This window comes from Papio anubis, chromosome 17, assembly GCF_008728515.1.
Source record: "Papio anubis isolate 15944 chromosome 17, Panubis1.0, whole genome shotgun sequence".
NCBI classification, from domain to species: Eukaryota; Metazoa; Chordata; class Mammalia; order Primates; family Cercopithecidae; genus Papio; species Papio anubis.
Window position 1 is genome coordinate 14,784,361 of NC_044992.1, and position 72,089 is coordinate 14,856,449.

Here is a 72,089-nt window from a genome sequence, read left to right on the forward strand (position 1 = left end):
GCATCCTGTTGGCAATACCCATTGACACTGATGCGGGACTAACCTCCATATACCTTTTATCAAATTGTCAGGGAATTGTTTTCTCTATCTGAAAAAACAGAGCACATAGATACTCAGCTCTTATACTTAAATTCTACTTAAAGATAGAATCAAAGAAGTTTAAAGCTAAGTCTTGGCAATACTATGGTAAAATTCATTGTACTGATGGTATTGATTATTTATAATAAAATATTACACCTTCATGAATATCTGTTGGGATATTAAAACATTGGCTTTAAAATAATTTTCCTTTAAACACACAACTTTTGAGGATGTCTCATTCATTCTAAACAGCTTAGAAGAAGGCACTGTAGGATTACAGCAAAGAGCTTTGGAAGCAAGCTTATCTGAGTTTAACTCCTGACTCTGAAATTTGCCCCTGTTTGGCTTCGGGTTATTTTCCTTCCCTAAGTCTCAATTTTCCCATTTTAGAATATAAATCATTAAATGTATGTACCTTACCCGTGATGTTGAAATAATACACGTGCAGTTCTTCTGCTCAGGAAACGTTGACTATCATTATCATTACATGTGTCAATCTCAAGATAGGATCAATGACACACAAGCTGGATCCCACTCATGTTTTAATTTTATACACATTTTCCAAAAGTAAAAATGTCTTAAATACCTCTGTCCTCAGTTCTCATTTCAATAATACAATCATTTTACACATTTTTTGTTGTTGCGGAGAAGAGAACCACTGTCTGGGATTACACTCCTCTCAGAGACCAACTAACAGTATAGGATGGTAGTTAAGAGCTCACATCCTGGCATCAGCCAAGAAGACTCAGGAGATTGTCATGTTATATGATGGGATCACAGTAAGCACTCCACAAATGTCAGATTTCCTTCCTCTCCAGGAATTTGACTTCTGAGAATCCAGTGAAAACTTTGGTTGTCTATTGTCACGTAAAAAATTACCTAAGAACTTAGTAGTTTAAGACAACAATCTATTCTTTCTTGAGATTCTGTGGGTTGACTGAGCAGCATTTCTGTCTCACATGGTATCAGCTGGGGCACTAGGAGAGTGGGAAGATCCCAAATGGCCTCACTCCCATGGCTGCCAGTTGGTGCCTGCCTAGCCTGAGAGCTCCTCTAGGGCTGTTGGCTGGGGAGCCTCTCCATGGGCTGCTTAGGCTTCCTCACAGCATGGTGGTCTCAGGCTAGTCAGACTTCTTACACAGCAGTTAGCTTCCAAAAGCAGAAGCTTCCAGGCCTTCTTAAAGCCTAGACCTAGAATTGACACAATGTTACTTCCACTGCACTCTCTTGGTTCAAGTGATCACAGGGTCTGCCTATATTCAAGGAGGGAAGACTTCACAAGGACATGAGTATTTGGAGGCATGGTTATTTTCCCACAGGGGCTGACCAATATCTATGATATTTACCTTAGGGAACTGGGAAATTTGGTCGTCCCTTCCAGCACTGCTGCAAAGCACCAATGTGTTAATCTTTCAGACTGCGCTACACGTGGTGCTCATGGGTGTTGTGTGTGGACCTGGCTTATTATTTTCCTCTCAGATTGCCTGTCCTCCTGTCTCTCCAGGAGCCCCCTGTCTTTGCTATACCCATGAAGAGCACTGGCGTTGAGAGATGAAGACAACCCGTTTGTTGCAAATAAATGGATGGCCCTCAATACAGATACAGATTTTCATTATCAGAAAATGTGCAGGTTTTACTAAAGAGCAGGTTCTTGGGCAAGCAGGGCACCATTTTAATGGAAGTAGGGAAGGCGTTCTTATGTCTGAGTGACTGCAGGGTTAAAATGCCAAAGACAGGAACGTTGAAATTTAGTCCAAAGATTTCACATCACCTTAAAATTAACCTTTACTTTACAGGGAGGGAAAAAAAAGTAATTGCAAAATAAAAGTTATTTTTATGGTTCCCACAGCCCTATGCATACACAAGGAGATATTATTTAGAATAGCTATGAAAAGCTCCCTGTTGCCAATAAGCTCCCCCCTCACTCTACCATGAGGCCATCTGAGTTGTTCAGGAGTCATGGTGATATATGCAGGGATCTTGTCTTGCTAAAAGGAAAAAGTGGGCTGCAGAAAGGGTCTCTTTCTGGCTCCTAGCAAAATTAGCAAATGGGAAGGTCCTGTAGGAATGAGCCAGAGGTCGCAAGACAGATCCTTCTGATATTGAAAGCCAAGGATCTATCTGAGCTGAGAAAGAATTCAGAGCTGTTTAGAGAGAGGGATGAGGGAATGTATGCAGCCACTTCCCCATTCCAGATTCCCTGCACATGGAACTGTCTTTTTTTTTGAGACACGTCTCATTCTGTAGCCCAGGCTGGAGTGCAGTAACATGATCACAGCTCACTAGAGCCTCAACGTTCTGGTCACAAGTGATTCTCTCACCTCAGGCCCTCAAATAGCTGGGACCACAGGTGTGTGCCACCATGCCTGGTTAATTTTTTTTATTTTGTAGAGAGATGGGGTCTCCCCATGTTAACCAGGCTGGTCCTGAACTCTTGGCCTCAAGCAATCCTCCTGCCTCAACCTCCCAAAGTGCTGGGAGTATAGGCGTGAGCCACAGCACCCGCTTCATGTGGCACTATCTATTGACCTCTCAGGATCCTTCTCAACTCAGCCTTCCAAATAAACAGTCCCAGTGGTCTAGGGCTGGCCCGCAAGGTGAATGGATCCACCATCCCTGGGGAAGAGATTGAGTATTGTTTATTTTCCCCATTAATGCATGAATGCCTATCAGACCATATATATTAATATAGAGCTCAGATAATACCATCAGAGCACTCTGCACAGAAGGCCGGTCTTGGCAGTTGGTGCCAATAGTGAATCCAGCCCTGCTGGGAACAGCTTCAGGGCCAGGGCTAGAAGGAGGAAGGCTGCAAGGGAAGACTCAGCCACAAAGATGAGCAGCAGCTTCACCTCCTCCTCTGTGCTTTGGGTCAGCCCTGCACACAAAGGGAAGGAATCCGCCCCTGTTTCTGGTGCAAAACAAAAATTATAACCTAAAACCAGACCCCACACTTCAGCTATTTACAGCACGAACTCGGGACTCAAAAGTGCCAGGTGAGGTGTTTATGACAACACTCTCCAGAGACATAAATGGAAATTACTAAAATTATAGCCGACTCGGTTATTTAGGGGCAATTACACACATTTCTAAATCTGAATGATGCTTGGGTAAGTGGAAGCCTTTGACATTCCAGCAGCCCTTCTTAAAGCCACATGATATTAAAGATAGTTTGGGCCTAAATAAATAAAGCCAGATCATGTGCCAGTATTTGTAGTCCTAAGATTCTTAGACAGGACCACGCTTCTAAGCCTTGGAGCTCTTGGGCTTCAGCATTAGAATATCTACCCTCCTGGAGTAGCTGCAGTATTTTAGATGAGAAACCAAATGTTTATTTGTGGAATTTAGTCTTGCCCACGGTTTACCAAAATAACAAAAAAACTTTGCTATGTCTCAATTACATTTCCTTCCCATCACAGTCTTGTAATGCCAGGAATATATATGCTTCAGTAAAAGGACTACCTAAGCATATATTCCTAAAGACAAAAATATAGTTCATGAAAAAAGTCAGAAAGGTTTTACCCCAGACACATAACAAATAAGAGATATGCTGAATTTAAGTTTATTCCTGCTATTGTCTAAAAGTCGTAACTACCGACATTTGGTTACTCTCATTGCTAAAAATTTTAGTGGCATTTATATACCTTTGTTTCCATTAGAGGCAAAAACAGAACAACTAAACCTACAATTTGATTTCTAAAATGATATACTGAGACCACAGCACAACCCCAATACAAGCTTCTCATCTGGATGCCCGCTTTTCTGGCGTTCTGAGATGATTTGTGGAATTGACTAACCAAGGTCTTAAAACACTTTTAAGAAACAGAGAGAGAGAAGGAAATGGAGTTGGGGTTAATGGACAGTGGTTAAGGCAGAGCAAGGAGAACACAAGGATACAGAGAGAAATGCTAATAAGAGAGAGAGACACACAAGCATGAGAAATAGGAAAGAAAAGAAAGAAACCGTTGCTCCCCTCCTGGTTCATCTTCCCATTTCCGAGCTCCCAGACCAAAAGGATTCAACACTAGCATGCTTTCTACACCATCGAAACATACATTCCAGGTGATTAAATGCCACTTTTAAACACACAAAAGAATTAGAATAAATTATAAATACATTATCTTGGGATACAGAAGTGCTTTCTGAGCATAATTCCAAAGGCATAAATCATACAGAAAACACTGACACATTTTTACTTCTGTACTTTAAAAAGACCATAAACAAAATGTAAAGTAACATATAAAGAATATATAGTCAGCACATAGGACAAAAGTGTCACATATGAAGAAATACGAGGTGCCTGGAGAAGTGGGGCAGGGGGTGTTCAACTCCAGGTTCAGGGACTGGGGGAACTGATGAGTATCTCTGAGCATGGAAATGGCTTTATGAAAGCAGTGCTCAAGTAATGAAAGTCTGAATTGGAGAGATGAGAGTGGAACAAAAAGAGACGTGCAGAACACATTACGAATTATGTATTATGAATCACAGCCAAGCTGGCCCTACCTACTATTGTTCCAAAGGCACTCTGTATTTCTCTACCTTTGTTTTTGATCAAATTACCCCAACTACCTCATGCCCAATGGCCTTTCCCCTTCTCACTGTGGATCGTTTAAAGCAAAACTCAGAAACCACCTTCTTCATGATTCCTGACTGCCTCCGAGAGAATACAGTCCTCCTTTCCAGTCCATTCGGATTACACACACAATGACAAGAATCACACCAGTTATCATTTTTACCTTCTCTACTAGCTTGATTATATTTCTTCATATCCTTCCCGTAACCCAGACGCCTAGTAAATAGTAGAAAATTAAGGTTTGGATTCGAACAAAAGGCTTTCTGAGACAGGACGTTGGTACATTTCCATCAGCATAATCCTTTAATAAGTGACTATATTAGCACTCGGTTCAAATGCTGAGACAGTGCTCTGGCTCAGCCTTACCTTAGGGGTATCAAAACCACACCCGGTGGGCTCCCTAGCAGAAGCCGACCAGCCGGAGGGTGTTGGGGTAGCTCTTGCGCATGCTCATGCATTTTTCCTGGTCGATGTACAGGGAATTGGCTTTGACAGCCAGGTCATGCTCGAGGGTGGCTTTGGTGTGGACCAGCGACTGCAGGGTGTCCTCTGCATCCCTCAGGCGCTGCTGCAGGGTCTGGATGGTGTCGTCAACCTCGTGTACCTCGTTAACAAGGCTGCAGCATAAGGGAATCAGCATGGTTAGGTTAGCAGAGGTCACACTTCTGTAGCTTACGCAACTCCAAGTACATCACATTGTAACCAGTGATGCAAAGCTCACGTTTTCTTTACTTTAGGATATATTTATCAGCAAATGAGGGGTGCATGAAATTAATAAAATATAAAGAAATATAAAGAGAATGGTGACAATGAGCCAATGGGAATGTAGATGTCCCAGGAGACAGAAAAGGATTTCATAATTATAGAAAAATATCCAGACCATTTTAAAATCATTATTCTAAGGCAATTCTATAGTTTCACAGAAATTCACAACTGGAAAACAAAGTTAGAGAGGTCTCCAAGCCCAACTTTCTTGTTTTACAGACTAGGAAATAGAGGCCGGGGGGTTCATATGCTGCCCTCTCCTCGACACAGGGCCCACATGTGTTTGTAAGCTGTACCTGGTTATCCAGAAAGCTAAGAAGGAAATACAGAGCTTCAGTGGCCAGAATAAGAAACTGGGTCCCATTCCTGGCCCTGTTCCGCTCTCAGCGCCTTGAGACAGAAGAGTAGAAGCAGAGACCCGGGAAGACCCATCTCATCATCTGCAGACACATCCTGGAATATGCTTGCAATTTCTCGGACATCAAGTCCTTCACTCTTGCTGTCCCCCAAGCTCAGAATGCTCTTAACCCATTCTTCATCCCGCTAATTTATCCCCTCCTCAAATCCTAGGTGAACTAACACTTCTTCCGGAAGTCCCTCCCTTAACCCGGAAACCATCTGCTGCCCTGTGTCATGACCTCCAAGAGGACCAAGCCTTTTACGGCACTCAGGGTCTTGTGATTGTCTGCTTGCAGCATCTGCTGGCCTTGCCCAAGGCTGCGTCCACAGCCCCTCCTGCAAAAATACAGGTGTGCAAAAATTACTTATTGGGTGAAGACCAACTTTCATGCCCTCGGTGAAACGGAGGACGTCTTAGGAGGTAGGGAATTGCCCAAAGGTCTGAATCCATGGGATCTACTAAGAAAAAGACCCAGACCCAAGGCAATAAAAAGGAAGGAAAGGCAGGACGGAGCCTGGAGCATTCGCTTCCAAGCCACTTGTAGGTGGCCTAAGAAGAGGAAGGCTCTGGGAAAGGCCCCCACGCGTGCTCATTGAAGCAACAACAGGCCATGGGAACATATCCACGCTGTGCAACGCCTTTCCTCTTACAAGCTCTACTGTCTTCTGCTTTCCAGTGGGGAGAGGAAGAATTAAAGCTTAAGTGCCAAAGTTTGGTTTTGTCTGGGGACAGTAAATACTAAATCTGAGAACTCATCGGAAAGCAAATTTCTTGTTATTGTTTAGGTCGAATTGAATTAAAAAAGAAAGGCTTTTTAAAGATCCCAGGGTATAAAACATCACTAGCAAAGAAACAGATCTTCGGCAAGGCTGCTGCAGCTGGCTGGTAATGGGATTTTTGGTAGTGGATTGTTTACAATCACAGGGGGCCTGCCTCTTGCCTCCCACCCTCCCTGGCTTCAACAGGAACCCTGAATCCCAACATAGGAAACAGAGTAGGATGATATATGAGTCTTTACTCCTTTCAGCCAAATACGAGCCTAGTGGAAATTTTATCTGGGAGGGAAGGTTTGAAAATATACATGTCAAAACATTAATGCTAAAATAATAATAATAATAATAATTCAAGAGACGTAGAACGTAGGCAGCTAGAGTATTTGTTTTCACACTGCTGCATGGACACAGCTAGAGAATAACACGCTTCCACTTCCCTCAGCGTTAATTAGAAATATATTGTTCATCATCTTCAAGGCCCTATTTCACTCCCAGTTTCCTTGTTCTTGGCTGATTGCAGAGTTGTTCTGCTGGAGTCACTCTTTCTCTTTCTTCTTTTTTTTTTTTTTTTTTTTTTTTTTTGGAATTACAGAAACCACAAAACGTCTTGCATTCAAATACAAATAAAGCTACCACAGTTTATATATATATATGTTAAAACTAATATATATAAATATATGTGTGGATGGATAGATTATTTAAGTAGAGCAGAGCCTGGTCTGTCTGACCTGCCACCAAAAATGCCAAGAATGTTTAGAATCACTTTTGAAATAACTCGTTTAGACCATTTTTAAATAAAAGTAAAAGTCTTGAAATGAAAACAGCAATTTTTCTCAGTCCCCACTCCCCTGAGTTTATGATCTTTAGTTTTTCTAAATCTAGACCGCCAAAGGGCTGCTTTCAGAATGACCCATTTAAGAAGGAAAGTAATCCCCTCCCCCAGTAATAATCCTAAAGATTTTTGGCAAAGATATTTTAACAAGAAAACTTGACGGAAACAAAAGTAGGTTTTGTTCAAAAGTCAGTGAAGGAGCAGAGGAAATAGACATACTGTGAAGTCGGCAGGAAGTGAAAGAAAAGCAAATTCTGTATAGCCAGGAAAAGGGAAAAAAAAAAAAAGAGCAAAAATCATTCAGCTCCTGAGGAGAAGCTGTGAATGCCTCATTGTTTGATAATTCTAAAGTCCTCTTAGACCACTACCCAAAACCCATTCTAAAAGCAACCCTGTGTTTGTCTAACGGCAGTATAAACAATTTATTTGTTCCCATCTCCACTTTTGATGACTCTGCAGAGATTTTTGGAGAATGAAACATCAGCTCAGCTTCTCCTAATAACATTTACATAAAGTCAAAACTGGTGATCTAATCCTAATAGGCCAAGTGGGTGTGCACTCACTGCTGGGTTCTTCTAAAGCAGAGAGGTGCCTCCAGCTGGCTGTCTAGGGGCCCATCTAGTCTCTGGAGTGGAGAGCTGCTTATCCTGAATAAGGAGCTGTGCATGAAGAGGGGCTCTATGGAACCCACTTTGAAAAATATGCAGCCTGAGTGACCTCCTCTGTGGCTATGGCCTAGATAACAGCTCCACCAGAAGAAATGCAGCTCATCCTGGAAATGAAGATCATGTGCGTACAACCTAAAGCAGGCTTCATGGCACTCAACACAGACAACATGCGTGCTACATATGTAAGGTGTTTTGTCATAACGATCTCCTCTGTGACCCCCAGTTTCATCCTCTGTGTGATAGAGAGATGAGGATGCAGCCTTTACTTTGCCAACTCTTCTCAAATGAGATCAGATACCTGACAGGGGAGTGGTAAAAGCATTACACGACGTAAAAGACAGGAGAAGGAGAGGCAAATGGCTTGGTGGAATAGAACTCTGGGGTGAGACAGGCAAAGATTCAAACTGCAGCTCTCTCTTACCACTAAATGTGGCCTGGGCCAAGCCACTCGCCCACTCCTGCCTCAGTTTCCTCACTTGTAATATGAAGGTAATGAATGAGATAGTATAAAGTGCTTAGGGCAGTGCTCAGCATAGAGTCAGATTAAGAGATGGTAGCAGCTATTATTATCATTGCATTGATTATCGCCATCATTGTCTTTATTATTATTATTATCATCGATGTTGGCCTCACAAGATCCCCCTTCCTTCCATTTCAGGAAATCCACTGTCTCAAACCACCACTTATTTCTTTATTTTATCCTTAGGATCTATCCTTCAAGATGAGAGAATTTTATCGTGGAAGCAGAGCGAGTGGCATCTCCCCCACTGCACCAGAAAGGTTTCTGGAGTTCACGCACTGCCACGTGGCTCCTCCAGTTGCTATCAGGTTGATTTACTTCTGCACGGAGCATTTTAAGGCCTAAGAACAGCAATGATGAAATCCAGACAGAAAAGGCAGACTCACAGGTATTGGGAAATTGGAAATGAAGCCAGATTGTGGCCAGGGTGGGGAGGGAATCTTGGCCAGTTCCTTACAAGTCCATCCCAAAATGAATCTTCAAAGTGAAAATAATAATAAAACTCATGTAGTGTTTGGTAGATAAAACTGTGGGGTCAGATTCCTCCTGCTGTGTATATATAGGAGCTGTGCTCGATGAAGACCAGCTGGCTTTGATTGCTACTGAGAATGAAACACATTGAAGTAAACTTAAATGAGACCCTCAGTCACAAAGACAGCACATGAGTAGATAGGGGTCAGTGGAATTGGCACTGAAAGTCCCTTTTCTGTCAGGTCCCCCATGCTGAGAACTACACAGAAAGTCACAAACTGCTGCTTATAAGACAGGAGTTCTAGAAGCTCCGAAGACTCCAAGGACGTGCAAAAGAACCCAAACACCACGCTGCCTCCCTGAATGAGTTAAATGCTTAATAGCACTTTTTTTGTGTGTAGTGTTGATGTCCCTTCCTTTTTTAAGGAGTTGTGGTAAAATATACATCACATAAAACTTTAACCAATCTTAAGTGTACAGATCAGTGGCATTAACACATTCACACTGTTGGTGCAACCGTCACCGCCATCCATTTGCAGGACTGTTTCATCATCCCACACTGAAACTCTTCCCCATTCAACATCTCCCCATTGCTACCATTCTCACAGAAGGCTCCTACACGATGTGTATGGATAGAGAGCAGCTTTCTAGAGAGCCCAGCGCCACAGTCAGTCTGGTGGCCCTCCGAGCGAGCCCCGAGCCATCCCCTCCCACCTTACCGTAGCTGAGCCATGTCTCGGCACAACTCAATGTTCGGCCGCCTTGTGCGCTCGTCCAGTCTGGTCTGAGCCACCTTCAGGAAGGCAGTCTTGTCCTTGATGGCCTTCTTGATGGATTCTATGGTCATTTCAGTCTGGAAAATCTCCTGCAGGGTCTGTGACAAAGAGAAGCAACTGCCTGAAGCTTTGGTGCGGTCCCTTCAACAACCCGCCTCCCACCTCTTGCCTGTCCACTCCATGCCCAGCACCTGCCTCGACCTCGCTGATGAGGAGGTCGCTTCACCAAGACCATCTGTCCGTCCCAGCCCTGCCCCAGGGAACCCACGTGTCTCACTGGAGCTGGCATGCACCTGCTCTGGAGAGTGGGCGGTGCCTCTCTCCCCAACCCCAGGCTCAGTGACCTCATTTTGGTAGCTGGAAATCAGCCAAGGTGGGAGTATTTCAACCACAGAAATTGGCAAATACTACAAATCAAGGGCTCCCTGCATGCCACCCCCAATGGCCGTTGTTAATTACTGACCAGCACATATCTGTGTTCTGGTAAAAGTGAGGCTTTGAGTGGCCCTGATCTCCCTCCTCACATCCATATGTCCATGCGTCTCTTCCCACTTTCTCTTCCTGCCAACTTGAGCATTGCCTTCCTCCTCACAGAGGATTTCCCTTGCAGCGAATCAGGCTTAAGCTTCAGGGTACCTTACTTACAACAGAGGAATACTGGCAGTTTTGTATTCCTGATTTTGTATTCGTTTTCTCTTAAAGAGGCCACTCCCCCAAACTGCGTAAACATGGCTCCCTCCTTGGTTCCCCCTCCTCTTTCTCTGTAAAGAGAGTCCCTGTCCTATGCTCTGAAAAGCCTCCCTTCTCCTCACATCTCTGCACTCCCGTAACTCTACATCCTCCCCATTACTGTCCCTCTTTCTGGGTTCCCTTCCATGGCCTGGAGATACAACCAAGAATCATCTTTTTTTTTTTTTTGAAACCCTATGTTTTTACCACCACTCTCCCAACTGAGTCCTCTGCCAGCTGTATTCAACCACGGCTGTGCCCACTCCCTTCACTTCCCACCCACCCAGTCTCCCGGTGGCCCCTGGATTCTGTCTCTGGCCCTAGTTGCTGTCATGAAACTTCAGTTTCAAAGCCGACATCGAGACCTCTCTGAAACCTCCCTCTCCTTGAGACCCTCATCTTGTTTTCTCTGGCCAAGTGTTGTTCCAACTCCCTCCTTTCCAACTACTCCTCATTCCCTTCCAGTGCAAGGCTTTGTCCTTGGGTGATGTCTGTGCAATATCCTTTCTACACTACAGAGACCTCATGCAATCACAGATTTAGCACTTGTGTAATCCAGGCACTCTTCAATCTGTCACTTGAGCTTTGATCTCTCTCCCAAGATAAAAATCATTTCCCTGTTTCTGTCACTAAGGCCTTCTTCAGATACTATGTGCTCCATGAAACCATCCTGATCTCTTGCCAGTGGAAACAACTGCTCCTTCTTGTAAATTGTGTTCACATTTCATCTGTGTTTCCAAGTTCTTTCTGCACCTTTCTAATGCAACTTCTTGTTTTCTATGTGCATGTCTCGTCTCTTGACATGAGACATATGTACATCCCTGAGTGCCTAGCACAATACCTTGAGTGTACCTGTTAAGGCTGAATAGTGCCTCTTCCCCCAAAATTCCTATGTTGAAGTACGAATCCCCAGTGCCCTGGAAGATGACCATATTTGGAGACAGTGTCTTTGTGGAGGTGATGAAGTTAAATGAGGTGGTTAGGGTGGCCCTAATCCAATACGACTTTGGTGTCTTTATAAGCAGAGGAAATTTGGACGCAGACACACACAGAGGGAAGATGATGTGGAGACGCAGGGAGAAAGTGGCCATCTATAAGCTGATGAGAGAGGCCTCAGAGAACATCAATCCTGCCCCGCACCTTGATCTCAAACTTCCAGCCTCCGTTAATTAATTTTCTCTCTCTCCAGTGAGAAAATTAATTTCTACTGTTTAAGCCACACAGTCTGTGGTACTTTGAGTTAGGGCAGCCCTGGCAAACTAACATAACAGTAAATAAAAATTTGTTAAAGAAGGAACTCTGTGACACCGGCCTTCTAAAAAGGCCTTTAGAATGTCTTCTTACAATTCGTAGCGTCTGACCCCATTAACCTTCTCATCAATGTCTTCTACAAACTGTCTTCAACCTACTTTTCCACGTTTCTCTCCCAGGACACAAACCATCTACACCAGCCACACACCAGTCTCTTGACAGACCTCAACTCATCCTCTGATTTGCTGTCTCCAAGGCTTTCTTCAAGATGTGGTCCCACCTGGAATGTTCACTTCTCCCTCCAAATCCCAAAAACACTTTTGTATTTGTTATTTGATAATCACAATTTGTAATATTCTATTCTATTCATATTGTTTATGAGCTTTTCATATGCAAGTATTTCTTCTCTGTAATGTAAACTTCCTAAGAACAAAAACTACATTTGATGCTTCCCTCCACCTTTCACAGCATGGAGCACACTGTCTGGCTCAATTAATATTTGTTGCCTAAAGCAGGCACCACGAGAAGGAAAGGTAAATCGTTGCAGCCTGAGAAAATGGGGTTCCCTCAACTGGGTAAAACCATCGTAGGCAACATAGCTCATGCTTGAAGGTTCTTAAAAATAAGAAACAACATTGCTTGCTTCAGCAGCATGTATACTAAAATTGGAACAATACAGAGAAGGTTGGCATGGCCCCTGAGCAAGGATGACATGCAAATTCATGAAACGTTCCCTATTTTTTTTTTACTATAGGTAACATCAATACATTATATCGTTTCAAATAGTTAGAGGAAGGATATTGCATGTTTCCAACCCAAAGAAATGATCAGTGTTTGAGAGGATGGATATGCTCGCTCGTTACCCTGACCTGATCACCATACATTAAATGTATCAAAACATCACTGCCCATCCATGAATATGTACAATTATTTTTTGTCAATTTTTTTAAAAAGACACAACAAACTATATTCAGCATAATCCGCAAAAAACAGTAAGAGCTCCAAGACTGATATTAAGGAAAGAAAGAGCTCCTCGTTTATCTTGAAACATACAAATTCTGCTGTACTCCTTCTTTTTATGGTCATTGTAAAACTCTTATGCTTAGAGCACTTAAAATTTTTCAATATCAGAAACACTTTGAACTACCTAACAGTTCCCTGTATTTGGTTTTGTATTACAGAAAAGGGGTCTGAAATAATTTAACAGAAGATATTTCTGCCATATGTTCTAATAATAAATTCACTTCCTAGTTATATACAGTGATTCATTAAACTTTAATAATAATATTTTTGTTTCTATTAAAGACTAAGAACCTTTCATTACATAGTGCCTTCTTTGTGTTCCAAATACCAGTGGATTCCAATTTCATTTTGACACCTGGCTACCTGGCTGAAATAAATGGCATGCTTTGTGCTGTTTTAAATTTTTCTTGCTCTGTGTGGCCAAGCTGTCACATGCCTATGGTGCCTCTCTGGGAGTGGTGAGAGATTTGTGGTCCCAGAGCACACCACTCTGTCCAGGTCAGCTAAGAGGTACCACTGGTGGTTGATTTACCTTTGCTAGGTGCATCTGAATCTTATTCTTAGCATCTGCAGTCTCAGCAATGCGATTGGTGAAACACAAGTTCACTTTATTGAATTGATTCCACATCTCATTGGCAGTCACAACCAAGAGGTTTTCAATGTCGTCTCTTAGCTTAGCGGAAGCTGCCCGTTCACTCTGGGAGCGGAGAATATTGTCATCTGTAAATTTGGCCCAGGACTCGGGCACTGAGACACTGAAAAAGAGAAGCAGGAGCAGACAACCCTGAGAGTGATGAATCAGCCTACAGGATCGCTAGGCAACCATGTATCCTGTGAGAGAGAAACCCCAGGTCGCTGATCCTAGCTTCATTATATAAATATCAGAGTGAGGCTTATTTTAAACTTTTCTTAATTCTTTCTTATTTTACTGCTAATCCGTTTTCTATATATCTAAAGCATAAGCTGGTTCTTCTGCCAGTTTCGGGGGCAAGAGGATTAATGAATGATGTGAATGTGTAGGTTCATTACAAATGTGTCACACATCACATCGATAAGCATATGACAAAATATTCAACCTCAAGGGTAATCAAAGAAGCTTTAAAGAAAACAGCCTACTAAGGAAATATTAGCACGAGTAGAGAGAACGATCATTAGCAAGGCTGGAGAGCATATTTAGAAAAAGTTTCTCTGGTATCCTACAGATGAGAATGTTAAATTAGTACAACCTTCCTGGAGGGTAAAAAGGCAACACAAACCAAGAGACTGTCATTCAAATGTGGAAAGCCCAGAAATTCCACTTCTAGAAATGTATTATAAGGAAACAATGTATCCAAGGATGTATGTGTGAGGACATTCATTTCAGCCATATTTATGCTGATCCCTGAAAAATGAGAAACAATCTAAATGCTCAGAAGTTGAAACCAAAAAGGTTGATTGTGGTACATTCAAAAAAGTAATCCATATACCAGGCAAATTCATGTTAAAGTAGAACATTTATTTTACAAACAATGTTACTGAAAAATCAGACAGGCTATATTTCAACTTTCAACTGGGTGCATTGTATGGTACGTGAATTTCACCTCAATCAAGTTAAAATTTTTAAGGGAGTGGCTGGAAAAGACCATGGATCCTGCCCAAAATTGCATCCAGGGGCCTGGCAAAGAAACCAATGATGGGGTAAGTGGAGCAAGCTGTGGTAGGAAAGGCATCGAACTATTTTCAGCCTGTATCCCACAGCATCCAGGGCATGCTATACAATGGCAACGTGTGGCCTGTCTGTGTTTCTCTCTCTCTCTCTTTTTTTTTTTTTTTTTTTTTTTTTATTTTTGAGACAGAGTCTCCTTCTGTCACCCAGGCTGGAGTGCAGTGGCACAATCTCGGCTCACTGCAACCTCTCCTCCCAGGTTCAAGCGATTCTCCTGCCTCAGCCTCCTGAGTAGCTGGGATTACAGGCGCCCACCACCACGCCTGGCTAACTTTTGTATTTTTAGTAGAGACAGGGTTTCACCATGTTGGTCAGGCTGGTCTCCAACTCCTGACCTCAATTGATCCTCCCGCCTCAGCCTCCCAAAATGCAGGAATTACAGGTGTGCGCCACCGTGCCCAGCCTTGTCTGTGGTTTTCTAGGACTTCTGCATCAGGTAGGGTTATTTTCATAGTTAGAAAATATAAACAACAAATATTCCTTTACAAAAGAATTCAGGATGTGATTATCAAGGTCTGACCACAGAACGTGCTTGCTTCCTGGAGACTTGTCAAAAGCTGGGTGTGTTTCTCACCTTCAGATATCTTACCACGCTTTCCGTTTTAACCTGTAAGCTGTGTCCTTTTGAAAGGAGAAAGAGTTAAATGACATCAAAATCACAGCAGTGGCGTGTGCCTGACTTACGTTGCATCAACCCTCTCCACTCCGCGGAAGTAGCCGACACCGTCTGACGTGTTGCGCAGGTGGTGGCATTTGTCATCAATCCGGTAAGCTGTCTGTTTGTCACTCAGGTCCTTCTCCAGCTCATGCTGGGACGCTCTGTCGGCTCTGCAACACAGAGTCAGGAAGTGGAGCTTCACACTCAGGTGGCAATGTCCTGCAAGGACACATGAGTGCCCTTCCATATTAGGACCTCTCTCACTATTGCTCTCGCCATCTCTCCCTCTTCACACAATGTTCAATTTCTCAGTCAAAACGAGCACTCTTTGGATCTGGCCATACATCTACGTCACTGCGACCCTAACTCCCACCATGTCTACACTTCTCCTTTCATAGGGTGGGATGGAAGTGGAGAGAGCAGGTGAAGATAAACAGGGGTCCAGGATCTGCAGCCCCAGCTGGGGCCCATCTTCCTAACACACACACAGTCTTCCAGACAGGACACAGGTTCAAAATAATCTGTCCACATCTGTGCCTTCCATTCCTTCCTTTTCCTTTTCCTTTTTCTCTTCTACATCTCGGCTCCCTTTTTCTCTGTTATTTGAATATAAACCCCCAAGAAATCATGAGGCCTTTATAGCCAAGCCTCCTGCCATTCATTGGTAACCTTGGTTTGTGGTCATGCTGCGGCTCAGAAGTTTGCCAGGAGATAAAAACCAAGAGTCAAAATTAACCTCTAGGACAGGAGTGAGAGAGGACTTCAACAGAGATCAGGAATTGATGGTCCCCCCAGGCTCACACACTCCAGCAGCCACCCTGCTGGAAGGAAGAGGCCTCGGTGAGCTCTGAGATGCATGGTCTTGCCTGCACTGCCAGGCAGACGGGGGACCCACAGCTTATTACCAAAGACAGACCCCGGGGGCAGGCATGGGTGACAGGTGAGCCACATGGAATACTTCATTCGACAAATAATTATTGAGTGCCTCCTATATGGCAGACACCATTCTGCGAGCCTGGGATGCATCAGTGGACAACACCAACATCGCTTCTCTAAGGAGCCGACATGCTTCTGGGAGGAGACAGCACATTCAGTGAATGGGCAATTTGTGTGGTTTGAAGAACAATGCTAAAAAAGCAAAGCAGGAAAAAAGAGACCAGGACTGTGGTTATTATTTTAAAGAGGATGGCCAGAATAGGTCTCACCAGGTGACAGTGAGCAAAGACATAAAAAAGGGGGAATCAGATCATGCAGGGCCCTAATGGACATGGGAATGAGTCAGGTTTTCCTTCGAGTAAAATTAGAGGCCATTGACTTACAATTTAAAAGGACCTCATTCTGATGCTGGGCTGAGAACAGACTGCCGGGGGCAGGAAGACCATTAGGGGGCCACTGCAGTTACTCAGGTGAGAGATGAAGGTAGCTTGGACCAAGAGGATGAAAGTGAAGGAAGCAAGAAGAAGTATTCAGATTCTGGATATGGTTTGAAGATAGAACCAAGAGAATCTCCTATTAAATTGAACATTAGTGAGGAAAAAAACAACTTGAATAATGGAATTCCATCAACTAACAGGGGGGTTGGCTGGGGAGGGAGAAGCTAGGTGAGAAGATGGAAGTTCAGTTGACATAGTAAACTTGAGTGTTCACTGAACATCTACCTGGGAGACATGAAGGAGGTTGCTGGAATTTGAAAAAAGAATTTGAAATAGACGTCTAGGCTAGAGATAAAAAGTGGAGAGCCACTGGCAGATAACTAGTATTTGAAAAAGTAGGATAGCTGAATGAGCTTGGGAATTTCTCTGTTTTCTCAGCATCTAAAAACGGTTTTGGTAGAGCAAAGCCATTCACTCAGTAAAGGCTGCATTGAAAGGAATGAGTCAATTCTAGCTGCAGGTTCCCCTCAACTTAGCCTGTACTTTCAAGCAAATCACTTGACCTCCCAAAGCTGTTTTTCTTATTTGTAAAGTGGAAATGAGAGTAGCAGCATGCAAATGATCTGCACTTTGTGAATTCTAAGACAGTATACAAGCGCGGAGGATGAAAAATGAAAAAGCTCCCTTCCCTTGCTACTTCTGTGCTGAGGCTCTTGCCTTAGGTGATCATGTTGAAATTCTAGGACTAGAAGGCCTTTCTCCTTTGGTCTGGGACCAAGATGTCCCACAAGCTTCCTGTCTTAAGCTGAGACCCTGTTAGGGAAGGGACTGAAATGTTCATGAAGCATCTGTTGTTACAGTTCACCTCTTGGGAGCTGGGGCTTGGGAAGGTGGAATAGAGACTTTACAGCCTTTTACTCCCCATCACCTCAAGTGAAAATCCCTGCTCGTGCACACTCCCAGGTCTTGGCTGGAACAGTGGTTGAAAACATATGCTTGAGAGTGTGGAAGGATGAACAGTGGGACTCAATGGAGGGGAGGGAGGAGGGTGGGATGTTGGAAAGTTTCTTGGTGGTTACAATGTGCATTGCTCCAGTCATAGATGCTCTGAAGGTCCCGATTTCACCACAGTGCAATATATCGATGAAGCAAAACTGCACTTGTACCCCATGAATATATACACATTTTTAACAAAATTAAAATGTTAACAAAAGCCATAGGCTTCAGCATCAGACAGCCCCGGTTCAAACATCTTTGCTACTTGCTAAACCTGACCAGAGGCAAGTTATGAACTAATGGTAATAATACCCGTCTTTCCAGGCTGTTGGGTAGATAATTAGGTGCCTAGCAGATGCTAAGTGCTCAGTAAGCATTAGGTCTCATAATATTGTAACATGGGTGATTTTTATGACTTTAGAACTGAGGCTGCCTGGATGCCCTCTGATCTGGCCTCAGAGTCTGCTTGGGCAGGCATTTAAGGCAGCGTCCCATCAACACGTCTTACAGCCCAAGATGAGAAGACCTTGGCTGCCCTGTGAGTGCCTAATGAGATTCTATTTTAAGCTGAGATCCAAGCTGAGGGTTTCATTGCTCCTTCTGAAACAAGTGTAGTTGATAAACTCTCTTCTAGTCACCTGCCCTGGACAGAGCACAGTGGCCCCCCACAAATCCTGGAGAAGCCATCCCAGGAAGTGAGGTAGGCATTTTACCCACTGTGTATTAAAGGAAAGCCAAGTTCTTTAAAGGATCAATAACGAAGATTCCAAACAGGTACATACACACAGAACTTTCTGCAAAGGTCTGCAATACAGCCAGTATTGAGGCGATTTGTAACAGGGATTTATATCAGATGAGGCTGTTCCATGGTAGAACATTCTAGGCCAAGAACGCAAAAGATGGGCAGCAAATTTTAGACTACGAAATAAAATGTGAATTAGGAACTAGAATCAATGCTTCGAACCACTCTTAAACATGTTTCTAAAATTCCTGGGGAGCAGAAACCATATGCAGTCATCCTCAACTACTTTTTTGCTTATCCTCACCAATATCCAAATTAAAAAACCCTTCCAGTCACCGCTCAAGAGAATTTCAGCATACAAACCTCGCCAACCTTCGTGGTGTTGATCCCGACGCACAGGGTGGGCAAATGAAATGGGCAGCACGGATGCTTTTATAACACACATAACCACCTCTCTCCTATTGGGTGGCATATTCGACACTACTTCCTTCTGTGGCCATAAGCAAATGGCACTGATCTTTCTACTTAATGTTAACCAACAGTCTCAGCCAATACTTTTCCTATGCTGACAGCTGTGATCATTGCCTGAGACCTTCTTTATTATTATTCTTACCCCTTCTCACTCCTCATCCCACTCCCAACCATAAATATTAAGTACCTACTATCGCCAAGAAAGGAGAGCCCATCCCCTGGAGGAATGTGTATTCTAGTGAGGAATAGGATGGGTTAACAATTACAATGCTGTGGGATGCAGGGAGCATTGCAAGCGTGTGATCATTGCAGAGGCCGGATCTTTTTTTTTTTTTTTTTTTTTTTTTTTTTTGAGACGGAGTCTCCGCTCTGGCCCAGGGCGCTGGAGGCGCAGTGGCCTTGATCTCGGCTCACTGCAAGCTCCGCCCTCCTGGGTTCCATACATTCTCCTGCCTCAGTCTCGGTAGCTGGGACTACGAAGCCGCCACCTAGCCCGGCTAGATTTTTGTATTTTTTAGTAGAGATGGGGTTTCATTGTGTTATGGGATGGTCTCAATCTCTGACCTGCGTGATCCAGCCCACCTTGGCCTCGAGTGCTGGGATTACAGGTGTGAGCCACAGCCGGTCACAGGAACCCGGATCTTTAAGGAGGTATGGAAAATAAACATTCAAGTATTACTTTTTCAAATGTTAAAGCTGAACAACTCTAAGTCATCTCTTATATAAAAAAATGCCAGTCTTTTGAGCTAAAAGAAATCTTAGTTACACTCAAGTGAAGGCAGAAATCCTTCTGCATCTCAGAATTATTTATTTAAATAAAAAATTAAAGCAAGTACTCCATGTGCTTATTTTTTTTAAAAGTATTTTTTTGAGACCGAGTCTCTCTCTGTTGCCCAGGCTGGAGTGCAGTAGCACAATCAGAGCCCATCACTGCAGCCTCAAGGCCTCAAAATCTTGGGCGTAAGCAATCCTCCCACTTCAACCTCCTAAGTAGCTAGGACCACAGGCACCCACCACCATGCCTGGCTAATTTTTAATTTTTAACTGTAGAGATGAGGTCTCGTTATATTGCCCAGGCTGGCTTGAACTCCTGGGCTCAAGCGATTTTCCTGCCTTAATTTCCCAAAGTGTCTATTTGTATTATTTTTAAAAATGTTTGCGGGTACATAGTGGGTATATACATTTACGGGGTACATGTGATATTTTGATACAGGCGTACAACGTGTAAGAATCACATCAGAGTAGCTGGGGTATCAAGTAATCATCTTAGCTTTTGAATAAAAATGTGTGTATATGCCTGTGTGTGTGTGTGTGTGTGTGCCCTTATAAGAAATCAAGAGAAATTTGAATGAGAGGCATGAAAGTATAGTTCACTGATAGATTTTGAATTGTATAGAGACATAAAGCTCTTACGCAAGTTGGGCAATAGCCTTATCCAAATGTAGCTTCATTCTTTCTTGACAACACAGAATAGTATCAACTTCCTACTCAATTGGAAAAAAAAACACATTAATGTTTTCGTTATTGAATATAACACTCAAAATCAGCAATATAACAAAACACCAATGAAGGAAAATTTTGTTTCTTAAAATACTGTGACGTTAAACAAGAAAACAATGTTGCATCCACTTATTTGTCTACACGCTCCGTGATACTGCAATCTAAAGATCACACTAAGATGCAGCCTTTATAGGTCTATGGGGGAAATTATATTATGGAACTAGTGGGGACATGGTTAAAATTTTAGGATTTTTCTCTCTTTTTATCCCTGTCCTTATTTAAAACAGAAATTTTTTAAAAAAATCAAAATTCTGGTAATATACAAGGTCAAATTTAAATGCATAGCTTCTTCTATAATGGCTATGCTTCCAAGACAAAGTAAGTCAGGGAGGAAAAAAGCATAATCAAAAGAAGCTTTTCTCTGGCAGTACATGTATCCTCCAGAAGACAGTGCTTGGGTCCAAACATAGAGGCTGACTTCCACCCTGGGAGGTCGCCCTCCCGTCCTGCTTGTGTACTGCAGCCCAGCGTCTGTGCTTGTACAAACACCTGTGCTAACCAGGCCTCTCTACTGGACCACACACGTTGCCTTTTGATGCTGCTAGGACGTATCCACTAGTCCATAACATGTCAGACTATTAAATCAACATTTATTTCCCCCTTGAAATTTCGATGCACATTAGCCAATGTGGGAACTCAAAATAGCACCAAGATATTTCAAAAGTGCACATCGTTACTGTTATCATTTTCTCAGCCAAAAAGTTGTCATACTATGCATCCTGTTTTGGGGCATTTTCAACTTGAACGTTTTCCCATGACATTAAAAAACACTGTGATGAATGACCTTGATCAATATTTAGACATCACCGAAGATTATGCCTTTTTCAAAGGTTTTGACAAGTACAGCCAAATTGCCCTTCAGAAAAGTGATACGCATTTACAACAACAAATGAACATGTGTTTTCTTGTCTTGCCCAGCAAGTGGTCACTGTCACTCCTTTCCATCTTCACCAATGTGATGGAACCACATCCCCAGCACCCCACCCAAAACAGCAAACCTGCCTAAATTTGCGAGCTGATATTATGAGTATTCATTTGTTCGCCATTTGCCTTTTTTGCTTGCGTGAACTGCCTGTTCATGTGCTTGTCCGCTTTTTCTGTCATTTATTTTTTTCTTTTTCATGTGTGAGCATTATAAGCATGTTTAAAATTCAATCGTTTTTATCATACATGTCACAATATTTTATCAAGTTGCCTTTGCTTTTATACATGTGCGTGGTGCTTTTGATATAGATGTTTCTGATTTCTATGATGTCGAATCTATCAAAGGTATCTCCTTTGGGTTTCTGCCTTTATCATTTAGATAATAAAGGCCTTCACCACTCCAATATGAAGTATTACTCACCTATGTAGTCGTCGTCTTTTATTGTTTAATCGTTTAACATAAAAATATCAAATGTGTCTAGTGTTTGGTATCTGAATTAGTGGAATAAAGGAAGAGCTAAATTCCCTTCACACACTGACACCAACATTCTCCCTGCCTTGACAAGCAGGCAAGATTTCCCAGCCTCAGAGTGGGTTGTGCATCAGTCTTAGAATTTTTGTGTTTAGTTTTTATCTTTCTCAACACCTCGTGTATGCGTGTGCCTGTGTGTACCTTGATGAGGTTTTAACAAAAGATGCACGGAGTTCTGCTCAGAAAGGACCATTTAAAACCCCACATTGTGTTTCCATCCTTTGTGTACACAAAGCACAGAGTGGAAAGTATTAGGACTTTTAGTGCAAAAAAAAAAAAAAGTGCATTTAGTGGGATTCTTGCTGTAAAAAATTTTTACAACAATAATTTTTGTATGTGAATTTAAATAATGTCATATGATGAATGTCAGATGGTTGGGAGCAGAAGGGTTCATGAGAATACAAAAAGCCCAAAGCCAAAGGTCTCTGGCACTGTCCCCAGTGCTAACTTATCCATCCATCTGTACCCATACACGGAGGTGGCCTTGAAATACCACAGTAGAGCAAAAGCAGGACAAACCTTTCCCTCACCTGCCCATGAGAAGAAAGTTTGCAAGAAGGTGGTGGATACACACAGAAAGCAGAAGCGTAGGAAGAGCCTTCATCTAACTAGATCTCTGGCCGCTGCCTCACACCTAAGGAAGTGAAATGCACATTTAGGACCCTGGAAGGTGGGTCCAACATTTCCAGATCCTGGACTTAGGGAGAAATTACAGGCCCCATGAGTTACAAGGTCACACTGACTTCATTGAGATTCTCAGATTGCAATGGCCAAAGTGATTAAAATGCAGTTTCACTTGTGGGGCTTCGGATGAAAACAAGACATGGAATCACGTCCAGTTGTTTGAAGAACGTGGAATGCATCCTACTATTTGAGCGGCTGAAACATTCATGAAGCATCTGTTGTTACACCTCTTGGGAGGTGGGACTTGGGGAGGTGGAATAGAGACTTTACAGCCTTTTACTTCCCATCACCTCAAGTGAAAATCCCTGCTCGTGCACACTCCCAGGTCTTGGCTGGAACAGGGTTGAAAACATATGTCTTGAGAGTGTGGAAGGATGAACAGTGGGACTCAATGGAGGGGAGGGAGAAGGGTGGGATGTTGGGAGATTGCTTGGTGGTTACAATGTGCATTGCTCCAGTCATAGATGCTCTGAAGGTCCTGATGTCACCACAGTGCAATATATCAATGAAGCAAAACTGCACTTGTACCCCATGAATACATACACATTTTTTACAAAATTAAAATGTTAACAAAAGCCGTAGGCTTCAGCATCAGACAGCCCCTGTTCGAACATCTTTGCTACTTGCTAAACCTGACCAGAGGCAAGTTATGAACTAATGGTAATAATACCCATCTTTCCAGGCTGCTGGGTAGATAACTAGGTGCCCAGCACATGCGAAGTGCTCAGTAAGCATTAGGTCTCGTAATTTTGTAACATGGGTGATTTTCATGACTTTAGAACTGAATCCTCATGTAAGATGTGGGCTCTGCTGTACTCTCAGCTAAGGAATATGCACCACATCACAGGAACATTATAAGTTTCAGCCACAAATATGGACGAGTGCTGACCCTGTGCTGTGGTCTGAATTGTGGATATAAAATCATTACTCGGATGTCCTTGTTAAACTCAGACCCTGCTTCCACAGGTTGAGGCTTTATATGTGGTTCTGTTTACCTGTGTTAACTGAGTCTTGTTAAGTTTTGGGAAAGTGGGTAAACTGCCAGCCTAACAGGTGAACGGGCTACTGAAATCAAATCTTCAAAATCAAGCTGCAAGCCTGAATTGAATCTAGCTAATAAGCGAATACCACGTATAGGTGCAGACATTTCATTTCCATATACAATGCTTTTTAATGATAGATTCACCAAAGATTCTTGTCTTCTCACTTATCCTTGAGTTTAGTGGGAAGAGGCGTTTCCTTTCATTAGAGATCTGCATTCTCAGTATTTGTTCCTGAGTTCGGCCAAGGTGACCTATCAGCTACCCTTTCTGGCATGGCTGCAGGTGAGAAGCTTCTGGTCCCACAACCTGCTTAGAGGCAGAAACCTAGGTGAGGAGGGTAGTTCTTATTGCTGGGGGTCAGAGTCCACCCAGATCCTCTTTCCGTGCTGGTTGCTATTCAATCCTGCCTTAGAGGAGAAGCCCCTTAGGCTGGACTGGGCTGCGTACTGGTTGCAGGGCTTCTATTCAGTCCTGTCCTTGGGCCGGACTGGGCTGAAATGCTGAAACGTCTCTCCAGCAGCAGGTCTGCCACCTCTGGAACTCATTGACTGCATTCTCAACAAATCTCTGAGGCTGGAGTATTTTTGCTTTCTGCTTCTGCAACACGGAGGAAGGAAAAGCCTCTTGTGGGAAGGAAACTGGCCAGCTGGGGCCAGGCCCAGAGCCTCAGCCTGAGTTCTGAGCAGCTGTCTCAGCCCCCATCCCAGAGCCGGACCAGGGCAGGCTGCAGGGTAGATGACTTTGCAGGTTCATTTGGCTCCGAAGTCCAAGGAGTCAGCACGGTCTGGGAGGGCTAAGAAGACAGTACCATGATTGACTCCCCAACAGAAGCCATTCTGTAAGAATGTATCAACTATCACTGACTGAATATAATAGCCAACAGAATTCAACAGAATTCGTAAGAAAATATTTCATTGCATCCATGTTTTTCAAAAGTAGGCCTTTTAAGGCTACTTCTTTCCTTGGCTAATACACATTTAATTATTCTAAAAGTTAAGACCTATTTTGGTAAAAAAATAAAACATATGCCAATGTCACTACCTTGAGTAAGCCACAGAATACATTCAGTACTTGAATTGATTGGCAATGACCGAAGCACCTCTCTCAATTCATGAACCGTTACTCTAATTGCACATTCAGTTTTTTGAGATAAAGCCCCCCCTGCTACTGACCTAGAAACCAGAAACCTCTCATGCAGTGGTTCTTGGTTTTAAGAAACAGCTTTGTTGAGATATAATTCATAGACCATATAATTCACTTGTTTAAAATGTGCAGTTTGATGGCTTTTAGTATATTCACAGAGTTGTATAATCATCACCGGAACCAAATTTAAAACATTTCCATCAACTTCCAAAGAAATCATGAATCCTGTGCCCATTAGCTGTCACCCACAATTTCCAATCCCCCAAGTCTCCTTTCATAATAAGCAACCACAAATCTACTTATGGTCTCTATAGATTTCCCTATTCTGGAAATTTCATATAAATGGAATTACCATATGTGGTCCTTTGTGATTGGTTTCTTTCATGCAGCATAATGTTTTCAATATTCATCCATGTTATAGCAACGGATCTGCACGTCATTACTTGTTTTTTTGGCAGAATAACCTATTGTATGGCTATCTTACATTTTACTTATCCACTCATCAGTTGATAGACATTTGGGTTGTTTCTACTGTTTGGCTGCTATGAATAATGGTGTTATAAATACCCATGCACAAATTTTTGTGTTTGGGCATATGTTTTCTTTTCTCCTGGGCTGACGCTTGGGAGTAGAACTACTGGATCCTATGGATCATACAGGGTCATTCATGCTTAACCATTTGCCAAAGGATCTGCCTCATTTTGCACTCCCATCAGCAATGTATGAGGGTTCTAATTCCTCCCACATTCCAGCCAACTTGTTATTTTCTCTATTTTCTATTATAACTATCCGTCATATTTCATTGTGAGATCTTTGCCCATTTTTAATTGGGTTGATATTTTTTTAATTGTGAGAGTTATTTATATATTCTAGACACAAGTCTTTTCACTTTGTTGCTAATGTTCTTCAAAACATACCACATTTTTAATTTTGATGATGTCCAGTTTACCTGCTTTTCCTTGTGTTGTTTGTGCTTTTGATATCACATCTAAAAAACTGTTGCTTATTCCAAGGTCACGAAGATTCATGCCTATGTTCTTTTCTAAAAGTCTTACAGTTTTAGCTCTTATGTGTAGGTCTTTGATCCCTTTTGACTTAACTATTTTGTATGTTGTGATGTAGGAATCCAACTTCATTCTTTTGCACGTGGATATCCGGTTGTCCAAATACCATTTGTTGAAGACACTCTTGCCATTGCATTGCCTTGGCACCGTTGTCAAAGATCAATAGATGGTAAATGTGATAGTTTATTTCTCAGCTCTCAAATTGTGTCTATTGTTATGCAGGTACTACACTGTCTTACACATTGCAGCTTTATGGTAAGTGTTGAAATCAGGAGGTGTGAGTCCTCCAACTTTCTTCTTTTTCAATATTATTTTGGCTATTCGTTATCCTTCGAATTTCTATATGAATTTCAGGATCAGTTCACCAATTTTTACAAAGAAGTCAGCTGGGATTTTGACAGGAATTGTGCTGAGTCTATGAATCAAGTTGAGAAATATTACCATCTTAACACGAACATCCAGGTTTATGGATGTTCCCATCCATAGACATGATATGCCCAACTTGTTCTTAACTCTGCCTAGTCATTAAGATTAGTTGGGGGATATTTTTAAAAGATCAGTGCCTAGTCCCCACGACAGATTTGAATCAGCATCTCTGGGTGTGGGACCCAGCCATTGATATTTTTAAAACCTTTGCCAGGTGATTCTAATGTGTAGCCAGGTTTGAGAGCCACTACTCAAGTAATGGAAACACTAAATGTAGCCAAGTACCAACAAAATGTCTGTTGGAAATATCATAGTGTGTTTGTGGTCAAGCTGATGAAGTTCAGCTGTTAGAACTGCCTTAAAATTTATTTCATACAGAACATCTCAGGATTAGTGAGAACAAAAGGCCAAAGGAGAGACAATGGTAAATTCCTATCCAGTTAGGATGACAAAGTAGATGACAGATTATTTTAAGGCTTGTGAGATTCATCAAAGGCTGGGAAAGAAGAAAGAGAAGAGCGGAGACCCATCACTGCAAAACTATTTCATTCAGAATGTTCTATTTCTTTTTTTTTTTTTTTTTTTTTTGAGATGGAGTCTCGCTCTGTCGCCCAGGCTGGAGTGCAGTGGTCGGATCTCAGCTCACTGCAAGCTCCGCCTCCTGGGTTTATGCCATTATCCTGCCTCAGCCTCCTGAGTAGCTGGGACTACAGGCGCCCACCACCGCGCCTGGCTAGTTTTTTGTATTTTTTAGTAGAGACGGGGTTTCACCATGTTAGCCAGGATGGTCTCAATCTCCTGATCTCGGGATCTGCCCGTCTCGGCCTCCCATAGTGCTGGGATTACAGGCTTGAGCCACCATGCCAGACTGGTTTATTTTATTTTTAGAGGCAGAATCTTGCTGTGTTGCCCAGGCTGGAATGCAATGGCATGATCACAGCCCACTGCAGAATGTTCTATTTCTAACCACTTCTGTCCAGCCACAGGGACAGTGACTTTTACAGTAGATTTACAAAACCTTTCGGTAGTAGCCAAAGCTTTCCCGAGTATATTATTTCAACTCAGAGTTCTCTCAGAGAAGCAGACAGTAGAGTAAAGGAGAGAGCAAAGAAAAAAGTCTGCTTGTCATCTTTAATGTCATGGGTCACTAAGAAAATTTAAGTGATGTTAAAGGAGAGCATTGATGCCATGTGGGGATAAAATTACTCTGAGGACTGGGCTGCTACCTTGTCATACTTACTTTCCTACCAAGGACTCAATTCTCACCAAGGACCAATTAAAAAAAGGCAAAGAGGTAGGAATCTGCAAAGCTTGTTCAGGGACAGAGAAGATGGATTCACTCCAGTGGAAATTCTGTGATTCAGATGGAAATGAAGCTGAGAAATGAGGGAGTCAGTCAAGGGAGGCCTTAGTGGACTCCTGCAGAAATTAGGGAGTCAAGGAAGAATTCGTAGCAGAGGGAAGAAACTCTTGAGAATATATAGGACAGATCCAAGGGAAACTTGGGGAAGGAAAGGCGCTTTGGAATTTCTTATTAACCAGATATTTTTTTAAAAGAGCTGGAAATTGATGAAAGGAGTTTGGGAGACAACAGGCAGCAAGCCATGATGATGAAGGAACACTGGTACCATCAATAGAAAGGGACAGGCAATAGGCTAAGCAGGCTTTATGAATGTGAACCAGAAAAAAAAAAAAAAAAAGTTACCAAACTAAAAAATGTTTGGCAAGTACTTAGGAACGCAGAACTAATGCTTTATAAAGTGCCTGGGCTGAAAAAAAGAGATTGGGAAGGGCTCCAGGTACATGATCCCTGAAGTCTTAAGAAATGATAGAGATCTGTGGTAACAAGTCTAAGAAGTAAAGATCAGAGAAATTAGAACTAAACTAGATTTAATTGGTGGAAGGTGGAAGACAGATTAGTGTGAGAATCAGCAGAGTAGTGCAGATGCAACTGTGAGTTTCTGGATGGCAATTTGGCTATATATCAAAAGCTTTCAAATGCATAGAATCTTTGGCATATCAATTACACTTCCCAAAATATATTCTAAGGAAACAATCAGAAGTACCTACAGTTATCAATAATATTTTTGTACACTGCAGTGCTATTAAAATAGGAAAACAAAGGAGTGGAATAGGGAAACAGTCTAACTATATAAGAAAGGATTGATTGAAAAAAAAAAAAAGATAGCACCTTTACATTGTAGAACACTGCATAACCATTAAAAATCATGTCTTAAAAGAATATCTAGGCCAGGTGTGGTGGCTCACGTCTGTAATCCCAGCACTTTGGGAGGCTGAGGCGGGCAGATCATGAGGTCAGGAGTTCAAGACCAGCCTGGCCAACATGGCGAAATCCCATCTCTGCTAAAAATACATAAATTAGCCAGACATGGTGGGAGGTGCCTGCAATCCCAGCTACTTGGGAGGCTAGGCAGGAGAATCGCTTGAACCTCAGAGGCGGAGGTTGCAATGAGCTGAGATCATGCCACCATACTCCAGACTGGGCAATAAGAGCAAGACTCCGTCTTAAAAAAAAAAAAAAAAAAAAGGCATATCTAATGATATAGTAAAAATTACCCCAATATAAATTTAGATGAGTATACACTATTCAAATTTATAAATACAATGATTCGAGTCTTGAAGACATATCTGAGCATCATTGTATAAATTAGGTGGTGCCTATCTAAGAATGATTAATAAAAAGATGCAACGGAATGGTAGGGAAAAAAGCATGATTAATAAAAAAAACTGAAATACTCCAAAATTAATAGTGATTTCTGTCTAATACAGCTTCAAGTGATTTTTATCTTTATTTACTCTTGTTTGCATTTTTCATATTCTCAATGAATATATATTATAACCAAGAAAAACATGTCTTTGCTAAATGCTGTCAACATCTGATATGATAATGCTTTACTTATAAGTCATTTTATGTAACATCCTTTTTTACTTCTACATATTCAACACACATTTACAACTAAGCTGCTTGTGACTGATGCATTTCCCCCATATTTACCGTCAGCAGTTGTGTTTCGACTTCATCGTGAACTAGATCGATTCCCATTCTCTTTTCTCGATGAAATAGACATTCCCGGGCTACCTACAGATACACAGATAATGGAAAGCACTAATAAAAATTGACAATCCATGACTAGCAGCTCTAATAATTTGTTTCAAAAATAAGGCAATAGATACTTCCAATACCAACTTTTCCAGCCCTTTTATGAAAATCTAGCCTGAAACAGACTGTAACAACTAAATGAATCTCTGCTACTAGTTCAAAGTTAAAGAGGTAGCTCTTCAAAATAGTTTGAAAATATTCCTAATTTGGAAATTTGACAAAACGAAGCAGATGGCATTTACTTGATCCCCACAAATTAGCATCTGAGGGCATTAGTTGGCATTAGTTTCTTCAGGTGAGACAGTTCAATAACATGAGACACAAGTCTTCAAGATATTATTTCTAAATATTTTCTACTGAGAATAGGTAGAAATGAATGATTATCTCTAAAAACATCAAAATATTTGTGTTGCCAAAAGTTCCAGTGACTATTTTTAAAGTGTCATTTATTGTTTTCCCAATTATCAGAATAATATGCCTTTACTCACTAAAGAGAAAAAATACAGAAAAGTAGAAAATATGATTTAGCCATACTCCTATTACTACTTTGTTTGTTTGTTTGTTTTAACAAGATAGAGGTTATAATGTTCATACAGCTTTGTATTATGCTTTTTAGTATTGACATTAAATAGTAGACCCAAATCATGAAATATTCTTTGAGACAAAGTATGTTAGTGGCTCTAATGGAAAACAGCTTAAATTTCTAACAATAAATTATGTATGAAAGAACATTATGCAGCAGTTAAAATGCTTTTTTCAAAGACTATTTCATCACGTAGGACTCCCAAATAATATTAAATTTTTAAAAGCATAAAATATAATGGTATGTATACTATAATCCAGATATACTATCATTGAACAAAATCTTTGAGCGAATCTCTAATTGTTTAATAGTATCACTTACCAGAAGAAGAATTAAAAGGTAGAGGGGAACTCTGATTATCTTAATATATATTACCAAACTGCTTTCCAGGAAATTTCTACCAATCCATAGCCCCACCAGTAATATATGAAAGTGTCCATTTTCTCCTCCTATGGCAGCTCTAAATGTTACACATTTTCATTATTGCAAGTTTGATAGGCCAAAGGTAGTTATTTCATTGATCTAATTTGTATTTTATCATTAAGCTTTAACATTTTTTCTTATATTTGTTGATTGCCTGTATTTTCTCTTTGGAAGCTTATCTGTTCATGTGACTCATTTTAAAAAGGACTTTCCAATACTGTGTTGACAATAAATTTTCAAACACACAGAACATCTGCACAAAAGCTGCAGAAAAAATTCCAATTAGAACCATCTTTCTGAAAGTAGTCATCACTGAAAGGGTTACTAAGAGAAGAAACGGAATCTCCACTGGAAATTAAGAAAGTAGCTATCATTTTAAGGATATTTTCAATTCTTAAAGGCAATCGGGGGTAGAATGAACTGTAGAATAAATCAATATTTCAGAAGAATCTGTGGCTCAGGGAAGGTGTAGAATCCCTTCTGATTCTAAACAAAATTTTATGATGAACTAATTCAAAAAGATCATTAGTGAACTATCAACTGTTCTCAGGATTCCTGGGGATTGTGTGCCTCTGTGTGTGTTTCTGTATAGTGGGGAGGGGTTGCAATAGGAAGTGACAGTGCGCAGGGTACCCCAAGAAACTCCTCCACCCACCAGACTTCCAGTTCCTTGATTCTCTAAACTCTTCTACTACAGACGCCATGGTAGAGACCTACGGGAAGTGCTCATCGCATGGGAGTAAGTCATGCAAACATGAAGAAAAATGGTGCTAGCTGTGCTCATCAAAATGTATACTTCTAAAATAATTTCTATAATTTGCACGTCTTCAAACATGGAATGTCTTCTTTCAATGGAGGAGGGTGGAGAGGGTTTGGAGGGCCCATCGCATAGCCTGAGGGCTAGAGGTGACTTAAGCCCATTCAGAAGCCTGGTCAGAGGCCAGTAACCAACTGAAATGCTCCCTACATTACTATGGCAACTGGTCTAATCTCAGCCCCATTTTTCTACTTAGTCAAGCAAATTCCATGTCCTAAGATGGTCTCATTTGATGATGTCACTACGTCTTGAAAGGGAATCATAACATGTACACAGGAGGCGTTTCATGATACAGACTAAAAAAAATAAGTTTTTGGTTGTATAAATAAAGTTTTGGTTGTAAAATAAAGTTTTTGGTTGTATAAATAATCAAATATTGTTTATTTTAATTTAGGGACAACAGTGATGAAGCAGCCTATTTAAGAGATAAGATGGTCATATGGTTTGGATGTGTGTCCCTGCACAAATCTCAATTCAAATTGTAATCCCCAATGTTGGGGGTGAGGCCTGGTGGGAGGTGATTGGATCGTGGGGGTAGATCCCTCATGAATGGTTTAGCACCATCCACTCAGCGCTGTTCGCTGTTCTCAGGATAGTGAAGGAGTTCTCTGGAGATCTGGTTGTTTAAAAGTGTGTGGCACCTTCCCCCTTTCTCTCTTGCCCCTGGACCCTTCAAGATACCTGCTCCTCCTTTGCCTTCCACCATGATTGGAAGCTTCCTGAGGGCTCCCCAGAAGCAGAAGCCACTGTTTCCTATACAGCCTGTAGAACCAGGTGCCAATTAAACCTCTTTTCTTTATAAATTACTGAGCCTCAGGTATTTCTTTATAGCAATGTGAGAATGGCAGAATACAGATGGCATGTTCACCTCAAAACGTTGTGTATCCTAATGGTGTCTCTGTAATTGGCCTTCTTTGCTTTGCATTCAGAATTATTTCTTAAAGTGGTTGTTCTTACAGTGTATAATGCATAAAAAAAAAAATAGACGTGGTTTTGCCATTGCTGAAACCAGTCGCAGATTTATTGACGGGAGTTGGCTTCTACAGAGAATTAAAACATAATTCAATATATAAATAACCACAGTAACTCAACCAGTGGGTTAAAATCATAAAACTGCAGTGCCTTCTATCCTAAGGTCTCACCTGAAGAGGGGCTTCAGTCTCCATCAAAGCCCGCTCCAGTCTTTTCTTCACATCAATAAGTGCATTTGTCTCTCCAATCATTTCATCCAACTCATGAATGATTTCAGATTTCCAAAACCCTATGTCATTGACACGTTCTCCCAGATTTTGTGTTGTGTCTGCCTGGGTTTTTCTTGTTTGTTGATATTTGTCTTGAATCAGGCGAGATGTATCTACTCTTAGTTTCTCCGAATTATGTCGGGAAGTGTTGGACTCTTGATAGTTGGTTAAATTGGACCTGTACCAGTCATCTGGTGTGTATCTTGTGAAGAAGGTGGTTCTGTTGGAAACAAAGGGAAGCATGGCATTCTCGGACACCCTCTGTGATCTGGTGCAGTACGGGGCCACGCTTGGGTAACTGGAGGCCACTTTGTAGTATGTGCTGGGTCTCCAAGGAAGGCTCAGGCTATGGGTCAAATTGGAGTGGGGAAAGCGGTCCCTGTAGCTTGAGGCCATGGTACTGATGGCTGGTAGAAAGTTGGTTGGTGTTGGTCTAGGGTGGGCGTAAGTTGACGTTAAAGTACAACCTACGCGTTCCATGATGCCAAAACACTATTTGTAAATCTCTCCTGTTAAAAAATGAAAAGTAAAATAAGACAGTCACATAAATTAATCTCTGGTGAAACATACAGCTCCGAACACATTAGATGCTTGTTCTCATTTGTTATCCACATTCACCATTGATAATATATTCCAACAAAGTTTTTTTTTTAATCTCCGTGTCTCTAGAATGTATTAAGATCACATTTTTATTGGCCATTTGAACTTTTGAATTTTTATAAAAATTATGAGAGTAATATTGTCTTATTGTAACAAATTCAAATTAGGAGCCTAAACTATGCATCTTAACGGATAGGGATTCAAAAAACAGCATTCTCACTTCAGGTCAGGAGTTCGAGACCAGCCTAGCCAACTAGACGAAATGCCGTCTCTACTAAAAATACAAAAATTAGCCAGCTGTTGTGGCAGTCACCTGTAATCCCATCTACTCAGGAGGCTGAGGCAGGAGAATTGCTTCAACCCAGTGGCAGGGGTGGGGGCCAGATAGATTGCAGTGAGCTGAGATCGCGCCACTGCACTCCAGCCTGGGGCTACAGGGAGACTCCGTCTAAAAAATAAATAAATAAATAGATTTCCGTCTCAAACCATGATAGAGTAGTGAAAACTAGACTTAGCCTCTTATATCTAAAAATCTAGACTACTGATTTTAGACATTGGACAATGGACAGCACAGGACTCTGAGCCATGACAAAAGAGAAACAAATAAGGTGAGTCCACCTATTTACTAGCTATGTGACATTGGGCAAATTGCTTAACCTCTCTGTGCCTTGATTGCTTCACTATATATAAATAATAGGGAATAATAATAGCACTTCCTTCTTTGGACTGTTGTGAGCAGTGGTAGCAGCAGGGGATTGCTTGGCAACTCCCCACCCCTGCCCCCACAAGTCATCCTAAATAAACACTCCTTCTGGATAACAATGGTGTGGTTGATATGCAAACACAGCTCAAGGCAAGTACCTGGATCTCCTTTCCTGGCAACCTGCAACCTGTAAGCACCTCCAACGTATAATAGAAATCCTAGGGAAGCCATGGGGTTATGAGGGCTAAGACAATGCTAAGTATTTAGAAGGCTTAGCACAGTGTCAGGCACATAGAAAGTGTGCAATAGATCTTAACTTCTTAAATTGCTACCTCAGAGAAGTAGATAATGTAAAAGATAAATATCCTTCCTCCTCGCAAGGTGAACTCCTCAGAAGTAGCCACTAAATAGTTCATTAATAGTTGTATCTTTCCAGATTTTTCCTATTCATATACCAACATATGTATTATTTATATTTTATATACCTCTACCTATATACCATCTATACCTGTATATAAAGCTTTTTAATACAAAAATTGAATTATCCTAATCATTGTATATATCATTGTAGATCATGCTTTTTTTTTTTAACTTAAGTATATTTTCTGGGCCACTGCCCCTGTTAGAACACACAGATCTACTTATCTACTTCATTCTTTTTACCAGTTTCATTGTCTGAAACTTTTGATCCTTATAATTCCAGAAAGCCAAGGATGCCACAGATCATAACATATCTTTTAGCATTTAAATGTCATTCTGTTTTGGGGTTAATGTCTATGGACTTGTTTACTAAAAAGGAAAAATACAATCAGATCCAATTCTATGCACTGCTCAGAAAAATAAACATTCTTTAGTGACTACTAAAATAGCTATGTCTTGAGGACTTTGGTACCCAATTACAAAATAATCTATCTGTAGAATTGTGCTCAAGTCACAATCCCCACAGATCATATGATAAAATATCCACCCATGGCCCTGTGCTTAACAACCCTAGTTCTCTTTCTGCTAAATTCTTTCTTCCTACAGCCCCCAACCATGTTATACTGGCCAAACTTACAGACTGATGGCGAAAACAAAAGCCTTAGTGACCACTTGCAGTTCTTTGCTTCAATTTGAAACTTAACTATTACTTTTTGAAAAAGGAAATTTAAAGTACTGAGACCTTAGGGTCCTTAAGATTATCTTCAGTTTCAACCTCTTCCCCATGTCAGATCAATGTATAATCTGGTTTACTTCTAGCAAGAAACTTCAAGTGGTGATAGACCACTCCTACTTTGCTTTATTTTATTTTACTTTATTTTATTTTACTTTTAGACGGAGTCTCACTCTGTCACCCAGACTCGAGTGCAATGGTGCGATCTCGGCTCACTGCAAGCTCCACCTCCCAGGTTCACGCCATTCTCCTGCCTCAGCCTCCCGAGTAGCTGGGACTACAGGTGCCCACCACCATACCCGGCTAATTTTTCTGTATTTTTAGTAGAGTCAGGGTTTCACCTTGTTAGCCAGGATGGTCTCAATCTCCTGACCTCGTGATCCACCTGCCTCGGCCTCCCAAAGTGCTGGAATTACAGGTATGAGCCACCACCACGCTGGGCTGGTTTATTTTATTTTTAGAGACAGAATCTTGCTGTGTTGCCCAGGCTGGAATGCACTGACATGATCACAGCCCACTGCAGCCTTGAACTCCTAGGCTCAAGCAATCCTCCCAAGTAGCTGGAGCTACAAACACACACCACCATGCCTGGCTAATTTTATTTATTTATTTTAGTAGAGATGAGCAGGTTTCACTATGTTGCCCAGGCTAGTCTCAAACTCTGGCCACAAGTGATCTCCCGCCTCAACTTCCCAAAGTGCTGGGATTACAGGCATGAGCCATCCTGGCCAGCCTGCTTAATTCTTGACAATAAGAGATCCAGAAACCAGTAGCTCACTTCATCCTTCAACCATGGAATTTCACGTGTAGAATGCCATCTGAGTTTTCCCAGCATTTGTTATATTGGCATCTTGAGACATCTCAACCCATGTTTGAACCGTAAGTCATCTGCTCCGGGGGTGATATCTGAAGATGCAAGGGTTTATACACCAGATGAGATAAGTGGACTGAGAAAAACAAATATAGTTTACAAAAGCACCTGGTGATTTGTTTTTTAATTGGAGGTGAGATTTGTCTCAGAATCTGGGATCTAAAGCATAAAGCATAGTGGTTTAGAGATCACAGAAGTAGAATTTCTCACGTACGGCAGTCAGTTTCATATGGAGAGATAATATTTTACAGCCACAACTGAAGTTCTAGTTCTACCAGCCATCTCGTACGTCATTCAGGAAGACTGAATAAAAGACATCACGTGGGGATGGTTTCACCAAAGTATTCCACTGTCATGCATTTTGGGCCATTAATGGTCAAGAAAACCAAGACTGTCATGTACTAAAAAATACTTAAAAACTGAAAACTGACTTCTACCTCCAACCGTGAGAGAATAATAAAAACCAGACTTAGCTTCTTATACCTAAAAACCTAAACAAAATATATGAAATAACTGCATTCAGACCTCAGACAACAGGCATCATAAGACTCTGATCCTTGAAAGAAGGGAAACAAATAAGGTGAGCCCTCTGATTGTCAAGGCATTGTACCCAAAGACAATTTTCAGACAATGAGAAAAAACGTGAAAACTGAACAGAGCCTGGCAGCCTTTGTGAGCTGAGAAAGTGATCAGAATTCGGGAAGGCTGAGAAAGCTAGAAACTGTAAAGCAGGTTTATGGAATAAAGTGAGCTATGCAGACATAGAGATCCAGAAATCTACATGGGGATCTTTGTCTTTGCTGAGAATAGGCTGCACAGGCATCAAGGAACACTCCACAAACCCTGGCAAAGAGCGATGGCAGAGCTGTTAGCTGAACAATTTCTAGAACTGACAGAGGGTGGAGATACATTATGAACACAAACTAACTAGATTGGAGGGTCACTGGCAACCACCCGGAGCATTCAGGGGAGACACCAGAGAGGCCATACATTAGAGGTAGGGCTTAACTATGCCTGGAGTGAAGGTAATGAAGACTCACTCTAGCAAAGCTTGAAAACAGGTCTCAAAGATATCAAGCTAATCCACAAGTAACTACCTTACAACATCAAGACACTCAAATATGTAACATCACAATGTCCAGCATCCAGTCAAAAACGACCAGACGTAATAAGGAGCACAAAAATGTAACCCCTAAAGAAAACTCAGTCAATGGAAGGAGGCTTAGAAATGGCAGAGATGATGGAACTAGTAAACTGCATTAAAGGATTTGATACAAGGACATTGAGAAGAGAGAAATGGAAGACTAAAGAAGAACCAAATAAACTTTAGGGATAAAACATATAATATTATACTTGTACAACTTCACTACATGAGATTAACAGCATATTAGAAATTGTAGTAGTAAAGATGGGTGAGCTCAGAGATTTTTTTTTAACTAAAAAAGAAAATGAAAAGCACCTTGGTAACCTATGGTACAACAGCAAAGGTTCTAATATTAAGGTTTTGCAGTGTCATAAAAAAAAGGAGAAGGACAAAAATATTTGAGGAAATAATGGCCGAATGTTTTCCAAATTTTCTGAAAACTATAAATACCTAGGTCAAAAAGCTCTACAAACTCCAAGAAGATAAATACACACACACACACATGCACACACACACACATGTGCACACACACACAACCCCCTGCTGCCACCACCACTCCAAGGCTCATGATCAAATTGCTGAAAACCAGTGATAAAGAGAAAATCTGAAAATCAGAGAGAAAAGACATATTTGGAAAAAAAGAACAAAGATAAGAATCAGTGCTGAATTATTGTCAGAAACTACCCAGACCAGAAGACAAACAACATTTTTAAAGGGCTGGAAGAAAGTGTAAAGCCTCAAATTCTGTAGCTAGTGAAAATATCCTTCAAAACATGAAGCTGAAATAAAATGTTTTCATAAAAACAAAATCCAGAAGAATTCATCATCAGCAGACCTGCAATAAGAGAATTGTTAAAGGAAATTCTTCAGAGAAAAGGAAATTATACCAGATGGAAAGTTGGATCTACACAAAGAAATGAAGAATGTCAGAAATGGTAAGCATGTGTGTTAATAAGAAAAACAAAATCTTTCTAACTTTCAAATTTCTTTAAAAGACCATTATTTAAAGTAAAAATAAAAAAATTGTGGCATTAATAAAATAGAAGTAAATTATATGGTAGCCATAGCACAAATGACAGGAGGGCTTACATGGCCATATTAGATGATAAGGGTCTTATAACTGAAATGAAATAATGTCATTTAAACATACACTGTGATAAGTTAAAAATATGTATTGCAAACTTTAAAGTAGCCAGTTCTCAAAATGTAAACTAAGGACCCATGGACATGCCTAAGACCTCTTGGGAGGTGAAATGGTCAAAATGGTTTTCATGGTAAATACTCAAATGCTATTTGCCTTTCTCACAAATTTACAACAGAGTTTTTCGGAGGCGACATGATACATACTATCGCAACAGACTGAATGAAGATGAGAGCCCAGCTACTAAGCTAAAAATTACTATGCCAAAAATATAATACTAAAATAATACAAAAAAAAATACTAAATACTTCTTACTAAATTATTTTTTGTTCCAGAAAATATTTTAATAAAAACATTATGCTAATATATAATGGGTTATTATGGTTATTTTAAAATAATTTATGGTTTTAAATTTCTAGTATAATAAATACAATAGGTATAATCCACATAAGTAAAAGCTCATTGAGGTCCTCAATATTTTTAAGAATGTAAAGGGGTCCTGAGATAAAAGTGTTTTTGAACCACTGACCTGGAGCAGTATCTAAGACTAAAAAACAAGAGTTTTAACCAATAATGAAGGGGAAAAAAATAGAAGACAAAAAAGACTCATAATTATTCCAAGAGAAAAGAGAACCAAAAATAAGACAAAGAAAACCCAAATAGAAAAATAATACAAATCCAACTATACTGATAATTAAACAATCCACTTAAAAGGCACAGATTGTTAGAAATCATTTTTAAATAGCAATATTGAACTATAATCTGTCTAGAAAAAATCTCATTTTAAATATAAAACACAAATAAGTTAAAAATAAAAGTATAGGCCGGGAGCAGTGGCTCACGCCTGTAATCCCAGCACTTTGAGAGGCCGAGGCGAGTGGATCATGAAGTCAGAAGTTCAAGACCAGCCTGGCCAAGATGGTGAAACCCCAACTCTACTGAAAATACAAAAATTAGCTAGGCATGGTGCCAAGTATCTGTAATCTCAGCTACTCGAGAGGCTGAGGCAGAGAACTGCTTGAACCCGGGAGACGGAGGACCATGCCACTGCACTCCAGCCTAGGCAACAGAGTGAGACTCCATCTCAAAAAAATAAAAATTAAAAAAAAAAATAAAAGTATGAAAAAAGATAAACTGTTTAAACACTAATCAAAAGAATACAGAAGTGGCTATATTAATATCAAATCAAGTAGACTTCTAAACAAGAAATATTATCGGAGATAGAGAGAAAAATAAGGATAAAGGGATCAGTCAGGGAGATATAACAATATTAAATGTTTATGTAATCATTTACCTAACTTTCAACACCTAAAGCAAAAATTGACAGAACTAAAGTGAGAAATAGACAAATCCACATTATATTTGAATATTTCAACATTTGTCTGTTACTAAATCATAGAACAAGTAAACAAAAAATTGGTTGATGCATATTTGAACAACGTTACAACTAACTGGACCTAATTTGCATCTTTAGAGTGTTTTAGAAAACATTCACCAATGTAGACCATATCATGAGTCACAAACAAGTCTAAATAAACTTAAAATATCAAAATTATACAAAGTATGTTAACTGACCATATCAGAAGTAAGTTAGAAATCAGTAATAGAAAGATATTTGGAAAATCCCCAAATAATAGCAAATGAAACAACACTCCATACCTCATGAGTCAATAATTACATGGGAAATTATAAAATATTCTTAACTGAATGAAAATGAAAACAGCATAACAAAATTTGTGAGATGCAGCTAAAATAGTTATTAGTGGTAAGTTTATAGCTTTAAGTGTTTACATTAGTAAATAAGAATGAGGTAAAATCAGTGATCTGTGCTTTCATCTTAAAATGCTAGGAAAAAAAAAATAAACCCAAAGTAGAAGGAAGAAAATAATAAAGAGAAAAAAAAAATCGATGAAATAGAAAATAGACAAATAGAAAAGAAAAACAATAAAACTCTATCAATAAAATTGATAAACCACTTGATAGGCTTATCAAAATTAAAAAGAGAAGACAAATTACTAATATCAGCAACAAGAGAGGCAATATTCCCACAAACATTATATAAAGTGAATAAAGCAATATTACTAACAACTTTATGGCAAGAAATTTGACAACATAGGTGAAATGGACAAAATTTTTGAAAGATGTACAAATAACAAAAACTGATTAAAGAAGAGTTAGATAACCTGAGTAGCCCTGTAGTATTTTTTAAAAATTGAATCTACAGTTTAAAAACTTTCCTCAAAGAAAAGTTCAAGCTCCAATGGGTTCACTGGTGAATTCTATCAAACTTTTAAGGAAGAAATACCTCAGTTTTTAAAAACCTATGGCTTACTTTGGTGGTGTGCGTCTTTTACAATGATTAACCTACTCTCTAAATTCTAACTTAGTCAATTCTTTTTTTTTTTTTTTTTTTTTTTTTCTGAGCCAGAGTCTCACTCTGTCTCCCAGGCTGGAGTGCAGTGGCGCCATCTTGGCTCACTGCAAGCTCTGCCTCCCGGGTTCACGCCATTCTCCTGCCTCAGCCTCCCGAGTAGCTGGGACTACAGGCACCCACCACCACGCCCGGTTAATTTTTTATTATTATTATTTAGTAGAGACGTGGTTTCACCGTGTTAGCCAGGGTGGTCTCTATCTCCTGACCTCGTGATCCGCTCGTCTCTGCCTCCCAAAGTGCTGGGATTACAGGCGTGAGCTACCATGCCCTTCCAGTCAATTCTTAAGAGAGCATGTGCAGCACATACTAGATCATTAACTGATGCTATAAATATCTCATATTCGCAAAGAAACTGAGCAAATTATTTGGAAAAATGACTGAAAATAGTTATGGAAAAATCCCCTAAATTAGGCAATTGTTTTTTATTGTACATTTAATCATGATGTTTTGGTTTGAATGCTCCCCTCTAAAACTCAAGTTGAACTTTAATTACCATTGTGCAGTATTAAGAGGTGAGACTTTTAAGAGGTGATTATGTTATAAGGGGTCTGACCTCATGAATGGAATAATGCTATTATTGTGGGAGTGGATTAGTTATCACAGAATTGGGTTCCTGATAAAATAATAAATTCACCTCCGTTGTCTCTGTCTCTTTCATTCTCTTGTCCTTCTGCCATATTATGATGCAGCAAGAAGACCCTCATCAGGTGTAGCCCCTGAATCTTGGACTTCCCAGCCTCCAGAACTGTGAGTCCAACAAATCTCTGTTCTTTATAAATCACCCAGTATCTGGTATTCTGTTATAGTAGCAGAAAACTAAGACATATGACCGAACAGAATTTTAAGAAATGAGACATGGGCTACAAAGTCAAATACAATGTTTAACTAGGTGCACTTAATTTACGGTCAACAGTTATTTATATACTGAAAAAAATGCTATAATAGTCTTCTATAAATATTAACATGCTAAATATAGAATCAATCACACAGAGATTTTAAGAACCGGAAAGCTCTATTTGCAATCCAAAAGTTGGCTACACATTGGGTAAACATTTTATTAGCATATTTAAGCAAGACTTGAAGATCATAGATATTTTAAAGTACAAAAATCTACAGACCATTTTCTGCAGAAGACACAGGTTTACATGACTTGCTCCACACCCTGCCTTAAATCAGGGGCAAGCATAGGCTTGAATGGCTCACGTACAAACCCCTTTAGTTCCTTTGTAGCCACTTAATTACAGTTCCAAATTGGAGCGGAAATAAAACAGTGCTGCCAATGCACTAACAAATACCAGAAGTAGAAGAAATCATATCAGACATCAATGTTTAATTTCTCTTTATGCATATATTACATAAGAATACAGGAAAACTTCATCTCTTCAAAAAAAAAAAGTTTGGTTAAGGAACTCTATTCATTGATGGTGTATAAATTATTACACATTGGAGAGCTACACGGTGGTATCCAGTAAAGTTGAAATGTCATATTCAAATATGTTTGAATATGTTCAAACATATTCAAATATGTTTACAATGAGAATGTACAATAATTCCTTTCTAATATTTTTAAAGGGAGCAAACTAAAAGTCCATCAACAGGAGGATGCATACCTAATATGCGGTAAATTCATACAAGAATCACCACACAACAGTTCAAATGAATGACCTGGAACACGTACAGCATAACCATTCTATCAATTCAAAATGGAACAGTAGGCTGGGTGCGGTGGCTCATGCCTGTAATCCCAGCACTTTCGGAGGCCGAGGCGGGCAGATGACGAGGTCAGGAGTTTGAGACCAGCCTAGGCAACTTGGTGAAACCCCGTCTCTACTACAAATACACACACACAAAAAAGAAAAAATTAGCCAGGCGTGTTGGCAGGCGCCTGTAATCCCAGCTACTCAGCAGGCTGAGGCAGGAGAATTGCTTGAATTCGGGAGGCGGAGGTTCCAGTGAGCTGAGATCACGCCATTGCACTCCAACCTGGGCGACAAGAGCGAGACTCCGTCTCAAAAAAAAAAAAAAAAAGTATACATTGGTTTGGGATAAACATATGAGTAGTAAAAGTATAAAAATATGCTAAATTTTGTTAATAGGAATAGGGAAGGAGAGAGGAGAATGGGATTTCCAAGGGTTACCTAAGAGGCCTCAACTGTGCCTGTAATCGATTTTTTGTTGGTTTAAGTTTGGACTGGGTACATGGATTCACCCCTGGGTTCACTCTACTTATTGTGTGAAGTATTTTATTTTAAAGAAGAAAAAAGTAGAATATTTTGTCAGTTACCTCAAAACATTTTTGCCTATTAGTAAAACTATGTATTTTTTTCACAATAATCAAACAAATAATTTTACCCATTTCCAGGATGTTTATTTCTCTACAACACCATATACATCCAGGAGAAAACATAAAGGGGTTTGGTCTAAACTGCCCAAACACAACCGAAAGCTTTGCAGCCATAGCTAAACAGAAATGGCTTTGGGCGGTGAGAGAACAGCTTTGATCTGAATTTCAGGAGCTCTGACTACAAGACCAGGTGATTGAACTCTCCTCCCCGTGACTGCAGATCTGAAGGATCGGCTACTGAAGCAGAGGGGACGAGGAACACCGTGCGGGGCGGCCAGCACCGCAGTGGGAAGGCACAGCGCTGCTAACGGGTAATAATTAGAATTAAGAAATTAAATGAGTTAGCACAGTGCAGGGGGTTCGGACGCCCCTTCCCTGGTTCCGCGTTTAGAAATAACTTCTCAAACCTTGAAAAGCATCAGAAAGGTAAATTACGAGGAAATAGACGTCTGGGTGGGAGGTGCCTGTGGATTCGTATGGTTTTTATTTGGAAAGAAAAGTGAAGATGGAGGGAGGAATTGCAGGGTATCCGCGACCTCCCGCGATACGGAGGCCAGAGATTGGAGTCCTGGTTGGCGAAGGGGGATCCTTTGCGGTCGTCCTAGAGGCAGGCTGGAGTCAGCGAGACCACTCACCTGTCGGCGGATGCCCGGCGAGGGGCGGGAAGGGGCGGTGAGAGGAAGGGGTCGCAGCCTGCCACCTGCAGCCCCCGACTGGGGCCCAGACCAGTCCGGCCCTGGCCCCGCCTTTCCTATCTGTGACGATAGCAGCGCCTGTGGGCCACTCAGCGGCCGTCCCTGCGACTCGCCGGGAGCTGATTGGCCAGTCAGAGGAGAGGCGGGAGCTGTCGGGCCGGGAGGGAAACTAGTCGGGCAGCGGTTACCATGGACGCGTTCACGCTTAGTAACCGAGGCTCCCCGCCCTCTGGAAGACCTGCTGGGTCCGGGAGGTGAAAGGGGTGAAGAGTAGCCCAAGAGAGAGGCTTCGGTGCTTTCCCCGCCTCTCCTTGAAGCCTGATTCGGAACTCTTCCAACTGCGAAGAACTTGGCCGATTCTAAGGCACATCAGGGCTGCCTGGAACCTTATCACCTGCCTAGGTGTTGACAAGCCCCCATCTTTCCTGACAAGCCTCTCCTCTCTCCAGCAGGGCTTCTCCTGTGACCGGATTATCTAGTGTTCCTTCCCTCCTTTCTCACTCTAAGAAAATGGTTTGGGCTTTCCCTCTCTCTCTCCAGCAAGTATTTCCGTAAACAGCAGCCCTTACTGTTTCTTCCAGGTGCTGATCCACATTTTTAAATACATACATCATTGCTCATCCATGCAAGCTCTTTCCAACCCTGTAAGAGGGTTTATATTGTACAGATGAAGAAACTGAAGTTCGAGAAGTTAATGGACTTAGACAGTGTGACTCAGGGGCAGAGCTAACACTAAAACTCAAATCAGTCAAACTTCAAGGCATCTTTCCATGAGGCAGCGGTCTAACCGTGTAAGCAGCAAGAGAATTCACTGAGTTACTTTAGTAACTAGTAATGCTAAAGAAAATAAAGCCCTCAGTTTAATTATTTTTGGCTTTTCTGGGAATCACTGTGTGGCACTCCACCCAAGGGTGAGGCTGAGGGACTTGCCAGGATAAGGCAGGCTGCCCAGCCCCTAAGGGACCTCAGTGAAGTGACTTCAGGTTGGGGGCTGGTCCTCAGCTTTGCCAGTTCAGACGTTTGGTCCTGTCAGTGTCCTGGGTTTATCAGAGGCTGAGTCAGGCCAACCGAACTCATGGGAACCTAAAGTAGAAAAGTTAGAATGCTGCCTCAAGTGTTTACATTAAGCAACACGACCCCTCTAACTGTGGAGATAAGCCCAGAGTATTTTCCCCGAGGAGGAAAACCACAGAAACCACCCAGCGCTCAGCGACTACTCACTTGCCTGGACACAAGACTAGACTAGACAAGGCTCCCATACCCCACACCAGGGCACTGCAAATCCTGACTGGTTTTCCCACTATGTTCCTTATCAGCAACTTTTTCTACACTCAGCCTAAGAAACATTTCACTCTGAGCTGTCTTTTTTTTTGTTACTTTTTTCTCATGCATAGTGTTCTGCATTTTGTATTTTCAGTATTCAGGACGGGCCTTGCAGATGCCTAGAATCAGTAGACAGCACAGTAAACGATGCCATGTTCATTCTTTGGGCCAAAAGGCTGGCAACCGTTCTAAAGTAGATCTAATTGCCCGCAAACTCTTTCAAGATAATGAGCAGTCTTTGTGCTTTGCACACATCCAGATGCCCAAAAGCATTGCTAATTGAAGACGAAATTCATTCAATGTCTGATTTAAAAATAAACAGGTGAAATTATAGCAGAGTTTGATCTTTTCAACGACACATTGAGTCAGTGAATTTCAAAAACCTCCTGATTAAAATTTCAGGTGAAATTGATCAACTCTGCTCTCCACAGAAAGGACTGAATGATGTTTTGGAAATAATTTAGATACCCTCTCAAAAAAGATTGTTCCATGATTATCAAGTCTTTGCCAGAATTAAGAGGTTAATTCTCACCCTTCAGTTTTACACTATACTGAAGACTCCCTACAAAGCTTATTAAGAAAAATAAAGCAAAACCACCTGGATTCAGCTATTCAACCTGACTTTCTCAGCAACTCCACAAGTTCAGGAACGTGTCTGTTTCTGTTCATCTCTGTATCCCTAGCATAGGGCTTCACGTGCCATGAAAAAGGGACTCCGTCAATGCTTGTTGAATGAAAGCATGAAGTGTGATGCTTATGGGGTAGGAAATTATCAAAGATACAGAAATGGAGAAGCCATAAAGCAGATTTTGCCTATTTTATAACTTTGCCTTAGTCATTTTTATAACTTGAAGTCATTTTTATAACTTCCTTAGCTGCCACATTTTCACCCTATTTAGAGTCACCAAACCTCCTCTCCAGTCTCTCTGAGTCTTCCTATCACTCAGCCATCACCCTTCATCAAGATGCTATCAGCCCCTTTCAACTGTCTATCCTTATCAGAAACCAAGTGTGGGCCATCTTCACCCCTGGACTTCCACCCCCATTCCCATCCTCAGAGCAACTCACGTACGCTGCCTGCTTTCTCTGTTTCTCCTCCAGCACTAAAGTTAATCATCGCATTCTTCCTATTCCCCTGACCTCACCCCATGCCTCTCTCCCGCTCACTCACTGCGTGCTAGCTACACTGGCTCTTTTTGTTTGTTTGTTTTTGACACAGCGTTTCACTCTTGTTGCCCATGCTGGAGTGCAATGGCGGTGCAATCTCTGCTCACCGCAAATTCTGCCTCCCAGGTTCAAACTATTCTCCTGCCTCAGCCTCCCGAGTAGTTGGGATTACAGGCATGCACCACCATTCCCAGCTAATTTTGTGTTTTTAGTAGAGACAGGGTTTCACCATTGGTCAGGCTGGTCTTGAACTCCCAACCTCAGGTGATCCACCTTCCTCGGCATCCCAAAGTGCTGGGATTACAGGCATGAGCCACCGCACCTGGCTTACACTGGCTCTTATTCAAGTTTCTTGATGCTCTAAGCTCTTTGCCACCTCAGGGCCTTTGCACATGCTGTTCCCGCTGCCTGGACCCCTCTTCCCCCCTCAAATGTCATTACCTCAGAGATGTCATGCCTGGTCACCCAGATTCAACTGGGCTGCCCTGCTATACTCCCCTAACTCCTTTCCTTTGTGACATTACAGTTTCCAGTTACTTATTTTGTGTGATTATTTAATTAACGTCTGAGTTCCCTTCCAGAATATGAGTGTCAACAGGGGAGGGGAGGGGAGGAAGCAGGGCTGTTTTGCTAACCACCGAAAACTCAGCAGTTCACCTGGTGGTGCTGAGGAGGGCAGAATACTGTGAGGAGGCCCCTTGCACCTCTGACAACTCCTAAGGGGGATTAAAACAAAAACCGAAAACACCTCTCCCACAACTGAGCTCACAATTCAACAGAGGGATTAGAAGCCAGACTTTCTGGTTCCAAACCCTGATGTGGATAATGAGAGGAAAGCTCCCAGCTCTGTCACAGCCGCTCCAGTGTTCCCAACACCCAAATGTTCTGACAGGAGCCCCCTATACATTTATGTGACGTCCTTGCTACACATCTGGCCCTTTTTCAACTGCTGGAACAGAAACAAAGTAGGGTCACAACCCCAGTGGCTCCACCACAGCGCTGCTGGTGAGATGGGGAGCAAGTTCATTCAGGGATGAATCTTATAATTATCCTGTTCCAACCTTTGCTGGTTCCTCAGAGTTTAAAAAAGGAGATCTCAACTTCTCAGATCAGCATCCAGAGCTCTCCATGATCTGGTCCTAGCCTGGCAGTGCAGCCCCGTGTCCACACTCTCCACTCCATGATCCCAAACATGAGTGAACACACAACCCTGCTTCAGCCTCTAACATCCTGTGATTTTTCTGACCCCTGACTTGCTCATGCTGTTTCCTGTACCTAGCATCCTCTTCCTTCTTCATATTGCCCCAAATTTATAGAATCTACTCATGTTTTTAGGTCAATGTCAAATGCTACCTCCAGAATGTTTGTTTTGTTTGTCAAAATTAATTTATTTTCCCTGCATATGTTTGTGTAGCATGTACAATCCATTTGATGTTATACTTATTTACTGATATTTCTGTCTCCATAGTGAGCAATCCTTGCATCTGCACACAGATGCACACACCCCACCATTGCTCTGCACTAATACAAATCATAGTTACTATTTATTAAACCCTCACTCTGTGCCATATATCCTATATTATGCTAGCTTTACGTACAGTATTTCATTTATGGCTCCCAATACCACGATAGGATAGGCCACTATCATTTCCGTTGTCTAAATGAAGGGGAGATTCCATTGGAGAGGTAAGGTAGCTTGACCAGTGCCACATAGACAGCAAGAGGAAGAGCCGCGCTTTGAATCCACTTCTTTCTGGCTTTAAATTCTGTGCTCCTCACCTCTATACTATAAGTGCAAAGCACCAACCATGAAGAAGTAGCTTTTAACGATTATGCCCTGCCAGGAACCACTCATTCCATCCATGAACTCCTCCAACTCTTTCAACAGCCCTGAGAGGTAGGTATTGTTGCACCAGCACCTAGTCAATAAATACTAATGGCTTGTTGAATTACTTTGTGTGAGACTGACAGCAGCAGATAGAGCCAGTACTGGGACAGAGGTCCCCTGTTCGGAGGTCCTAAAGTCAACTTTTGTAGGGATAAAAAACCTTTAAAAAGGCAGTCAGAATAATGACACTCTCCAGACAGGAGAGTGAGTCGTCCACAGAGTGGCCACAGAGCAGGTGGCTGGTCCAAGAGAAAGCCAAACAAACCCCGGCCCCCACCCTCCTGCACCCCCGTTCCCGGGCCTCACCCCCGCCTCCCCTGTCTCCCCTCAGCCCCCTACTTCCCCACCCAAGATTCTAGGACTGGAGTCCTTACAGGCGATGTTTGCTGTTAACACAAAGTCCAATGGAACCACAAGAATACTGGCTGAGATGGCTGAAGGTGGTCACAATCACTTTGTGAGATCCTTTAAAGGTCTGCAAGATTTTAATAGGGCAATGGAAAAACTGCTACTCATTCTGGATGGCAGAGCAGGAGTCAGTGAATGGGAAGCTTGTTAGACACGCAAGTGGATGAGAAAGCAAGCAGGGAGTCCCAGCACAGTCTGCTTCCATCAGGAGAGGGGCGGTACTCGGGGCTGAAATGGAGTCAGCCAGTTCCGTTCTTCAGCACAGGAAAAAGAAAATTCTTACTGCATTAGATTGGTGTTTACCGAAGTGTGTTTCCTGAACTATTCCATCAATCGATCGCTAATAAAACAATAGTTCCATCATCAAATAAATTTGTGAATTTCGAACACAAAAAAACGTTAAACACGTTTCTTTAACACAAGAATCCTCAGAGTCTGTAATGTGCCAATTTGTATTTTTCCCGTGTAATTCTAACCACAGAGTTTTTAAAACTCAGAACATTTTAACATCCCCCAGGACACTCATGGAACACAGTCTGAGGAACCTGCTTTAGCATAATGCGACAATTCCAAATTTTAGCATTAACGTGCCCTAAAAATACATTTCAGTCAGAAAAAGAGAAACGTTTGCCCATATCTAGCTAATTTCAGACATTCTCTAAAGCAATATAGAAATAACTGACTTTCACAATATAGAAAACTCCATTGTGATTTGATGACAGTTTCCCTATTAAGTACCTTGTCTAGAAGTGTGCGCACATGTGTGTGTGTGCGTGCGTAAAGGTGATTCATGGAAAATTAAAGAAAAAAAGAGTAAGAGAGGTGAAAGAGGTATAGTTGTCCTTTGGTACCCTTGGGGAATTGGTTCCAGGATCCCATAAATATCAAATTCTCAGATGCTCAAATCCCTTATATAAAAATAGCATAGTATTTGCACATAACCTACATATATCCTCCCATATACTTTAAATCATATCTAAATTACTTATAATACCTAATACAATGCAAATGCCGTGTAAATAGTTGTTATACTTTATTTTTTATTTGTATTGTTTTTTACTGTTGGATTGTTGTCTTTATTTTTTAAAAATGTTTTCTATCCACAGTTGGTGAATCCAAGGATGTGGAACATGTAGATACGGAGGGCTGATGGCGTATGTGGGTGTGAGTGAGGAGTGGAAGGGGAGGGCTGATGGTATATGGGGGTGTGAGTGAGGAGTGGAAGGGGAATGTTTAGGAAGTGGAGAAAGAAAACACTGCCTTTATAGCCAAACTGTCTCTAACCTGCTTATTTCTTCTAAAACCCTTTAAGTCCATACTTACATTTATAGCTATTTAAACAGAGAAACTGGAAATATTTGCATTGTAGGAGAGGTAACAGAAATGTTTTCCATCTCAATTGTATAATAATATAGGTTCGAGAAATGTGTTTTTTATCATTGTTTTTGCAAATCACTTAGAAAAAAAGTGGTATTTTACTCAAATTTGCATCATCAATATCAATGGTATTATTTTCCTTGATTTCTGTGCTGGGAATCAGTACTTTTGGAAACAGCAATGTCAATCTATGAACTGGATGTGGGGATCTGAATGGACTTAACATGCAGAATATGACATTAATATTTACATAAAAGGGCTTCATGGGAGATTGGTTAGGAACCTCAACCGGGTATGTAATGCATTCATTGAGAATTTTTATCACTTACAACGGCAAGGTGATATCAGCTGTCACGGTTGTGTTTTGCTTATGTTACTAAGCTATTAAAAGGGGTGTGTATCACTGTCAGCTTTTTCAATTGAATAGACTTTTTCAGAGCATGAAATTGCAGGGCATGCCTTGCTGGGAATGTGTCCAGAGAGCCAAGATGTGTAAACTCAGTCAGGGTTATTCTTATCTGAATATCTATCCCGTGTCTAGTGGATGGAAGAGCTATGATTCAAGACGTTAAGTGATATGCCCAAGGTCAGAGTCACATTTTTGCTTATGATCAGTCTCCTGACCAAGTAGAAAGTGGTGGGTTTCCACAGTGCTCTCTTCATGTTTCTCTGAGAGCATTATCTTATTATTGTATGTTTTCATAGATTGCCACTCCTGTTAGACTGTGAGCCCCATGAGAATAAGGACAGTGTTGTTCCAGCCTTCATCACAGGAACCATTTTTGAAGCACCTGCTCTGTGCAAGCCTCATATACCTCACTTATATCTCTCACAGTAACCCCACAAGATTTATAACAGTATTTCTCTCTTACAGAGACTTGGAGGTTAAGTAACTTGACCAAGGCCGCATTAGCTAGAAGGTGATAGAGCTGGAATTCAACCTAGGATGTCTGACCCCAAAGCCTGTGATCTTTCCCTTACCTCAAATGGCTGTACGTTTTTCCTGTGCATTCTCCTTGTTAGTCCTTAGCACTGATCGACCATCAGGCTTGGCCTGTGGTGCACTTCTGCTATGTGTTTATTGAATGAATGGATGGATGGATGAGAACCATAGCTTGGGAAATGATGAACAGCTTTCCTCCTGGAACTTACTGGTGGTGTGGTATTGGGCAAATCCCCAGATCAACTGCATCATAAGAAGATAACAATAATGCCTCACTAGTCCAAAGGGAAGATAATGAATCAGATGCTTTATTGAAGTCTTTTCCAGAAAATAGACTGAAGCTGGGATGCTCGCTGGTGAATGGTTCTTGGAGAGCCCATCAGGCATGGCACCTAGTTCTACAGGAGCTGGCTGCTTCTCTTTTTGTCCTGGGAGAAATATAAGTCAAGGGAAAAGAAATCTAGGTTGGAGTTATCAGGTGATATGTGTTATGAGTAATCAACAACCTCCCCAGCAGCCAAGATGGCTAGACAATCAGTCTTCATGCCTGAAGACTTTCTTATGCCATCCGGGACTACCCTGAACTTTAACATTAAAGTTTCACTCAGAAGGTCCTGGTATTATTCACTGAGAGTCCTATGTCGTAAATTAATCATCGTCAACAATAAAAATGACTCATATTAAGCATTATAGGGAGATCCTTATAAACTAAAGAAGCAGATAGAGACATAAATGGGATACGTATAGTGGGGAAAACGCTTGGTTTAATGTTGTTAAGAGTCATTAAGTGGTAAATGTTGGATTATGGATAGTGTTGTGTTATAGATTGCATTTTGTACTGTGTATTTAAAAAACAAGGAACGATACCAAGGCTACCTAAAAAGATCTGACATTTTAAGATCTGAGGGCATTTATAATATGCTCTCTATGATCAAAGAAACGTTGACTACTACTAACAGAAGGACACAAACTGGTCTAAGGAGGCTGATTTTTTATCAGAGATACATGGTATTTCATCCAGATCAGCCAATAGGACCTTTATTAGTATAGAAAAATTACCTTTTGAGCTCAGCTACTACCACTAGTAAGATGTTAGAATTTTCTCAGGAAGAAGACAGAGCATGTCAAACAGAATCAGAGTCAACATCTCTAATTTACCATCAGTTATGCAATCATCGAACATTTTTAAACTCTCAGTAGCATGCAAGACAATGAATTATGAAATGTGAGTGACAGTGGTATACTGGAACTGGGTCATACTGGCTTGCAAGACTACTGTTAAATTTTCAAGAATTTTGAAAGCTCACTAAGCACAGCCATTATTAAAAACTACATTATATACACTTACTGTTTAGTAAATTATTAAAACAATGGCAACAGACACCCAAAATTTATCACCTTCCAATTATTTCACAGTATTTTACTATTTTATGTCCTAAGTTTATTTTCATCTATTGTATCTTTATAATGGAAACACTCTATCATGATGTACTACTGAGCATCTCTTCCTAACTCTGACATCAGCAACACTGGTAGCTTGAAAATGATTACAGTGGGAGTATTTACATCATGGAAATGATCACAGCCACAAAGCAAGGCTTGATTTATAGTTTTGTTGATTATCTAGACTCAAGAAAGTGTTGGAAAGTATAATGCACATTAAAGTATCTCCGGTTTGTGGCCGTGAAATTGTGATGGGCACACACGCACACACACATACCCACAAAACATTGAAGCTACATTCTCCCTCTATTTGAACATAATTATCTGATTCAGCAAAGAAGTCACTTGTGTCGTTAAAGTTTCCATATACATCTTCATTTTTGTCTTACTTGTTAATGTAAACGGAGCTGTCAACCAACATTCATGTTGAACTCCGCTTACTCATTAATTGCAACTACAGGTTGGCTAGAGATACAAGAGTTTGGCAGAAATCAACAAAATAATTCTGTAAAAACCAACTGGCTATATGGAATTTACAATACAGAGTATTTGTATATTGTATTGCTATTTATAAATGATATACTAAAAATTTGTTTACTATCATTAAAATATAATAAACTTATGTATATACAGATGCATACATTTTTTCCCAGAGATTCAGCTGTTAAATGTTTGCATCACTGTGAATGGGCCCCTGTTTCTCTCCTTAAGAGGTTAACATTTGGTGGGACGTAGGCAAAAATCCCACAGTGCAGGCTCTGATGTGGTCAAAGCCATCAGAAAGAAACCCAGTCTCTTGGGAGCTCAGAAGAGGAAAAAGCACTGCCAGCCAGGAAAGCCTGAAAGTTTTCATTTATGGGCTACAGAGAAAATTGTGTAGATCTTTAAACTGACAAGAGTTTGTGGAAACAAAAGTGGAGTTGGATATAGATAGATGTGCTATATTTTTATAAAATATTTGAAATGTCATTTCTCAGTGATTTAATAAGAAAGTTCATTTATTTTTGTTGACACTGTTGGAAATAGTTTATCTTTTGTTTATAAGCTAGAAGCAACCAGAGTCTGGCATGTGTTAACTTGAGTCTGATTTGTGCTGGTCTTTGTCTAATTTACGTTCACTTCAGTCAGCCAGTTCCGAGGTTGCCAGGCTGTGGAGATGAAGGTGGCAGATAGTGGGCTGAGTCTTCCACAACCTGAGTGCAAGCATCCAACATGCTTTGTCAGGCTATATAGGGAAGAATCTATTCAGCTTAGGGTGTCGGTGCTGACTGTGGGCCCCTGGAGAAGGAAGCCTCTCTAGCTATCTCTTTACGAAGCTATAGCAGACGCTGTCCACACTTCAACCCATGTCTCCTTGGACCCTTTGATTATTTTCCTGAGCACAGACTCCCCGTATGCTTATTCCTACATCTCCTTGAAGATGAACTGTCTTCAGGCTACCAGAATCTACTTTGCTTACGCGAGAAAGCCTGGAAGTGCCTGGGAATTTGTGCCTCAGGCCAATCCATAACCAAAGACTAATGAGTTCCGGAATATAAATACCCCAAATGCTCTTCTCTTGAGGCATGACACTCTGAGGCATGACCTACCCTGTTTCCAGAGCTCCTGTGGGACTGAACCAAAGTTACCCTCCTGGGACTTTGCTGGATACCACACTCCTGCATCTCCCAACTCCCCTTCTATAATAGATCCTACTTCCCCAATTCTTTCCCAGTTTTCCCCAGTAGAACATTTCTTGATAAATCACTTTCACACTAATCCTTAGAGTCTTCTTCTGGTGAACCTGACCTAAGTCAGTGGCCATGTTTCATATGATGTGTTCCCCACTCCCATTTATTGGCCATGAATATTTGGATCACAGGTAAACACCCAGCTCAAAGGTAGCCCCTCTGTGGACTGACCAGTGGATTGAGGTGGCGGAGCTCAAGAGCCAATCTAGGCAGATCCTCTCTCTTGTGGGGTTTGATACTGAGTCATACAGAGAGTGGCTGAGTCATCATATTTGATATTGCAAAACTCTGGCTGAGATTCATGACTTGGTCTGCCAAGAAGCAGTGAGATAACCCTCATTGGAGCCTTCTTGCATTCTAAAGGACTTTGCCATTTGCAAACATGCTCCCATTTCCATGGCATTTCTTAATTCTATGTGATTCCTTCCTATAATCCTCATCACTCAAGGTAATGGGATGTCTCTGGTCCTCAAAAAGCCTAAAATATGAGCCAGGAATCACCTCACTGAGGGACCCAATTTTCTGGCCATTCATTGCCGAATTATTTAGGGAAAGGGCCCTGGAAATTAGCAAAGAGGCCATAATGATTTGAGTAGAAGCAACATGGAGCCAAATTAGCATTCAAAGAAGTTGGATAATGAAGATAGGAGGAATCTGTTTGAGATATTAAAACGTTGAAAGGAAGCAGACTGGTGTTCTTAACCGAGGTAGAAAAAGTAGCTGAACCTCCTTTTGTCTTCCGTATCTTCTGTCTTCCCCTCATTTGCAGCAGCCAAGATGGGGCTATCAAGGTGGGGAGGGGATAGTAGAAACAATGAGTGAAGAGGCTGTACACTAGGAGTGGTGGAGCCCTTGGGTTTACACTTGCCTTTTAAGTCTTTCAACATCTTTTGCTCAAGAAAGCACTTTAGTTCTAGTGATGAAAGAATCAGGCTACACCAGAAACAGGCATGCTGTCCAGGGCTTATTCTCTATGTAGATTAAAAAGGAGCTTTTGACCCAGCCCAGGTCACTAGGGGCAAAAAAGAGACAGGAATTCAGGGCAGATATTCTGTTCAGAAATGCAGGTCGAACAATCTTTGGGGTATCAGGCCAGGTCGGGTATGGAAATGACAGGTACCAACTCTACAATTTTCTTTATTGAAAATGGAAAGTCAATATTTTATATCCACAAGCACATGCAAACAAATACAAATCATGTTTGCCTGGAATCAACATCATCTCTCCCTCTCCCACTCTGCACTTCTCTGAAATACTCATAAAAATCCGAAGTGCTCCTCAAAAGCCAATAATTAGCTCATCAGAGTCACACTACACAGACATATCTCCGCTGCTAGTACATTCCCTAGTGCAGGACATGACACATCAAAATTGCCCAGAGAGCTTTTAAAAATGTAGATTTCAGGGTCGCATCCCAAGAGGAACTGATTCAGTAAGCCAAGGGTGGGGTCTGGGAACCCATACAAACTTTATTACAAATGAGGAGTTTACTTGGATTTGAGCAATGATACTAGATCTTAAATTTTATACAGATGATCTTACTGTATGTTCATCTTAAGGATTTTTAAAGGCAAAGAAACTATCTTCTTTACTGATTTCCTTTGTTTGAGGTGGATATTTCTATGGGTTCATAACTTATAAACAGTTGCCTATTTTTGGCTAGTGAGATTTTTAAAGTAGTTATTTATAGGTCTAATTCAAGTTTAAATGTTTTAAAGTCTCTAAGAGGAATCTTCAAATCTCTCCTGTTTCTCCCTCATCTGCTCTATAAGCACACATTGTCTTTGAGAAGAGGTTTCAGATAATAGAATTGAAGTTGGTCAAATCACAGAGAGTGAAACCTAGGGGGATTTTAATAGCTCCCCAGTTCAGTCCCCTCATTAGATGAGAAAATTGAGGCCAACAAGTTTAATTGATTTGCCCAAAGTCAGCCAAGTGCTTGAGACAAGTGTCTCCAACATCATTTGGTCTCTCTCTTATCCCCAGGAGGCCTGGTGTGAATAGTCTCATTGGAATTTTATTTCTGGTGTCATTCTGCAAACAACACTTTCTGGCCAAATTGAGCAAATGTGAGTGCACTATCCCTGAAATCACCCCATCCAGGCAGCTCCATCTCCCATCTGCTACAAAGGATCTATCCATCACTGCCTATAGCCTTCCTTAAGGAAGAACCTTCAAAATTCTAAGTTAAAAAAAAAAAGAAAACAAATTTCATCATGCCTCAAAATACTGTAATGTTTCTCATTTACCTAAATCTCTGGGATCTGCTTACACATATCTGCTGAGCATACCTACCTAGACATTCTCTTTATATATACATATATAAAAGGTATTTATATAAATACCATGGTTATTTATATATACATATATACACATATACACACACTTACATACCTACATATCTACATATATATCTCTACTTCCCTGTAAATTATTTGTCTGAGTCCAAAGTAAGAGTCATAAACCCCACACTGTATTAGTTCTTCTTATCTCATCCAGCACAACCACCTTTGCATTGTCATTCAATTTAAAAATAAACAGAAAATACAGGGGGCACTGTGACGATCTGTAGGCAATCTTATGCCACCTCTCCATGTCCACGGCCAAGCGGATTACTCATAGCTGCCCACAAGCCAAGTGTCATTCTCCTTGCTTCTACCCCATCCTTCGAAGTCACCGATGCTCTGAGGACACTAGGCGTGTCATTCAGGTGAATTCCAAAAGGGATGATCTACTGCTTAGCCCCTGTAAAACCTAGTCCCGCAGAGGCCCAGACATGACAGTGGCTGCCCGCATGAGACAGTGATGTGCATGTGCACTCTACCCTCTGCCGTGTGTTAGAGCCCCAGCTTCCACGCTATGGGCAGGCGACAAGTGTGTAGACTTATGGATGCCCCAGTTATTCAGCACCCAGGTCAAGGTCAGCCCTTTGCGCCCAGTTTTGAACAGCTTCTTCTTTTCTGTATAACCCAACCTGCCAACTAAATGCTTCCTTTTCTCCATGTGCCATGGTGTGGAAAGGGCTGGGAAGTGCTGCCCAGGATGGGCATCTGCTAAGCATTCCTGAGGGCCACAGTCACCTGGTGTAGCAACTCCCCAGTCTCCCATCTGGGGTCCCCACTGCAGCAAGGGAGTTGCATGCTCCAGCAGGACGAGGGCGGCAGGAGATGTCTTTCTATCTAAGGTGACTCCCGTGGCATAGAGGAAAGAACACAGGCTCAGGAATGAGACAGATCTACTGCACTGGTAGCCTTGGTTTTGCCCCCTACTCGTGCAAGACATTGAATAAGCCATTTGCACTTCTCTGAGACTCAGTTTCCTTATCTATAAAATTGTGATACTAATACCAACATCACAAGTTGCTATGCAAATGAAATAAGAAGACGGGCAGAATAATCTCTCTCTTCCTCTAGGTAGAGCATATTGTTGTTTCCATGGAACAAAAGAGGAATAATTGGGGCGGGCGGGGGGATGTTTGTGAACCTTCACAGCCACATACAGCAACTATTTTCTCCTGGTCTCCTCCTCCCACAGCAGTGTGGCGGGAAGGAGAGGCTGTGTCATCTCGCTGCTGAACCACGGCAAGACAGAACTTAATTATACATGGCTGCAGTGCAGCCGCAACATTGGATGAGCTCATCGGTTCTTACAGAAAATGACCCAGGGATTCTTGAAAGGTGACAACTATTTTTAAATACCTAGACTTTTAAAAACAAAACACTTCCCTTTCTCTTCTCTCAGCTTAGGGCAGATTGGCCCAAGGTCTAATTTAGATCAGGGTCTGGTGTGAGTCACATAGTTGATCTTTCTTCCCCCAGTTCTATATTCCTAAAGTTTATATGCACTTCCAAGCATGCGGCTTGTACATAATAATGGAAACATATCACTTGATTCCTGACATACATACCCAGGAGGTTTTATTTATCCACTACTATACTCTTTATCCAGAGTGTCTACGAAAAGACTGCAAAGGTCAGAGGCACAATGAGCCTGCCTTGACTTTGAGGATCGTTGTTAGGAACTGCAGGGCAGCGAGAAGAAAGGGGCGCAGTCTCAGCTGGGTCTGGGAAGTCATCTGAGACGCAGTGCACGTCCCTTCTCCGGCCCAGTGGAGACTACTGAGCTATGGCACAAGGCCACTGGAGGTACTGGAACACCTCCCAAGGGGCCTGGGGGCACTGGGAAGGTTCGGGAGCAACAGTTTAGATTCAGTACATATCCATTCCTACATCTAATCTGCTTCAGGAGGAGCAGGGTCAGGAGTCTCCCTGGTTCTCTGTCCCTGTCACAAAAGCTCTTCTTCCCACTTATGGTTGCAAGTTGCCCTCAGGTGTAAAGCATTCCTGGGTGACAAACAAAGGAACAATTCAAAAACTTAGTGACAGGTTCAGAAAGTATATGACTGTCATGACTAGTTATGAATTTTTTTGCCAATGAAATGGTTTCTACTTTGTTTTCTACAAAACAGAAAGAAGACTAGACGGTTGTCCTTTCATGAAATAATTTTTGACAACAGATGATCTTGTTATTTGGGGTATATAACTCAGAAGGAGTGATGTTTTAAATTGAGTAGCATTGACATAATACTACTACTGTCTACCAATCTGTTTGAATGCAATTTCAAAGCACCAACATCTACAAAAATAAGGCATTGGGGTAGAATTGATACTGAAACACAGCTCAGTTTAGCAAGGGTAGTTTAGAGATATGTTACAATACTGTGATAAGTAAATTCATAAATGTCTCATCCATCAGATTGAGAGGCATGTCAATAATACAATTTTGCTTTGGGAATTTATTAATAAAATAAATTTATGTTTTTGAGATCAGAATATACTGAAAATGAAAAATATTAAATTGTTGCACTTAGTCCCTTACTTAAAGGCCTCTTAAAGACTCCTGTGTAAAATTCTTTTTTTAGAATTAAATATTTTTGAATTTTTTTATATACATATTTTTGCAGCAGAGAATTATGATAGGCTGTCCAATGGGAGATTTTCAAGCCTAAATATATATTTTATTAAGATGAAATTCTGTGGCAGAAGTAGAATAAGAAAATAAATTCAAAGAATGATGTAAACTTTGACTGCTAAGAAAAGGTGGGTCATTTATTTTTAAGTGGATGGTGGTAGGTATCATTCACTATGCTATGTAGCTGAATACATTGAAAAGAGTAATGTAACAGCTTTAGTTTTAAATACCAGTATTTGCAGAACATAGAAAATGATTCCTCTGTAACTATTTAAACTTGTAAAACATTTTTTACATGTCAACTTTAAGAACTGAAAACATAGGAAAAATGAATAAGACCTAGTATTTGATGGCACAACAGGGGAACTACAATCAACAATAATTTAATTATATATTTTAAAATAACTAAAAGAGTATAGTTGGATTGTTTGTAACACAAAGGATAAATGCTTAAGGAGATCTGTACCAAACTACCTTATTTGCCCCATAAATGTATACACTTACTATGTATCCACGGAAATTTAAACAATTTAAACAAACTTAAAAGTAAAAGAGAATACGAAGCTTTGCAAAATTCTTAAGTTGGCAAGAGCCCAAAACTTTGAAGACTGCAGTTCTCATGTACCCAGATAATGGTGACCTGGCTCCTCCTGTCCCTGATGCTCCTGTTCCTGCCTCCCAGGGAACTTGGGTTCACATTCTAGCTTTCTACCTCGAGGCAGCTGATCACCGTTCTGTGACTTGATGTTAGCCCAGGAATATCCTATTCATGAAGAAGACACATTTTCACATGATACTTACTGGTCAATATCGTTCTATCCTATTCATGAAGAAGACACATTTTCACATTATACTTGCTGGTCAATATCTTTCTACAAAAGGTAGAAATAATATGTGTGGTTGCAGGGCTGCTTTTCAAGGCATAACTTTGAGATAAGAGAGGTGACAAAAATGTTGTGCGGGTTTTAGACAAAACAAGGGTAGTTCCTAGGAAACATGAGCTCCATCTGCGGTAGCAGAAAAGATTACTCAGGGCCGGGCACGGTGGTTCACACCTGTAATCCCAGCACTTTGGGAGGCCAAGGTGGGAGGATCACGAGGTCAGGAGTTCTAGACCAGCCTGGCCAATATGGTGAAACCCTGTCTCTACTAAAAATACAAAAATTAGCTGGGCGTGGTGGCGCATGCCTGTAATCCCAGCTGCTTGGGAGGCTGAGGCAGGAGAATCACTTCAACCCAGGAGGCAGAGGTTGCAGTGAGCCAAGATCATGCCACTGCACTCTAGCCTGGGTGACAGAGCAAGACTCTGTCTCAAAAAAAAAAAAAAAAAAGATTACTCAGGGGCAGGGAGAAGGTAGGTGGCATCCACCTGTGCTTGGGTGGGAACTAGAGCGGAGAGAGAAGAGACAGAGGTGTTCCCAATGCCTGTGTCTCTCCTCCACCCACACTCAGGGGCTCCAGCACCTGCAGACAAGCCTGCCTTCTCCCCAGTGTCACCATGGGTCAGGACTCCCTTTTGACCTGTAAGGACAACTGCGTGGCCATCACCATAAGATCTTTATCCAACTTGAAGGGAAACAAGCATGGGTCCAGGACAAAACTGCATGCCTGACATTGGGCAGGGGCATGCCACAAAGTGAAAACCCCTGCCAAAAAGTGGACGTTAGCGCTAATGCAACCGGCTGGCAGCAGACCTATCCCAATGTTGAGAAAGGAGCAAGAAGTATCAGGCAGCAGTCCCCAAGCCTCGTGAGGTCAGGGAGGGGCCTTCATTTACCAAAACAAGCCACCAAAAGCAGAAGTTGGACATGCTGGAGGAAAACTTTGTCAGCTGGATTGCTGAGGCCTGGCCCTCTGTGTTCTCAACCGGGTAGAAGAAAGTAGAAATTGTACAGACTGGTGGCTTAGGTCATGCACTGAGTCACAAGCATACTATATTATGATACTTGCTTTTCTTACACAGCTGATGGGCATACATACCTATTCATAGTCCACACATGGATTCTAAAGAATTTCACTTTCATGTAGCTGCCTTCATGATTAGAAAACTTTGTTCACAAGTAATTTAGTAATCAAAGCATCAGAAAATTTAGAAATAATGATATTAACACAAATAGTAGTACAGATATTCCCTGACTGTGGTAGAAGTGGTAGATATCCCTTGGGATACCTGCATAGGCCCAGATTTTTTTTTTTTTTTTTTGGAGACAGAGTCTCCCACCGTCTCCCGGGCTGGAGTGCAGTGGCACAATCTCGGCTCACTGCAACCTCTGCCTCCCAAGTTCAAGCAATTCTTCTGCCTCAGCCTCCCAAGTACAGACGCCTACCACCACACCCGACTAATTTTTTTTTTTTTTTTTGTATTTTTAGTAGAGACGGGGTTTCACTACATTGGCCAGGCTGGTCTCAAACACCTGAGCTCGTGATGCACCCGCCTCGGCCTCCCAAAGTGCTGGGATGATAGGCATGAGCCACCGCACCCAGCCTAGGCCCTGATTTTTAGAGCAACTCCCCTGTTCTGCCTTCAATAATGGACCCATGCGCAGCCCCATGGCTACATTCTTTCTACTCAAAGTGTGGATCATGCACCAGCAGCAATGGCCTCACCTAAGAGGTCATAAGAACTGCAGAACCTGAGATTCTGCCTTGATGACAGATCTAAATACTGAGAATTTTTTTTTTTTTTTTTTTTTTGAGATGGAGTCTCACTCTGTCACCCAGGCTGGAGTCACACCATTCTCCTCCCTCAGCCTCCCGAGTAGCTGGGACTACAAGCACCCGCCACCACGCCCGGCTAATTTTTTGTATTTTTAGTAGAGACAAGGTTTCACCATGTTCTCGATCTCCTGACCTCCACCCACTTCGGCCTTCCAAAGTGCTGGGATTACAAGCGTGAGCCACCGCGCCTGGCCAATACTCAGAATTTTAACAATACCTCTAGGTGAGCTGTATGCACATTAAGGTTTGAGAAACACTTGACAACATGGCATCACTGCTCTAAATTTAGCTCATTAGATTCAGGGTGAGCTGGACTTGAAGAAAATCGTGCCAACCACGATCTTCCTTGAGAATCTTAACTAAGAAACAATAATGGCAAGGGAAACGAGATCACATTCGTGGCACAGCTCCACAGCGAAGGTTTGAAAAGTTCTGCTAGGCCCTCAGTTGCTAAGCCCATACTTGCTGGGATGTCCTACAATAATATGCTTATTTGGGCAAACATTCTGTTTCAAATGACTTGGAGCAGCTTGGATTTTTGGTAAATCATAAATGTGTTAGAGTATCTGTGTGCACAAACACATATAACACGTAAAATGTGTGTGTGTGTCACAAGAAAAGAAGACTACAGATCAGTGTCTTTCATGAATATAGATGCAAAGATCCTCAACATGATACTAGCAAACCAATTCCAAGAGTGTACTGAAAGGATTACACACCATGATTAAGAGGGATTCCTCCCAGGAATTCATGGGTGGTTCAACATTTTTTTAAAAGACAGTAGAGATAATCCGTTGCATTAGTAAAATGAAAGGAAAAAACCCACATGATCATTTGAATTGCTGCTTAAAAAACATTTGACAATATACAACACATATTCTTTGTAAAAACGCTCAGAACACTTCCCAATAGGATAAAGGGTATTTGTGAAAAGCCCATTGCTGGCATCATATTCAATGGTGAAAGACTGAAAGCTTTCCTCCTAAGATCAGGAAAAAGACAAGAATGCCTACTTTCACCACTGATACTCAACACTATACTGGAAGTCCTGGCCAGAGCAATTAGGCAAGAAAACGATAAAAGGCAGCCAAATAAAAAAGAAATAACAAAACTATTTCTATTCACAGGTAACATGATTCTATATATATATATAGAAAATCTCAGATCCGAAGAAAACCTATTGGGGCAAATAAATCAATTCAGCAAAATTGCAGGTGTGATCAACACTCAAAAACACATTATGCTTCTATGTACCAGCAATGAACAATCTGAAAGAAAATTAAGAAAACAACTCCGTTCACAATAGCATCCAAAAGAATAAAATACCCAGGAATAATCGAGAATGTGAAAAACCTATACACCAAAAACTACAGGTTCCAGGTTCCTTCTTTTTTTTTTTTTTTTTGAGATGGAGTCTTGCTCTGTCGCTCAGGCTGGAATGCAGTGGCACCATCTCGGCTCACTGCAACCTCCACCTCCTGGGTTCTAGCAGTTGTCCTGGCTCAGCCCCCCGAGGCGCATGCTGCCACACCCAGCTAATCTTTTGTATTTTAGTAGAGACAGGGTTTCACCATATTGCCCAGGCTGGTCTCAACTCCTGAGGTCAGGCAATCCACCCACCTTGGCCTCCCATACTGCTAGGATTACAGGTGTGAGCCACCATGCCAGGCCTACAGTTTCCTTCTTACACAGGGCTCCAAGTGGCAACACCAATCTACAGGGACTAACATGACCTAGGAAATATCACAGGCTCAGAGTTTGTATATATTTAGGCAGAGGGCATTTTGCCTGCTTTTCTGCTCAAGTGTGTTTGCTTGGCTACAAATAATATTTAAGAACATGTTTTTGAATTAAATATTAGCTAACTTTTTGTTTGTTTGTTTTGAGATGGAGTCTCACTCTGTCACCCAGACTGGCATGTGGTGGCACAATCTTGGCTCACTGCAACCTCCGCTACCCAGGTTCAAGCCGTTCTCCTGCCTCAGCCTCCCGAGTAGCTGAGATTACAAGCGCTTGCCACCACAGCTGGCTAGTTTTTTGTATTTTTTAGTAAAGATGGGGTTTCGCCATGTTGGCCAGGCTGGTCTCGAACGCCTGACCTCAGGTGATCCGCTCTCCTTGGCCTCCGAAAGTGCTGGGATTACAGGCGTGAGCCACCGCTCCCAGCCAATATTAGCTAATATATTTAGTACAGTTGCCTCAGTGTCTGCTAGCTTCCCCAGAGGGGGCTCTGGACGCCACAGAATAGTCATTTCAGGACCTCAAGAAAGATGCTAATTAGAACATTTTGATAATTAGAACATTTTTTCTCAACTTAGTTCTGTCTCACAATAGCAACACACATAGACCACCCTCTATTTAGTGTCGATGATTATTCACACAACAGAAAGAATAATAAACTTTTAGAACTAGAAAGGAGGCCAAGTGGTTTTATTTTTATTAATGTCTTATTCTGGCACGAATATTTGGTTCCCCAGGAAGTGAAAAGTATACATGCTTGCACTTTTTTTTCTGGGAAAGATTAATCGCTGACCTCTTCCTCTTGTGCCACAAAGCGAAGAATATTAGAAATCAAAGGAAACTAAAAATCATCCAGTTCAATCCCATTTCTTTACAAACGAGAAAACCAAAGTAAAGCTTAGAGATGTTCAACAAGTTGCTTAAAGCCACACAATTGGAAGAATCTAGACTCAAACCCAGGTACCCCGACTCCAGGGTGGAACATTCCCAGCCCAATCCAATGTGGCTTTCGTGGAGCACACGTGAGCTTCACCTGATGGTATCAAGACTGTGTGGGAGTTCATCATCTTCACACCTGGGGATGGACATCTAGGCTTTGCTCTGAAGTTTCAGATTTATCAATGTGTGGACAAGCTTCTTGAAGAAGTTCTCCACAAAAAGAGGTCCCAATGCAAACTAGGTGTAGCTCTAGCTGGAAATGACGGGAGGATGAAGTGTCGGTTCACTTTGAAATAAACTTCAGGGTAATAAAATGTGTTTAAAAAGCACTTAGAGGGTGCCCTGTCTTGAATAACTTGGCCTTGTGACTTTTTAATTCTTTTTAAATTTAAATTTAGCACGTGTCTGTATCCTCCTTGCAGCAAGTCAAGCGACACATAAGCTCGTGGAAGAAAATCTAACAAATTTTCTCATTACTGCCCCTCCTCTCTCACCCCCTTCCTCAAAGGTGAGCACTGTTAACCGTCTGTTTTCTCTTTCTGTCATTCTAATGGACTTTTAAAATGATATTCTGGCCGGGCACACTGGCTCACACCTGTAAACCCAGCACTTTAGGAGGCCAAGGCAGGTGGATCACGAGGTCAGGAGATCGAGACCATCCTGGCTAACACAGTGAAATCCTGTCTCTACAAAAGATTCAAAAAATTAGCCAGGCATGGTGGCAGGTGCCTGTAGTCCCAGCTACTCAGGAGGCTGAGGTAGGAGAATGGCGTGAACTCGGTAAGTGGAGCTTGCAGTGAGCCAAGATTGCACCCTGCTCTCCAGCCTGGGCGAGAGAGCCAGACTCCTTCTCAAAAAAAAAAAAAAAAAAAGATATTCTAAATGTGCATAGTACAAAATCCAAAATGTAGCTGTCTCCCTGCCCACTATCCACCCAGTTTGAAGGAGAAGGCAATTTTTTATCAGTTCTTTTAAGTCCTTCCAGAGGTAGCCCAATAAGTATTTACTTATTTACATATTTTACACAATTATTAGTGTTCTCTACATACTACTCCAAATCTTTATTCTCACACAGACTGATAGTCTTTTTCCATTATGTGTATAAAGCAGCCTCATTCTTTCTATTCCTCTATTTCATTCATAATTTATTTAACCTGCCAGGTTGAAAGATATTTAGATTGTTTTCAAACTTTAAAATTACGTTACAAATCTAGGTAAATATTTGTAGAGTGAGCCTCTGAAAGTAGAATTTCTGTATCAAGGGAGTGTGCATTCATAATGTTGATATCTATTCTTTTCCCCCCCTAAAGACATTGTTTCAGTTTGATTTCCCTCTAGGATTTCCTGGTCCTGCCTGCACCTGCCACGCCCTCCAAATTTGTTAATAATATAATTGGGATTGAATTAAACATATGCTTTCCCACCCATGACCAACATTATGTGTTATTCAACTTTTAGAATTTTGGCAATATGACAGGTAGTTGTATTTATCATTCTCTTATAATTAATGAGCTTGAGTAGATTAAGGCCTATTTCTATTTTCTTTTATCAATTGTCTGTTCATATCCTTTGTCTGCTTTTCTGCTGAGTTGCTGGTCTTTTGTTGTTTGTTTGTTTGTCATTCTTTACACCAGCGTTTCCTACCCAGTGAGCCACAGAGTTGCAAATGGCTACTGACCTCTGGCCCCAGGGTGACCAGTGGGACTAAGCCAGCCTGAGAAGCCCATATTCTGTGTGCGCCACAATCTGGAAACATTTAGCCCCAAGTCTGTGTGCTGAACCACTATGCATGCGTCCTCTTAGGTGTGAGGGTGGATTTAATATATTTTATCAACTGCAATGGTCCTCGACCTTTTTGGCACGAAGGACCAATTTCGTGAAAGACAATTTTTCCACGAATGGGGAGTGAGGGGGATGTGATGCTTTGGGAATGAAACTGTTCCACCTCAGATCATCAGGCATTATATTCTCATCAGGAGCATGCAACCTAGATCCCTCGCATGCACAGTTCCCAATAGGATTCGCCCTCCTTTGAGAGCCTAATGCCACTGCTGATCTCAGGTGGTAATGCTCGCTTGCCCACCACTCACCTCCTGCTCTGCCGCCTGGTTCCTAACAGGCTGCGGACCAGTACCCCCACAACCAGGGGTTAGGGACCCCCGATAGAGGAAGCATTCACCAATTCCCATTTTCCCAAGAGTTTTTAGGAAGATTACATACTGAATATTTCAAATGTCTTTTCAGCATTCACATTTGATTTTTAACTTGTATTTGGTTAATAAGGTGAAATACATTAATAAATATTCTTATCTGGAATTATCTTTTACATGTTTATAAAAAGTTTAAAAATAAAATTCTTTTTTTTTTTTTTCTTTTTGCACTCTTGTTGCCCAGGCTGGAGTGCAATGACATGATCTCAGCTCACTGCAACCACCGCCTCCCAGGTTCAAGCAATTGTCCTGCCTCAGCCCCCCAAGTAGCTGGGATTACAAGCATGTACCACCATGCTGGGCTAATTTTGCATTTTTAGTAGGATGGGGTTTCGCTATGTTGGTCAGGCTGGTCTCGAACTCCTGACCTCAGGTCATCTGCCCTCCTCGGCCTCCCAAAGTGCTGGGATTAAAGGTGTGAGCTACTGTGCCCGGCCCCAAAATAAAATTCTATGAAAAGATTTATAACAATGAAAAGCAGTTCCTTTACCCATTTCTTTTCAACTCCCAGTTCTACCTGTTAATTAATGTGCCAATGTTGTGTGTGATTTGTTGATGTCCTGCAATAGTAACTGATGATTTTTTGCGTCTTACATCTTCAGGACCACTTTCCCATCCACAAAGTCTCACAGTAGAATTTTATTACCAAGAATCGATGTTTACATGATTTCAATTAAGCAAATATTGTTCACTGCAAAGCCAAGTAGTAGATTTAATACATTAAAATATTTAAACTTGCCTATTTTTACTTGCTTATTTTTTCTTCACATAATTTCCCTATATGACTCTGTTGCATTTTGTTCACATCTGCTGCACGCTTGTGAACCGTGTGTTCCAAATGCTCAATGTATCAGATCATCTGTCAATTCTATTTGGTCCCAAGTTCTCAAGACTTGGGCCTCTTGAGGCTCATTAGGCCTCTATACAGATGACATCCACGGATTTCCACTTGCCATTTTTTTTTTTCTCTATTAAATACCCTGTTTCTTGGCTCCCTTGCCTTCTTCATGTTCATTTTTTTTCCTCCCATTTTAGTGGAATAAATCCTTATAGCTTCCTATGCAAGGGTTTGTGGCCAGTAAAATTTGTGATTTCCCGTAGAACCATCCATTGCCTAACGACAGGGATAGGTTCCGAGAAATGTGTTGTTGGGTGATTTCGTCCTTGTGAGAACATAGCAGAGTGACATACACAAACCTAGATGGTACAGCCTGCTACACCCCTGGGCTGTATGGTCTAGCCTATTGCTCCCAGACTACAAACCTGTATAGCAGGTGATCGTACTGAATACTGCTGGCAACTGTCACACAATGGTAAGCATTTATGTATCTGTACATATCGAAAAACAGAAACTGTACAGTAAAAATACGGTACAAAAGATTTAAAATGGTATACCTGTACAGGGCATTTACTATGAATGGAGCCTACAGGACTGGAAGTTGCTCTGGGTGAGTTGCCGAGTGGGTGGTGGGTGAAGGTGAAGTCCTAGAACATTGCTGTACGTGACTGCAGACTTTATAAACACTCTACACTTCGGCTACACTAAATTCATTTAAAGAATTTTTTTCTTCAATAATAAATTAACCTTAGCTTACTGTTAATTTTTTTTTTTTTTACTTTGTACACTTTACTATTTGTAAACTTTTTATAATAACACTAAAAACACAAACACATCGTATAGCTATATAAAAATATTCTCAGCCGGGCGCAGTGGCTCGGGCCTGGAATCCCAGCACTTTGGGAGGCTGAGGTGGGCAGATCACCTGAGGTTGGGAGTTTGAGACCAGCCTGACCAAGACGGAGACATCCCATCTCTACTAAAAATACAAAATTAGCCAGGCATGATGGCCCATGCCTGTAATCCCAGCTACTTGGGAGGCTGAGGCAGGAGAATCACTTGAACGTGGGAGGTGGAGGTTGTGGCAAACCGAGATCGCACCATTGCACTCCAGCCCAGGCAACAAGAGCAAAACTCCGTCTCAAAAAAAAAAAAAAAAAAAAAAAATTTCTCTATCTTTATATCCTCATTTTATAAGCTAATTTCCATTTTAAATATTTTTTATTTTTTTATTTTTTAAACTTTTTTGTAAAAACTAAGATACAAACACACACATTAACCTAGGCCTACACAGGGTCAGGATCATCAATATCATTGTCCCCCATATCCGTATCTTATCCCACTAGAAGGTCCTCAGGGGCACTAACACACAGGGAGCTGTCATCTCCTATGATAACAATGTCTTCTTCTCAAATACTTCCTGGAGGACGTGCCTGAAGCTCTTCTGGAGGAAGTGTAACTCTTTTCATAAATATGTTCATAGCGATTTGCCTGGTTTACTTTTTTATCATAGGTTTGCATGAGTAATGTGTTGTGCTATGACATTACAAAGACTATGACGTCACTAAGTAATAGGAACTTTTCACCTCCGTTACAATCCTATGGGACGTCCGTTATATGCAGGTTCATTGTTGACTGGAATGTCTTTATGTGGCAAATAATTGTATTCTAAAAATGTCATTATTCTTCACTTATACACTTGATTAGCTATTTGTCTCACTATTAAATTCTAGTTTGAAAATATTTTTCCTTCTGCCTTCCAAGGTTGTGTGAAACCACATTGATTCCCAATTCTTTCTTTATGAGACCTGGTTTCCCTCTTTCATCTTTCAGTGTCTTTTCTTAACTCCTATCGTTCTGAAATTTAATAAAAGATAGACTTGTCATGAGTTGGTTGTTGTCATTTTTATTTGTTCACTTTGTTTGTTTTACTTGTAATAGTTCTCGATCCTTGCTTATCTCTTATTACCTGGACTGTCATGTCCTTCAGTTCTAGAAAGTTTTCTTGTACCATGTCTTAGATAATTTCCTCCTGTTCATTTCCTCTGGATCTCCTATTAGATGAATTTTGTTTTTCTTAAATAGATGCTTTAGGCCAGGCACAGTGACTCACGCCTGTAATCCCAACACTTTGGGAGGCTGAGGAAGGTGGATCACCTGAGGTCAGGAGTTCGAGACCAGCCTGGCCAACATGGTGAAAACCCATCTCAACTAAAATTACAAACATTAGCCAGGTGTGGTGGTGCATGCCTGTAATCCCAGATACTCTGGAGGCTGAGGCAGGAGAATCACTTGAACCCAAGAGGTGGAGGTTGCAGTGAGCCAAGATTGCATCACTGCACTCCAGCCTGGGAGACAGAGTGACAGTCCATCTCAAAAAAACAAAAATCTTTTAATGTTCTTATTGTTTCTCTACGATTTTCCATTTCTTTGCATGACATCTTTACAATTTTAGGAGATTTTCTCAATTGTATTTCCCAGTTTCCTCTATTGTTTATTTTGCTGTGATACTTTAAATTTCCAAGGACCTTTATTATCTGATTTGTTTTTTCTGAGAATGAGGTTCTTATTGTATGAATGCAATGTCACCTCTCACCTCTTTGGAGACATCAGTGTTACAGTATTTTTGAAGGTTTCTTCTCTGTCCTGCATAGTTTCTTACCTGGTTTCTTATGTTTGTTTTGGACCTTTCCCCCAAATGTCTGACGAAACTTGATTGCCCATGTATGTTTCAGAGTCTTAGGGGCACTAAAAAGAGGACTGCAGGCTCAAAATACACAGCCAAGACTTGTCAAGCAGCAGCTGCCACACTTGGGCACCTCCAGGTGTCAGTGAATGGAGCTATTTTCTCTGGGTCAGAATTTTCCAAATCACGTCCTTGTACGTGGCTGTGGGCATATTGTGAGCAGAGTCAGCGAAGAGAGCAGAAGGATGCAGAGCTTCATTTCATACCCATTTTCATCCCTGTACCACACCACCTCATTGTACCTGAAATGTCCAAGACCAGAACTCCTTCTATCTAATCTATCTGTAAAACAAACCTGCAACTTTCTACATGGGGCAGAGGTCAGGCTAGAGCAATCTGGAGACCCCCAACTGTGGAGAAAGTCTGTGCTTCTGTAGCCTTTCTGCAGCCCCTAGCTTGCCTCCCACTTTCTGTGGGACCCTATGCTTTCAACACCAGACTCTCTAAATAGTTTTATGGACTCTATGAATGAAGTCACCTGTTTTCTTCCAGTATCCCCTACTCAACTAAATTTAGAATGCAGTTTTTGCCTCTTTGCTAAGTCAGTTGCTCTCTGCCATCTGTTTTCCATATTCCAGAAATTGGTTTAAATCTCTCATGCACTGGTGGCTCCTGTCTTGTCTTCTGAGTCCTCCTGGGCTTGAGTACCTTTTGTGTTTCTATGATGTTATGTTAGAGTGGTCTTGGGTGAAGAGTAGGAAAAAGAAAAAGATACACATAGATATTTGATCTGCCATGTTTTAATAGGTGTTTTCTTTTTCCTTCTACTCTTGTCCAGTTTCAAAGTTACACTTGTGGCATGAATGGAGAACGTTTGCATTTTTTCTATGCTCTGGAAGAGTTAATATCACATAGCCTCTGGTAGAATGTGTCCATAAAAGGATCCGAGTCTTCTATCTTTTTAAGGGTTAGATTTTTGACTGCCTTTTCAATTTTTCTGTGGTTATTATTTTATTTAAGTTTTCTACCTCTCCTCAAACCATCTCAAATTTTGATATTTAGAGGTCCTGAATCTGTACGTATCTTACCTTTTATTATATTCTTTCAATGGTTTGTTCTATAGCATAAAAATCAGGGACATGGCATAAATGGTCACAACAGTCAAAAGGTATAAACAACCCAGTGTCCACCGACAGATGAATGGAGAAACAAGGTGTGGTATTTCAGACGAGGGAATATTATTCAGCTTTAGAAAGAAAGGAAATTCTGACATATGCTACAACATGGCTGAACCTTGAGAGAATAATGCAGAGTGAAATAAGCCAGCCACAAAAGGACAAATACTGAATGATTCCACTTACATAAGAGACCTAGAGTAGTTAAATTCATAGAGATAGAAGGTAGAATGGTGGTTGCCAGGGGCTGGGTTGAGTTGTGGTGGGAGGTTGTTTAATGGGTACAGAGTTTGGGATTTGCAAGCTAGGAAGAGTTCTCTGGAGGGATGGTGGTGATGGTCACACAACAATATGAATGTACTTAATGCCCCTGAACTGTACACTCAAAAGTAATTAAGGTGGTAATATATTTTACAACAAACTAAACTTGCTTAATTTTAAATTTAAGAAAAAATTAGGAAGACTTTCTTGGTTTGGACATTTAGCCCACTGATTTAGTTTTCACATTTGGTTATTCATTCACTATACTGAAGTTTCTTAAAAGTCACCTTATTTTAAATTTGTAAAGTTTCTACTTGGTTCTTGTTTTATATCAACTATTCTTATTTTGTGGCGATTCCCGGCAAGTAACCCATCATAAGATGTTAATAATCTTTAAAGTATTTGGTCATTTTCACTATTTCCTTAGAAGATAATTTCCTTCTCCGCCTTGTTAAGCTTGGTGTTTTGTTGGGTTTTTTGTTTTTGTTTTTGTTTTTATTTTGTTGTTGTTTTTGTTTTTGTTTTTTGAGACAGAGTTTTGCTCTTGCTGCCCAGGCTGGAGTTCAATGGTGTGATCTCGGCTCACCGCAACCTCCGCCTCTGGATTCAAGTGATTCTCCTGCCTCAGCCTCCTGAGTAGCTGGGATTACAGGCATGCACCACTATGCCCAGTTAATTTTGTATTTTTAGTAGAGACAGGGTTTCTCCATGTTGGTCAGGCTGGTCTCGAACTCCTGACCTCAGGTCATCTGCCCATGTCGGCCTCCCAAAGTGCTGGGATTGTAATCCGGCCAGTTTAGCGGTTTTGTTTCATGAGTT

At 41.2% G+C, this 72,089-nt stretch overlaps 1 protein-coding gene and 1 non-coding gene across 3 annotated transcripts; one reads left to right on the forward strand and one right to left on the reverse strand.

Annotated features, from left to right (window-relative positions):
* Nucleotides 1–4,934: 4,934 nt before the first annotated feature.
* TEKT3 (tektin 3) lies at nucleotides 4,935–43,503 on the reverse strand. 2 transcript variants are annotated; one of them, XM_021928747.2, is made up of 8 exons: nucleotides 43,394–43,503; nucleotides 32,270–32,877; nucleotides 29,200–29,283; nucleotides 20,221–20,291; nucleotides 15,252–15,395; nucleotides 13,395–13,617; nucleotides 9,803–9,957; nucleotides 4,935–5,271 (listed from the first exon to the last, which is right to left on the reverse strand). In XM_021928747.2, the coding sequence occupies exons 2-8, from the start codon at nucleotides 32,846–32,848 to the stop codon at nucleotides 5,055–5,057; spliced, it is 1,473 nt and encodes a 490-aa protein (XP_021784439.2). In that variant the 5' UTR covers nucleotides 32,849–32,877; nucleotides 43,394–43,503; the 3' UTR covers nucleotides 4,935–5,054. The 2 variants fall into 2 exon arrangements, with proteins under 2 accessions (XP_021784439.2, XP_003912425.4); XM_003912376.5 differs by lacking the exon at nucleotides 43,394–43,503 and having other exon boundaries at nucleotides 32,270–32,881.
* LOC116271197 lies at nucleotides 12,479–12,581 on the forward strand. Its single transcript, XR_004179620.1, has one exon. It is a non-coding gene; the product is annotated as a U6 spliceosomal RNA (small nuclear RNA).
* Nucleotides 43,504–72,089: the final 28,586 nt, after the last annotated feature.

What these genes read in the sequence shown, in the direction of transcription:
- TEKT3 (XM_021928747.2), bottom strand. Translation starts at nt 32,848, where the DNA reads ATGGAACGCGTAGGTTGTACTTTAACGTCAACTTACGCCCACCCTAGA. An exon ending in AGACTGAAGCCCCTCTTCAG is followed by an intron (nt 29,284 to 32,269) that starts GTGAGACCTTAG and finishes GTGTATCTGTAG; the next exon opens with GTAGCCCGGGAATGTCTATT. An exon ending in GTGGAGAGGGTTGATGCAAC is followed by an intron (nt 13,618 to 15,251) that starts GTAAGTCAGGCA and finishes TCTCTTTTTCAG; the next exon opens with TGTCTCAGTGCCCGAGTCCT.